The 52,314-nt window shown below is 38.6% G+C and overlaps 1 protein-coding gene across 2 annotated transcripts; it reads right to left on the reverse strand.

Moving 5' to 3' along the window:
- Nucleotides 1-8,280: 8,280 nt before the first annotated feature.
- Nucleotides 8,281-51,394, reverse strand: LOC104623988 (cytochrome b5 reductase 4). 2 transcript variants are annotated; one of them, XM_010291236.1, is made up of 15 exons: nt 51,244-51,394; nt 47,134-47,234; nt 44,941-45,015; nt 40,610-40,649; nt 33,644-33,698; nt 31,967-32,024; nt 31,768-31,861; nt 30,320-30,352; nt 29,514-29,636; nt 18,624-18,764; nt 17,309-17,461; nt 16,351-16,501; nt 11,334-11,420; nt 9,784-9,948; nt 8,281-8,897 (listed from the first exon to the last, which is right to left on the reverse strand). In XM_010291236.1, exons 1-15 carry the CDS (start codon nt 51,368-51,370, stop codon nt 8,843-8,845), a joined length of 1,458 nt encoding a protein of 485 aa, XP_010289538.1. In that variant the 5' UTR covers nt 51,371-51,394; the 3' UTR covers nt 8,281-8,842. The 2 variants fall into 2 exon arrangements, with proteins under 2 accessions (XP_010289538.1, XP_010289537.1); XM_010291235.1 differs by having other exon boundaries at nt 40,610-40,651; nt 44,931-45,015.
- Between the last annotated feature and the right edge of the window lie 920 nt (nt 51,395-52,314).

The following is a 52,314-nucleotide window of genomic DNA, read 5'->3' on the forward strand; positions in this document are numbered from 1 at the left end:
CCCAAAACCTTGCCACGCAGACCCAGTACAAACGGTTTGTCTCCCCTTCCCCTTTTTTGGAGCTGATGATCAAAATTTTGCTTTGTGTTCTGCACTGACCTACGTTTGCTCGAGAGGGACACAGTTCAAAACAGAGATCAACAAGGCCAGAAGGGGAAGGAAGACGACCCCCTCCTCCCCATCCCGAGCTGGTCAATCGCTTTAGCCACCTTTTTGTATCTTTACTGGGAACGAGCCAGGCATTTTTTCTGGCTTAGTGAGGAGAAATTTTTTAGCACATTGTGCTTTAACTAACATACCTGGATTTAAATATACATTGGCCAAAGCTTCTCTTTTGGATGACTGACAGTCTAGTCAATTTGAGCAGCATGAAGTTATTCCTCTGCCATGTAACCTTGAGTCTCTTCCCCACGCCCCCACTTTTCCGCCAGGTGGATGTATGCGTGTCCGTGTATCTTCTGCAAGTGATTCGAACTTCTTTACTTGCTTTTAAATCCACAATGACTAGATCTTCCTCTCCTCACTTCAGTGCATTTTAAATGTGTTCTTTATGTCAAATAGGAGAAAACATTTCCAACGGGACCTTGCTTTCTACCTGCAGATACAAATACAGACAGGATTGCCAGCACATACATTTCAATTAGAAACATTTGCAAGTTGATGACAAAAACCAGACATTCCTCTTTCACCTCTACAAGCCCAATCACCAATAACAGAATCAATAAATCCCTTGGGAAGCTACAGAACACACCAGGCGAGTGCACTCCTCGTGGTTAAATGCAGAAGGATACCCAAGGAGGAATATTCTGCTGTTTTAATATCTATGTCTGCATCCCAGGGAACTCTTTGCTCCCTTCTGGGGCATCCAGCACCGGCTCCTGGCAGATGCCAGATGCTCGGACTTAGCAGCCAGCACAGGCTCGACAATTTTCTGCACCTACTAGAATTTCTTACTTGTGTTGCCACAGCAACTCAGCATGCCCAGGTTGTGTGAAGACAGTCATCTGTTTCCATAGGAACAAAGCATCCTGGCCTGCCGCGAAACTTCAGCCTGGGAAAACATGAAATTTGGCCAATAAAAGGACAATCAAAGATTGAAAGGCGGGTAGTTAACTAAGATGAGAACCTGTATTGCGTATGTATAGGACTGTACGGAGAGACAGGCAGGGAATATATACTCTGTCCCAGGACTAAGTAAATTTGGACTCTGATTAGAAGGTTAAGTCACTGATCACACACGCTGAGAGCTCTATAAAAATATGAATTGAGTTTTTTTCCCCCCAGTGACTGACAACTTTAATATTTACAATATCTGCTCAAGAAGTTGAAATGTGGGACTGGGATATGGAGAGTTTGGGGTGTTTTCAATCCAAATTTCTCCACATTTTTGCTGCTAGCCTAGGAAAATCACATAGCCCCTGGTCTGAGTACATTGATTCACCTGTAGAAAAGAATAAAATGAAGCAAGCTTATTCTTGCTAACAATTGTGTGGAAACAGGTATGTTAATAAGACCATTTAAAGTAAGATCAGGGAAATAGTAAACCTGTTATTCTTTTAGTACTGTATAATTAAAAAAAAAAAAACTAAAAATATACAGGAAAAACCTGCATTGAAGACAGTTACCAAAAAAAGAAAGAGAGAAAATCTAAATCTGATTTCACAGCACTTTGTAAGTATTGCCACAGAAAGACTCCATCCTGACTACAGCTACTCTTGGAAAAATCTCCGCTTCAGTTCTATTCAGGTATTATTACTTCACATCACTAGGGATCAAAGACCTAAATGAGATTTAGGCAGCCAACTGGGCTTTGGATGTGTAGAAAACATTGTTTGACAGGCATGAACTGAAGGGGGAAAAAAAAAAAAATCTTGTATATAGGCCTGGCTTGCTACCGAACATCTCAAAAGGCACTGGACACCCTGAATCCCGCACCGAGCTCAGCTGAACCAACTCTTGGACCTGCACAGGCTGTGCTGATTTAAGCTTTAGTGATTACAAAGGGAGCTTAGAAATTTGGTTCAGCTGCAGGCACCTCATTTTAGGCATCTCAGTTTCAAGCTAAATCCTGTTCTGGGGAGATTCTTAAAACAGCCAAAACTCTGAACTGTAAAGTGTTTAAATTCTTGTAATTATTTTTTTTTCTGTCATTCCCTCCCCCGTAACTTTTAAACATGTAATAATATGTATGGATGAAAGAATGGGAAAATATCTCAACAGGTTCTGCCTGACCAAGGGATGGCAAGAGCTAAGGCACATCAGTTCTGAGTTATAAGCATGAAAATTAATTTCACTTTTTAATTACAGTTGTGGTGTAGCAGGGTATCAGTACCTGTGTTCACACACAGTGCACCCGAACCTCTGTAATTGAACCATCACAATTAATTGACTCATCATTACAGAAGCTCAGTGGATGGGAATATGGGATCATTCTTTAAATTCCCCCTGGGGCAGCTCCCACTGTATCTCATGCAGTTTGTGCTCTTAAACATGTTGATTAACATCAGGTTAATCAGTGGTCCCTGCTACAGAACTGATCAACTTGTACATAGATGTTTGTAAATAGTTAATAGAAATTATTCCTTCAGAAACAGTAACATAAGACCAAGGACAGTCTCTTCTGCATAGTTAAGACATTTAAGAGATGCTTTGTCTGTACTGAAGACAATCAACAGCAACGCATCGTGCATGTTCTGGAGCGTTCATGCAGGACCATGGGTTACAAGAACTGAGCAGAACCAGTTTTGAGAGTCTCACCTGGTGCAGCTGATGACGCTGCTGCAAAGACCATTGCAACTCTTGTCACCACCCAGTTGGCGACTGACTGTCCTGGTTGGGACATTTCTGATTGTCCGATTCCCCGCTGTGAGCCATGTTCCCACTAAATTGTATTTTCTTTTTTAACAAACACTGTCTATGAGTACCTGAGCAATGCCTGCTACAGACTTCACTCCTCTTGTGTCAGCCTTGATATTTATTCATCTCACTCCTCTTGGTGAGCTGAATCAACTCAAGGTGGTAAAGAACTTATCCAGAAGAAGAAACACATGAAAAAGCACTAGTTTAAGGAGCTAAATGACCTCCTCAAGGTGCTTCACTGAGCAGAGTTGTCCACAGCTTGCAGGAGAGGCTGTGGGGGACTGCACCACCCCTTTCCCCAGCACCCAGCTATGGGCTCAGCACAGCCACGTGAGTAAACACAGGTTAATTCCTGGGGGTTCGTACCAACGCTCATCTTTGCTTTCACCTACTTATTACAGCTGCACATGATAAGGCTTCCCCCCTCCCCTTATTTGTAATAGATGAGTATAGTTTCATATTAACTAACACATTGTTTTCCAGCTATACTATTTGATTATTACTGTCTCTGCAAGCTTTCACCTGTAACCTCTAATCACCCAGTTCTGTTAGGATTTCATTTTGTAAAAACCTGTCATCAGTATACATAAACAGTACCTATGCTCTATTACTTTCAGCAAAGAGAAACCGACTTGAATTGTAAATAATTTTTTTTTCATTTCCTTAAAGAATACTTCTCTACATTCTATTAACTGTTTCTACCTCTAAAACCATTAAATATGATACATAGTCTTAATCTGATTTGCAGGCATTAAAAAAGAGTAAACAAGCCAGACACAGCCACTGAATATGCCTACAATTCTAAATATGAATTCATCCTTTTTAACGAACTTTATTTTTCCTAAGTAGGCTAGCTACCATACTATAAGTAAAAGGATGGTATGGGAAAAACTGCCAGATAATTCAAGCATCCAAATTTACAGATTTTGTCCAGTAATCCAGTACCGTAGGCAAAGTTGCTTGTTATTTATTTACAAAAACACATGTATGGCTACAACACTCCAATAGTTGCATGCTTCAAGGAAAAAAATCAGCTACTGCTGCTGTCATCCTTACTGCAAAACAACAGGTTAAGTGAATACATGTGAAAAATTACAATAAACAGAGGAGGTATGTGGTCTTCAGAATGTGATGGGTGGCTTATGCTCTTCAACAACAGAATCTGCATCGAACTGAACTAAGAAGGAACTGTTACTATGAAAAAGTAAGTGTGCACACATTGATAGAATCAAAGGATAGTTTGGATGTGAAGCAATCTCAGGAAGCTTGCAGTCCAGACTAGGCTGCTCAGGGCTGTATCCAGTCAGGTCTGGAAAGGCCCCGTGGGCAGAGACTGCACCACCACTCCGGCAGGTTCTTCCAGCCAAAATTTCCATAGAATGCTACTCAAGAACTGTGCTGGAAGCATTTGCCTGAAGATTTGAAGCACTTAATTTCTCTGGCATGTTTTATAAATAACAGAAGCTCCTTTGCAATATACCTTATAAACACCAGCTCACACAGGAACGCAGAATAGTTGCAGGAATGTGCCTGTTTGATCATCTCACCAGCAATAAAGGTTAGTTACAAGAGAAAACCAGACTGTCAGCAGCTCCATTTTAATAGCCACATAAGGCTGTGACCCTACCTAATGCAAACAGGCAGACTATGAGCATTACAATCTTCAAAAAAAAACATTTTCTCTTGTTAATATAAATTATCCTTAATTTTAGATGTTCAGGCTGATTTCCATCACTTTAAGATTTTATTATAAAATTTATAATCTGCAACGAGTCTTTCAAGTTATTAGAACAACATAAGTAAAACTTAAAGTTACACTTCAGCCACTTTTAACAAATGGTATCATATCTAGATTAGAAAGCTGAAATAATGTCAAATGGCCATTTGTTGCTAAGCTACTCGTGCAAAGCAAGTTATGCGTAATAACAGATCTATTCAAAACTTCAAAGGAAATCAGAGGCTGTTAGAAGTATGGCAATTCATCCTAAATTACATCTTAAAAATCCTCAAAGTGCCTGAAGTTTTGAGAGCCTGTCTTGGGGAAAACAAGCAACTCTGCTCATCTCACCAGGAAGTCCACTTTGGAACTTGGAAATGACTGTCCCTCCACTTAACTCCTCTACAGATGTCAAATTATGACTGCTCTCAGCTACGCACTTGGATGTGATCTCGATTTCAATCTAGATCTTAATAATTTAAGCAAAAGGATGCTTAAATAGATATTTTCCCTATTGGAAGTGTAGAATGCCATGCTTAAAGAGGTCCTCCTGAAGTGGTGTGGAAGGAATCACCGTAGGGATATCATCCTTGCCAAGGTCAGAGCAATTGAAGACTGTAGGTGTAACCGAAACACTTGGGGATAGTTCTCCTTTTTCCAAACACGCAGCCCGAAAAGCCACATCGCAGACCTATCTACAAGAGAAGAGAGAGGGGAAATGCGTCAGTCTTCTACAACAGCATTTTATGAGATGGCGAGTTTGTTTCTGAAAATTCCCACTCAAATTGTGATTTCATGTGCAGATTTTATGGGTATAACTTCCACTAATCTGTCTGGTGGGTTTATGTTTTAGCTTGGTTTTGGTTGGTTGGTTTTTAAAAACACAAAATCAGGATGCAGCAGTCTGATGTAAAAGGCAGAAGATGTATTTCCATGATATTGATAATATACTTTCTTATGAGAGAGGAGAAAAAACTGTTTATTTCAATTGCATATAGCATGAGCCACTGATGTTGAGGTCACTGATGCATGAAGTTTATGATCGTCTTTTAAAATAAGGCGGGTGTTGCACAGATTTGTAATGCAGGAATTTTTCTAGAAAAGCAGCTAAGGGTTATTACAATAAAAGATACACCTACATGAATGTTTCTACGGCTTCTCCCAAAAATCAATTTCACTCAGGGAAAAAAATGCATGGTAAGAGACAACAGAGCAAATTTTTCCACCTTACTGTGTAATGAATCTCCTCCAGAAGAATCGGAACAACTGACGCAGTGAAATAATAAACACTGTGTAAACAAAACATTAGAATGCTTTTTTTGGTTAATGAAGACCTACTGAATTATTGCATTCTCCAAATTCCTTCTATTTACTGGGTGGTTTTATTAAGGATGCTTTTCTAGGAACAATTCTCTCTTAATGAACATACAAACATCTCTTTCAACAGCAGCAAATTATCAACCATGCCACTTCACATTGGCTCCTCTGACCTTGTTTTAATCAGTCTTTGAATATGTAATTATTCCAGAACTAGAACTAATATATTTGCAAACTGGATTTTCCTATAAGCAGTTGTCTTCCTCACATTTACTATAGCAACAAAACCCAAGAAGCTGAGTTTTAACAATACAACTGGCAAATAATTGTTACAATTTATAATCCCTTTTCACTATCAGCAGCATGCAGCAGCTAGCTATCATGCAGTCTTACTAATGGGTTACAATATATAGTTGGGATTTTGATCTGTATGTCTTGAACAACAAAATGCAATATAAACTGTATTAACTATTGTATTTTTCATGTTTCTCATGTTTGGACAAACAAGTATTTTATGAAAAGTCTCTTGGCAGACATTCTTTACTTGAGTACTTCTGTACTCAAGTATTTAATTCTTCAAGATACTGTTTTAATTACACAAAATATGTATCTACAGCTGTAAATGTAACAAATTAGGATGAAGAGTTTATCCAAGAATAAGTTCCAAACAAAGAGCTGGGAGACTGTATATGTCCCTTTTTCCCCATAAATGATTTTCTATACAAGTTCCCTGTTTGACCCTAAACAACCAGTAATTAAGCCACTGCCTTTTGATAAATGTTTCGAATTTCCTTTCAGAAAACTAAAGAGAGTTTGTTTCCTGGTGAACTACCATCCAGAGATGGCACAGAGAGCTGATTCAAGAAAGTGTTTATCTGACATTACTCAGGTGATAGGAAAATATTCTTCTGATGTAATCTTATACTTTTAGTCTTACTCCCTTGGAAAATGTAGCTCTTCTCTGGTCAATCTCTGCAGAGCACATGAGAGCCTATTCCCTCTCTTCTCTGAGGGTGGTTGAAACACTGACACAGGTTGCCCAGAGAGGTGGTAGATGCCCCATCCCTGGAAACATCCCAGGTCAGGTAGGACGGGGCTCTGAGCAACCTGATCTAGTTGAAGACGTCCCTGCTCATTGCAGGGGGGGTGGACCAGATGGCCTATAAAGGTCCCTTCCAACCCAGACTATTCTATGATTTTATGTACTGTGTCACAACAGCTACTTATCCAAAATACTTTCTTTTGTCCTTCTGGATAAAGGCAGATAAGGACAATCAAAGCACAAAGGGCAGGTTATTGGCAAAGTAACCTGTGAAAACCAAAAATCCTGAGAGGGAGGTAATTAATGAAATTCTTTTACACAGGAGGCCATCCCATCAGATCTTAGGTGACAGGAACAGGAGAAATTCCTCAGTATCCTGTGGAAGATGTAAGGTTCAGTCATTAATAACAAAATGTAATTTTTTGAGTCACCACAGTAATCTTGCAGTTGTGACAGAAAAAATAATGAGATTCAATGAATGTTTTGTTTTCCCAGCATAGCATTGATGTTCCTGCTCACCGGAAGAGAAACTTGTTCAGAGCTTTGTAGTACAAATCTCCACAAACAATGCACTGCAAAATTGTAACTGAAAACATTTAGAACCTTCTAGATGACAAAATGATAACACTACCACTGTCTCTTCTGAAATAACTTGTGACCTATGGGCAATGACTGACAACCAGATCATTTTCTAACTTCAAGTCCAATAAATGAGAGGGCACTGAAGAGATGACAGCTCAGTTTAGCATAGCCAGTCACTGTCAGATAGGAATTTAACCTTTTTAAAGGGTATTACTGAAACATTTGTCATGAATGCTGAAGTATTAATGCCACAACCGCAAGTCTGGCTTCTTAGGAAGAAGAAATACCCATTCAACACAACAGGAGGATGTAAACAGTACTAGATGTCATATGAAACAATGCTTACAGATACAACTGACAACATCTAGAAGGGACATAGCAGCTTTGCTGCTTTTCTCTCCCAACTACTATTAGACAGCAGATTACTACCTCATGATAACTACTTTTAATAATGAAGTAAAAACCCCCACTGATTCAATTAACCTCATTTAATACTACTGCAACCTGTCAAATATTTTTTAGGTACTTCTATAGTCCTTACCCTGGTATCTTCAGGCCATAAATTGTCATGCTTCCATCTTCAGAATGTCTCATTCCAAGGGATGCCTGGTATCAGTGAGGTCACACAGAAAGTTTTGTGGGAGACCAAGACTCTCTGCCTCTGTTCTGAGTTCTCAGCTAGTGTCCTAAGCTCATGCAAACCTTTCTATATGGCACTATAAACTGAAAATACAGAAAACTTACAAAAATGCATAATGTCATGTAAATTTTTTATTATCATTATTTGATGTAAATTTTATATTTTACCAAAGGTACTTTTATTCTTTGTTTACAAAGCCAAAAATGTATCTGGATCACTTGCAAGTCAAATACAGATATCAGATGAAAAAGAACATTTTTCAATGACCGATTACCTGAGTTACAGTGGAATATTTAATTTCAGACAGTATTGCTCTGAATACTTTTTACGGTAAGAAATAATAAAAGTTTTTTCAAGTCAAAACCTAAATCAGTGCTTCTCATAAATTTAAGAATTCTCATGAACCAACAACAGAAAGTATCTTACATAATGTATACTATACATTTCTGCTTGCCTCTACAATAAATTAATACCCTGGATGACTTAAGTATTAGCAAAAATATTTACAAAAACAAGATAAAACACAGTATAAAATTTTTTCAAAGATGTATTTCTTCCAAGAAACAGTTTGGTACCAAGAGTGAAATTTCAAGTCTTACAAAATTGCTTCTCACTTATTTAAATTCATGAAGGTAAATAAATAAGATTGATTTATACAAATAAACATTGATATCCTCATATGGGTTTATGCAGTAAAAGCGTATATCTCTTCTTGGGAGTATCCAAGATCCTTCAGGTATCTGAAAGTCAGAAATCAAGTTGGTAATATTAATATTTGGAATCTAAAACCCACCACAGAGACACAGTTGAAGCATAACTTTAGCACCACTATCTTGTTTGCATTCAGACATGCACAATGAAGTTTACATTTGCAAATACGTTTAGAAAACAATTCATGCCCAGGAGCTCATATGTACTACATGATCTTTTAGGATACTGAAAACATTTTCTAAAAATAAATACACATATAATTTGAATTATCTCCAATTTCTCAGCAGGTAGCATAATGATTGGCCAATTCCACCCTCCATTAAATCCATGCACCTGACTTCAGTAGGGCTGCAGAAATGCAACTGATGTCCTTATTGGTTCAATATTTCGAAGCTGGGACAGCAAAAGTTAAAGGGCCTTTTATCTTTAAATATATAGCATACAAAATAAGGAAAGTAGTAGGAACAGACATAAATGCATTAATTAAAAAAACAAAAATTGAGAGAAGTGCTTGTGATAGAACAATTGCTTTGAATTTTACAACTTAGTTTGTCAAGCTAACACCAACACAGAAAGCTTATTTCCTCTTATAGCAGTTTTTCTATGAATATCAAATTAAAAGCAGCATTAAAGAATTCAGGGAAAAAAGGTTAAAGAGAAGGTCTTAGAAAGTTTTGGACAACTTACTAGAGCAATTTACACATTGCTGATATTTACTTAGCTACATACTAAATATACTCAAGTATGATGCCAGGTGGGTTTTTTTTGTTGTTTTTAAATTAAAAAGGTTTTTTTGCAAAGCAGAAAATGGTAGTCTTTCAAAAATGGCTTTACAAGTCAGGAACACTATGGCTGGTTAGGTGATAACATTTTTAAAAATTCCTCATCCTCTAGTTCATAATTTACAATACTCACTGTACTCCTTGTTCTGTAAAAAGTGTTGGACCACAGATGCAGATAAGCACTTTGGAGTCTTTTCTGCTTCTTTTCACAAACTCAGAAAGAAAAGATGAAGAAATCTTCCCCTCTTTACCCACCCAGTCCTTTGTTGGTTGTGAAAGAATGAATTGAACCTCAAACCTAGTAAGCAGAAGAAAATTTCATAAATATTGCCTCTGATTAGAAATCTGCTACACAAAATGCAAGTGACCAAGACACTTATGTTTCCTGTGATTCCTGTGATTTCCTGTTCTGCTTAGTTCCTGCTGCACAGTATTAGATCTCACAGACATTTAGTTGTTCCTACCAATCAAGTCAATCAGATCACCTCCAGTATTGTGTATTTAATTATTTAACACAATCTTTCAATCTTAAAAATTCTAGCTGTACATTTCAGCTTACAAAGAAAACCAGCTAGTACCAATCAAGACACTAAAGCACAGATTTTACCGTTCTGTTACTCACACAAATGTTGGTGTAGCTCAATACACAAGCAGTAAAATAAGAATGTTTAGCTAAACTTGTGAAAATGTCAGTACAATTTCATTAATGAGAAAATACTATGACTGGTTTCAAAGACTCACTAACAGAGTAGTTACTGAGTAAAAAAGAAGGACTCATGTATCTTAGGCTCCTATTGAAAGGGAGAAAGGGTTTCTACTGTAAATTTGCACAATGTCTAGACTATGAAGCTTTGAAGGTGCCAGAGATCACCAGGTTATGAAACAGTATTGATTTTTCACTTCAGTGTTGTGATGGAACAAGTAAAATGAATTTGTTCATACAATTGCAACTAAGAATTAAATAAGCATAAACAAAACGTACTTCTATCATGTAAAAGCTAGGCAGTGACAATTTTTCTAGCGATAAAGCAAGGGTATTGAAATTAAAAGGCAACCTTATATTCCTGTCTTCTGACAGAACTATGGCCTGCTAAACTAAATTGGCATTATATGTGCACTAGTTAGATTGTAACCGAGGGAAAAAAATGCAACAATTAGACAGTAAGTAAAAATTAAAATAATGGGCCTAATTTAAGCTTTGAATTTCTAGATAAACATTTTCTCAAGTAAGTGACACCAAAGAGGCTTTTCAAGACTTCTCTAAATTCAGAATGTTGCTCCCAGGGTACACTATCCTTCTCTATCACTTCCGTGCTTCTCTTTGCATATCTGTATCTCCTATTGCCAAGGCTAATTTTCTTCACCTTCAAAAAGCTTCTCAGGCAGTCTTAACAATCATCTCATCTAACATATCGTCTCCAATAAACACCTATTAAACACAAATCAAATCCCTGGCTTCCTATGGGACCTACAGAATACAATGACATAGCCTGCTGCTCTGAATCGCTGGCCAGTATAAGTACATCTCCTTCCACTCCCTAGGTCTCCTTAAATTCTTAGCTGAGAGTTTCCAGAATCAGGATCTGTCTTTGTGCCAAAGCTGTACAGTTAGTCTAAGCCCCAAGTCTTGTTCTCTTACACACTGGGATGGTACAAGTTGTTCTCCACAAGACTTTTAAATACCTTTCATCTTTAAGAGCTAATTGCTCTAGTTGGTTTCTCCAAAGTATGTCATCTTCTGTTTTATTGAAGAAGATCAGCTTCACTGTCCTTAACAACAACAACAAAAAAATTAACTGCAGATTGTTTCTGTATTTGAAACACAGGTTAATGAATCAGAACTTATTACATTATACAGGAGCCTTTCAGTTACATATTTTGTTTTTCCAACTCTGCAATCCTCAAATCCTTTTGCCACTAACCCAATATAGTTTCTTTCTTGCTGTGCCTGAAAGTCCATTGGACTTGTGACCTCTCTTCTAAATGTCATAACCCTGTCTGCAGTTGCAACCTCTAGTTCAGGAACTGGTGTCCTAAGAAAAATAAAAGTCTCTTGAAGTTACTAAGATGTGACTGAAATTACAATATAGCTTGCAAACTTTTATCTAGAGGTCTCTCAATATTGTTTGAGCACCACTACTTCAGTTAATAGCTGGCATCTGAACTCTGTACACCTTTTCAATATTACATACACCAGCTTGTACAGGTAAAACTGGAATTTCAAGAAGGTTATGTCAATATCAATTTAATAAAGATGAAATCTAAACACATAGGAATAAGAGGAAATTAACTCATAACTTGAAGCAAATTCCAGCTCTGTATCAGGTGATCCTATTCCTACTTTATTTGTTGATTTATAAAATCTGTTTATCTGGAAAACGATTCCTTACAAGCATTATTTTTGCCAGATCACATTAAAAAAATGCTCTGTCATTAAAGTCAGTGCTAATATGTCCTCAGATTTTCATGCTACAGTGGAGATAGAACACAAAAAGAGTGACTTTACAAAATAGAATTTACCATTTGATGAAGCCACATAAACCTAACTTCTCCTTTATTGCTAATGTCAGACTAATACCCTGGGGACAACTGATATAAGACAGGTGATGTGCTGTTAAACGCAAGCAGTTCCTGAACTGCACCCCACAGGGCTTTAAGTGACTGTTGTTTTTTCTACTCAGGCACAGCTCTGAGCAGGGAGAGCATGTTGCTGCAGTGCCAGAAGCAGTAAGTTCAGTGCTCTACCTGCAGGAAGCCGGAGCCCTGGGATACCTGGCACAGAAACACATGCAGAACGACATGGGTACCTGTCAGCTAAGCCTGCTGGTCCTGCAATTCCAGCTCCATAACATGGCACTCCACTACCCAGCGTCCCTTTTCCATGCGGTCAACCTTGCACTAGAGACGAGTGCTAGACACAGTACGTTTATGATGCTGTGCTGAAACCATTAATTTCCATCACCTCCTCCTCTGTACCTTCCAGACAGCAATCTTTCACGCATGCACACCACATATGCTAGGGCTTCTGCAGGGAGTTCATGATCTCCTGCTGTTCTTCAACTGCAGTTTGAAAGCCTATATTCTCCCAGTCTGAAGAGAGCACATTTTTTTGACTTCTAACCTTTTCCTCTTTTGCAGTTTGGTAGCACTTCAAGATACCAGGAAATCTCTTACAAGCTACAGCTGATGTCAAAGATAAAGAGATCATCTTCTACTTATAAGAAGCACGTTCATGTTCTGCTGCCAAAATATAAAACTGAAGTATGACTGTTGTATATAATACACATCATCAGTAGTGTTATTGAGAAAAAGAAGTTCCAGATGCATTACAACTCAAAATAAGTTACAATGTACAAGCTTTGGAAAACTTGCCTGAACAAAACAGCCCCGAAACAGCTATGCTGCATCTTTAAACATTAAAATCATCTTGTTCAAAAGCTAGCACGTGCCAAAAATCTAGGTTCCTTACATGCTTCCCAGGGCCCACTACCCTGAAAACAAGGAAAATAAAGCTCACTTCAAGAATGTAGCGCTGTCAAAGCTGGCACGGTGCACCACAGCATCAAGTGTTACTCAGGCCGGGAAAAAAGTCACTAAGAGGTGCATAGGAAAGCCATGCATTTTGTTTACTGGGCACAAAGGTACAAATTGGTTATTTGGCGAATAATGCTTTGAGACACTCTTACTGATACTCCTCAGTGTAGATAAATATATCTGCTGCAGTACTACTCAGTACTCAGCACTATAAAGAGAACAGAAAAATCCCAAAACTTGGAATGAACTTGTAAGAGTTTTGCTAGAAATGAGGGAGAAAACAGCTAAAAGGAAGAGGTAAGGATTTAGATATCATCCCCACTGGTACAGAAGAGCTGGTTGAGAGAATGATGATGGAAGTTTAGATAACAAATAAGAAACTTCATCAGCCCTTTGGAAGCAAATAGGGAGAATCTAACATACTGGAAACTACTTCAAGAGATGTAGATTTTAATAAATTCAAGAAACTGGTATGCAAGGTCTGACAGAAATACATACAGAGAGAGGAATTAAAGAGACCGTTAGAGGATTTTAACACAGAGGAAGAGGAGGAAGTAGAAAAATTTACAAAATCACCTTCAAAACAAGAATGATGATGAAAGTGGGACACTATATTGAAAGTGAATATGAGAAAAGAGTGGTAATTTAGGAATGAAAAGCTGGAGACAAAACAAGATGCAACTATGAAGTTGCTACAAGCACCCTATACTTGAGAAAAGCGTTAGCTCTCTACCTAGTGTTTAGCACTTCTGTGCCTCAGTCTTCTTTAAGAAATATATCCATGTGATTGCAGTTATAAACCACCAGTAAAATGAGGCAAAAACCTCATCTTAAAAAGGAAAAAACAGCATAGAGGACTGATATTCTTTTTTAATTAATACTTCGGCTAAATACAATTTGGCCTGTAAGAGAAGAAACAAGGCTGAAGGAAGAGCATTATGACTTCATGAACAACAGGATACTGCAGACAGCAAGAGAACAAATTGTTTTCCACATTTACTGTAGGCAAGAAATAACAGACTTAAAAGATAATAGGGAGACTTTGGCTAGACAGTAAGAATGGAAATCCAATGCTCCAAGCCCGTTACATCACGGCAAACGGTGCCTAGGGAAGCTGCGGATTCTCCAGCGTTCACAGTGCAGCCCCAGAGGTTCAACAGCACTCACCCAGCCCTTACAGACAGAGGCTGCTTCACCCTCAGGTGACAAGTTGGTCGTTATTCAGATCCTTCCTTATATACATATAATCTCATGTCTATAAAATTACATACATATATATACACACACATATATTAAGGACACTCTTGTAATATTTTCCCAAACAAGAAAGTGTGGATTAAAGAGCAAATATAAGCCCAAGAAACTAAGTTGCCTAGAGCAGTCAGAAAAACGAAGCTTTAACTGTCTACATATAAACAGAACCTGTATCATATCATATCATTCCAGTGCCTAACAAGCCTCCACGGCGAGCAGAAAAAATTCATTTACTTTGACTAGTAAGGAAACAGATGTTGCTGCATCCTAAGCTAACTGTGAGCATGAAGTTCCCATAAGTAATTCTGCTAAAGAGCCACTCCGGTCATCTTTCAAGGACAGGGTAGGTACAAACTCTATCTGTGCAGTAGTAGTCTTTCACACGTTATCTACTCTGTTTATTCTGATTATGGACAAAATGTCAAAATTGGCATCTTTTACTATGCTCTTCTTAGTTTTGCTTTCATATTATCACAACTACCTTTACCTGACATAATAGTTTTCCCTCAAGAAGAAGAAGAAAAAAATTATCCCAAATGCCTTTAGTACTGCTTCCCAAGCATTTTGTCAGATGACAGATCTATCTTCTGGATTCACAAAGCCACCCAGCCACTTGTTATTCGCTACTGACAATATAGGACTCTTTGGAAGAGCCGAACAGTACACAGTCTCTCTGTTCACAAAATAGGATTACATATAATTCTTGAATAATAAACAATACAAGAATAATGTCTGCGTTTAGATTTTTTTTCTAGAAACAGATTTCTGCAGTACTTGTCATCCTTTTTAGCTTTACTATGATGACTAGTGTCCAATTAATCTCCCCGTGCTGTTTTACAATATGCTTTGTAAAGATGTAATGAACCGAAACATCCTGTGCTTATATTGAATAAAATTCAGTATTAGAAATTAATCTCCATTAAAAGAGTCCAAATTCAAAAGTACAGGAAACAGTAGGAAGTCTGTTGAACTGTCCTCTGCAACAACTTTAAAGAAAATACAGTTCAAGTATATTTTTAATTTTTATACTCTCTCAAATTACAATAGTTCACTTTGACAGAAATGTTATCTGCTAAGAAATTCTGCAAGATGTGATTCTAGAGGAAGATTTTTGCCAAAAACAATGCAAGTACACCTCATCTCTATCAAAGTATGCCCCTACAGTAACTCTTCACATTTCCTTTTAAAGTTGAGCTATTGTATATTCTCTTACAGTTGTAAATAGACGATCACATCAAGCAGGAGTTCTAGTTCTGGGGTTCTGAAGGACATAAGGGGCCAAAACAACCTGTTCACTTGACCAAGAACAAACAGATTTTACAAGAGGGGCACAGAATGCATATACAATACACACCTTTTTGTGCATTTGAATATACTTAATGCAAGGTTTACATAAGTCACACTTTTGTGGAAACTGGAACTCATCTGGTAAAAATGTTACTGTTGCTTAGCAGGTGAGAATAATATAAAAGTACTCTAACTATTCTAACAGATTAAAGAGAAGCCATAATGAAACAGTTGTAAGCCTCTTCAGTCCAAAAATCAATACCTACATTGAAATACTTCACTACTAAGAAAAGGCACTCAAATGCAAAGCTAACTTAAACCAAAAAACCCCCAAACACCTCCCACAGATTTTCTACTTGGTGAGCTCATTTGTATCACAACTAAAATCCAAAATGCAAATCAGTCCATTTTTTTGATGGTAGCCAATAACGAAATATGTGTAAGTTCCCTAAGACTCTGAGACTCTTCCCTAAAGCATGCCAGCTTTTGGCATAAGTTGAAGAAAAATGCTTTCATATCGTTTTATTTTGTTAACTGTTTTATTAACACTGAGGCTTGCCCATTACGTTTCGTCCTTCCTACGGATTACTCTAGCTTGGGGTTAAATCATAAGAAGCGTACATACCGGAGGCAACTAACTTCAGTCAGAGCAAAATTCAGCAGCTTAACCATTGGTGTGAAGCCTGTGCCTGCTGCCAATAAAAAGAGATCTTCTGAAGTTTGAACCTGTGACTTCTTAAAGTTACCTTCAGGATTGCTGACAGAAATACAGTCTCCTTTACAAAAAAGATAAAATAGAATGGTAAACGTTAATGAAATGAAAATAACCTAATTGGTATTATCATTTTTAAAGCCCCTTTCATATTGCCTTCATTTTTGTAGTATCAGGGTTCCTTTCAGAAAGGTACTATACATTTCACACAAGGATCATTGTTAAAATAACAGATGTTCAATTAAAATGTCTTGTCTTGATGGATTTTACACTATACGAGTACACAAACATTTGCAAAGTCAGTGTTAAAAATCTACCTCCATATCTGAAACTGAAAAGGAAGTGCATCTTCAGTCTAATAGAATAGACCTAGCTTTCTTTATCTGAAAGTACAAAAAGTTGTTCTAAGAGTATATACAATCAAAGTGATCAACTATAATATGTGATACAATTGACATATCTGAACAGTTAAACAGGAACACATTTGGAAGATCAGTCAGGAGAGCTTTATGTAATGGACAACTCCTAATTACAGTCAGGATAAGCCCGTACATTTAGGGCATGGAGACTAAGGTTTAAAAAAAAGTTAAGTATGACCTGATGTATAAGTAGGTAAACAATAAGAACATCACAATACCCAGACAGTGAATCTGAAAAGCAATTGCTGCAAAACATTCATCCATCGTTTCATCCCTGGAAACATTTGAGGTCACATTGGAATGGGGCTCTGACCAGCCTGATCTAGTTGAAGATGTCTCTGCTGATTGTAGGGAGCTTGGACTAGATGACCTTTAAAGGTCCCTTCCAACGCAAGCTATTCTATGATTCCATGAAAACCAAATACAAAAAAAAACCCCCAACATATACTTACCAATTTGTAGGTGGTCAAGTGCCTGTGTGAACAGTCCACAGGAATAAATTTTAATCATTAAATATATATGTGCACCATCACTGGGAGATGGTTGTTTGAAATCCAGTGGCAAATAAGGCAATACAGGTGTGTATGGTTTTACTACCTCCGTCCCTAGAGGGAAGACAAAAAGAGAGCTGAAATAATATGAAAAGTACTCAACATCCAGCAAATTTACTGCAAACAAATATTAAAACAAACAAGCAGTAAACAAATAATCTGCATATCCCATAAAAATAACACCATCACATGTTTTTATGCAAGTATTATTGCATAATAATGCAAGAAACGACCTTATTCCAGTAGCCTTCCACTTCCAATTAAAATCTTCAGACCACTGTACAGTATGTTATTTCTACACTACTTAGCAATTCAAAACACTGGAAAAAAAGATCTAGAGCCATCCCCATAAAACATGAAAACCTAAACATTTGCATTTAATTCCAAGTACCACAGCTTGATTTTTTCTAAATTGAAATTGCAGATTTTTAGTACTGCATGATTATATTTTCTTCCACTTTCAAAAAGCTATTGTGTAATGATAGGAAGAAAGACTGCAAGAGCTGGGTACCAGCAAAGAATTAGGTAGGGAGGAGGAGGACGAAACAGTTAGCAATTAAAGGTTATTTAAAAATTCTTCTGAGAAATCTTTCTACCATGCATAGTACAATACAAGTACAGTGACCAGCTTAACCATTATATACGCAAATTCTAAAAATTATCCTTAAAAAAAAATAAACCAGGTATTTCTTTGACCTTTCATTTTATTTAAGTTTGCCTTTTACAAAATTTTGAAGAACAGTGCTTTCCTCTCACAACCTCATGTTATCATTAATATCATGCAACTGGAGTGTAGTGTTACCATGACTGCTATAAATCCCTCAGAAGAAGAAAAAAAAAACCAGCAAAATTGCAACATTAGCCTCCATGTGCCAAAAAAGCTTCAAACTAAAAGGAACTGACTAATCATATATAACATACATACAATGAGCGTCACCCTCTTCAAAGATGAACAGCACTACTTCAGTGGAGTTTTTAAAGGGAGAGATGAAAGAAGAGCCAACAAGGTCAGCAGTAAATGCCAGCCACCTCAATAGTTAGCTTTCCAGCAATATTAATCCCGTCAGTTCATTATTAAGCACCGACTGTGATACTGGAAGCAGAGACCTTCTAACTACAACCAGGGAATTAGCGGCCATGGACTTGGCATTCTCCCAAGACTATGAAAAGGGATTTATGTTCATATATCCAAGGCTACATTCTCAATTTTTCTTACCTGCAATGATTTGTTTGAGGTAAACATGTTGTCCTGTGGGAACATGGAGATGTGTGCTCTTAGGCAACATTAAACAGAAAAGCTTGGTGTCGTGGGTAACTTCCATCTTAGAAACCAACTTGCATTTTCTGTAGAACAGTCCTAAAAACATGGGTTTACTTGTTACTTAAGTCTCAATCTGCCTTTCTGTTCTTTTAATAAGATAGAGAAAGGTATGCATTTAACTATATACACTTATAAAAAGACTATACATAGATGCTTCTTGTATCATTACTTATAATTATTTTTCTCATTATTATTTTCTATTATTTTTTGAACTAAGGACTCATTTATAGCCTTACATTAGACTTGTAATAGACTGAATCTGTATGTTGTCAGCATTGACCAGAAAGAACTAGAAAAGCACCAAATACTAGCAGAAAGCAGAACCCCCTCTATTACATTGCACCTGCACTAAATTCACCGTACGACTACAGCATGAATACATACATGCAGACTAAAACTAGCTTGGTTAATGCAAATAAAACATAAGCTAGGCACAGCACCAGAGTCTTCAGTAACAGACTATCTAAACCCACCCAGCATCCCAGATATCTGTTGGGCTGACTATCCTACATTGTTGCAGTTTCACTGCTATTAGCACAATCAGAGTTTCTGACAGAGCTTAGCAGAATTTTTCCGGTAGGCAATACCAATACTTAAATGCTTACAGGTGACAAAATGAAACTAAATTCTGTGCCTACATAGGCAATGCAAACTCTAGCATTTTCAAGAAGTATTTTAGACATGAATTGGTGCCTTTTGGCTAGCTAGAAATTATGAATTCCAGTTATATGTTCACATGCTTACTTAAATCAACTACATGGTCATATGTACAGCACAAATGATACAGCTGTTTTGGAGGTGAGAAGATGGGTTTCAAATACAGTGCTTTTCAACTTGTGCATCACCTAAATGCATCAACTGTGCAAAGGGTAATTGAAAAAAAAGAAAGCATTAATAAAAAAAAAAATCACTATGCACAGTCTGCACTTCCACCAAAATTTTTCAAGACACTGCAAAGAGTCAGGGAAAGAACATGGCCTAATTAGAATACCTATAAAAAACATCCTGTGTACATTCCTATTAGTACAAGGATAAAAGACAGTGGGGGAAAAGGGAAGGAACACCCCAAAATATTTAGCTTTGTTCAGGGGCACAAGGGAAACAAACTATAACAGCTTCACCAGTACCTTATAGAAGCTTTAAGTAACATGTTTTCCCTAAACTTGCAACAGGCTCAGAGCAAGATAAGACATTTACTCTGCCTCTGCTACAGCAGGGGCAGTAATTGATCACTTACACTGAAATTTATCTCCGTGGCAAAACTTCAGTGTAAGGCTGGCCAGACCTACACCCGTTTTAACTAAGCAGCCATCCTGATCTATGTAATCCACACCATTACATCACTTCACCATCAAAGAGAGGATTTGAAAACACAAGAGAATAGAGGACTATGCCCTGCTGATTACAACCAGGGACCCCAGAACATAAGTAGGGGTGAAGTAGCAAGAAAGAAGTACTTCAAAGAACAAAGGGCAGGGATGCAAAAACAACCACTTTGTAGCTTTCACTCTGGAAGGAAATGTGCTTACAAAGGTTAATGGAGCAACAAATGCCAAATATAGGAAGTTATTCCTCAACTCTCAACTACAATATTCTATTAACTGATATAGGCCTGTTGCCATTGCCACAATAATTTAGTATTTGATTACTTGGGAACAAGTGTCCCAGCTTTCTCAAAATACCGATAGGAATAACAAGAGTTATTCAACAAGAAAAATACGTTGCTGAATAAGGCAAGCGACAGCAGATTGTAGAAATCCAGATACAAAACCAGAGGTATAAATTGAAAATGACCAGAAGTCATTTTTCCTCTTCTGCCTTCAGAAGAGCATTTTTTCAGCTAAGTCTTTGTTTCAGCACTGCAGTATTTTAGCTCTAACCTGAAATATCAGTGTGATGATAGTACCACACCTCCTAAAGAGGTCTGCAACTCCAGGGAAGTTTCATGGGCTATAAACTATCAGAAACTCAGGCCAGCAAAGGAAAACTAAAAACTAAAAAAAACCTAAAAACTTAAAAAAAAAAAAAAAAAAAAAAAGTAAGCAACAAAATCCCATCAGCAGCACTATCTAAGCTTCATACTTCCAAAACAATCAAGAAAATAAAAGGCAGAGAGAAGCCTCTTCCCTAAACAAACCACCATGTCATTTACCACTTTCAATATAAAATTTGTAACCAGTCCCAGTGAACATTTTCATGTAAAGCCTCTCAAAATTTGACAGGTTCATAGATAAGAATACTGAGCATGATACCCTTCTAACATCACTTTCTGCATTGAAGCAATTTCAGTGAAGCAATGTGTCTTCCCTCCTCTTTTTCTCATGTTACTGAAAAATACTCAAGTCACTAGCATAAATAGCTGAGTTACTCATGAAACATAGGATGCGATGCAAAGGACAGAAGCTGCAACTCAGGAAAATTGCAACTAGACACCACCATGAGGATGGTCTGGTCAAACACTGGGGCAGGCTGCCCAGAGAGAGTCTCTGACCTTGGAGATACTCAAACCTTGGCTGGGCAGCTTTGAGCACGTTAAACCAGATGATTTCCAGAGGTGGCTTTCAACTAAGTTAGTCTATGATTCTAATACTTCTTTAGGTCTTAACAGTAAGAAGTATAAGCACCTTGATCGTTTGTATTTTGCCACTGCACCAGCACATGCTGCTTTACTTCCTGACTTTAATCACATGCTGATTCTCTTTTGAACGGGAAAGGACTACTAGAAAATCTGTAATAAGTATACATCACTTGTACGTGGCCTAAATCATTAAATCAGCCAAAATTCTTTTTCGAGTCAACAACTCTTCTTAAGCTATTATTGCCTAGCAGAGGGCTTATGCAAGTTTCCAGCGAAGTCTTCAATAAATGCAAGACAAAATGCAAAGGAAATTCTAGGCATTGCTGCAGCTCAAGTGACCACTGCCACTGAGTCCTTGCTCTCACCTCCAAGAGCACCACTAAAGGGAAGCCCAAGCCAGTAAGGCTGGCTGAACTTTATTCTTAAGTAGAGAACAGTTTGAGAACAGACAGCAATTGCTGGACTTTAAAAAAAAAAAAAAAAAAAAATCAAAACCACAGACCTGTGAGAGGCAAACTAGCCTGAGCCTGCCCATTCTCCTTCCCCAGTGTTCTCCAGGAGTCATTTAAGGACCGCTTTGAGTATTTCAGTAACTTCACCTAAAGAATTATCATCTTGCAAGTAACTTATCCTTACTGCAGCGTCCTTATTGCAGCATTATTACCCCAAACATTTTGCTATTCCCAGATATTCTGGATTAAAAACCCAGCCAAAGAGTTCAAGGCAGCTGGCAACTAGTTACAGAGTGCTCTGCAACAGTGCAGTCAATTGCTGCCTGAAGGAACAGCCATCACTGTTAACACTCCCTTCTTCAATAAGTACAGAATCACAGCCTGTCAATTCAACCACAATGAAAACGAACCCAGAAGCATTTTAAACAAAGAAAACCTTTCAAAAGAACAATATTTATCCACAAAATGCTTAAAAGTTAAGGGTTTAAACATGATGTTCCAGCTCAGCCATGCTTCTTTCTAATTGGCATTATTTCAAAGGGTATAAATAAACTTTGCTAGAAGGATCAAGTATCTAAATACATGTAGTTATGCCTGGAAATATACATTCGGGTAACTAAATCTCAGCTGCACATGCAATTTGTGCATGGGCTAAATTAGTATCAAATTCACTACATACCACCATGGCCACAGTAGGTGGCCATGGCATTTTTCTGCATACACTTGTTTTCTTAAATTATTCAAATACCTACTAGTGAGTTATCCACTATAAATGCCTGCAGAGGCATGACGTCAAGCCTCTGACATGGAATAAATCTTTCTGCAGTAATACTTTCTCACGTCTCTCATCTAACATCCTACAAACTCCTTATTTTCAATGAGCAAACATTTCAGGTGTACCAAAAGAATGCCTACAGCCCTGAAAAAAATGAAAGGCAATAATTCCATTTCATACAAACCTTGAAGTAAAGCAAAACATCATCAGCTCCCCGGTTATATAAAATAAACTTTATAAAAAGTTTGTTGTAATTTGTTTTTCTACCATCTTTTGAAAAACAATACGTACTAAGTACAAGATACAAAAAAATATGCTAAGATTGCTGTCAATTCTTCAGACTTAAGAAAAGGATATGGGAGGTTGGTAATTTATCCCACAATACTGATCAGCTAATACTCTTCCAGATATTTGGGAGTGGAGAGAGAAGTCAAAAAACTGATTCATCATCATCATTCACTGTTTCCTGACCATTTTCTGACCCTTCCAACCTGTCAAATTCCAACCTTTTCCACATGTAACCAACTAACCTTTACCTCCCCCTTTTTCTTCTTCATTTGCCATACAGAACTCTTGTCCCAATTCACTCAATCTGATTTTTGAAAACAAGAGACCTTTCTCAGTCTAAACAAACTCCTAGTTTAGGTTGTTCTCTTTGCTATATTAAATAAAATCAATTCATTATCAGTGGTCCAAATAAAATTTGGAGCCGCAAGCAAAAAGAATTTGCAATGCAGAAAAGCCTTTCAGCAAGAGATCACCAGCCTTTAGTAGCAAGCTGAAGGAGAACAGTTGCTTTCAGCAACCCACGAAGCCAAGTTGTGTGTCAGATGCCAAAGACATACGATTTGCTGCTATACATAAGCAAAAGGCACTGCGCTCTCAATTCTGGAGCATGATGCAGGACAAAAAAAAAAGTGCAAGAAAACATTAGGTAAGAGGTTAGGTTTGACCAAACTTTCTGCAGACATTGAGTGTCAGTGTCACAGCTCCTGATCTCTCAGAGAAGCCACCCTACAGCCCCTCCACCCTTCTACCAAAATCTTGCCATGTTAAACCCAATACAATCACAGGCTAGAGATGTCCCCCTCTGAACTGAACTTCCTCATCTGCTGGAATAAAAGACTATAGCACCGTGACTCATATGCATGTGAAATGAGTTGTACTAAAAGCACTGCTGCACAGATAATGATAACTTCCGGAGAGCATCATTCTTTTGCCTACTATGTTCTTCCTTGTTATGAAAGGGATTTTAATTTAAGAATTTTTCCTTTAATTGTATTTCTGGCTTTTCTTCAATGATAAGACTTCAGTGACAATTTTTACTTCTTCTTGCTTGGTAGCCATAATCCTAGTAATGCTATGGCAGCAAGGCTAGCCTGTTTGCTTGGGACAGAGTTTCAAAGTATAGAAGTCGCATCCCTCCACTGCCCCTCCATCTCTGGTAAAGGAGTTCCACCCCACAAGCATTTATCACCCAACAGAGTCCATCAATGAGCTGAAAGTTAATCCTTATTTTTCAGGTGACTTGATAATGGACTCTCAAGTACTGTTAGTGCCAACATAATGGAGATTAGACCCAAAAGCTGAAGGAAGGTGGCTACCTATCACTCTTGGCAGCAGCCCAGTCCTTGGAGTTAAGACAACCATGAACCCTTAATGTTGACCATCAATTTATCAGTACCCTCAAATGCTTCAGTTAATTACTAGATTTCACAAGCTAGCTCCTATTATCCAAAGAGGTCAGCCATGCTCTTCCCAGATGGTCTCCCTCCAAAGTTTCCACTGAATCAACACCTTCTAAACTTTCCCTGGTTATGCAGCAAATAGCACACTGTCACGGCGTAATTCTGGCTTATACACCTTAAGTCCTGCATCATCGTTCTGTTCCCTTCCATTACTTCTAACAAAAAAAAAAAAAGTCTATGATCTTCCACTTAACATGGACTAAAACTACAGCACGAACTATGAAATTATATCCCACTTCAGACCTCAGAGGCAACATCACCTTGATTCTTTACTGAACCCCCTAAGCATCTGCCAATAGTTGCACACAACTGTCAATAGCTGCACACTTTTTAGGAGAGCAGAATTTGGTAGTTAGGTTACTTTCCAAAACAGGGGTCTGTGTATAAGTTCAGAATCACTTTCAGAAGGAAGCAGAGTTTATTCTCCATGGGAAAAAATACCACCCCATAAGTTATCCCAACTAACATGTCATTTTCTACTTGCCTGTGGGTACCGCTTTTATATATATATATATATTTTTTTTCATTCCAAAACATTTTCCGAACTAGCATGCTAAGTATTTTCCCTTAGATTTCATTTTTACTGTGTAGAAACATATTTCAGGACAAAGATATTTGGTATTATCACATACAGCCAGCCCCAACATCAGTTGCTTATTCTATTGGTTAAAGCTGCTAAGAAACCAGAAAATATGTAAAAAAATGTGATTAATTCCAGCAATTCAAAGTTTCACTTTCTGTCAACCACAACTACAGTTGAACAACTATCCACAAGTCAAAAATAAAAGCCTTGGATACATAGAAATACTTCTTATGTACATGCAGTGTTTTTTTATCTCATTCAGAGCAAGAGGTCTTTTGAAGGGACATCAAGAGCAGATTTGTACTCAACAATGAAGTTTTATTTAAGTGATCAGCGGTGAAGCTCTTGATTTTTTTTAATTTGGCAGAATTCAGTTTTTCCACAGAAACAACTAGCACACTAATATAGAAAAAAATCAAAGCCAAAAGATCTGGTTTTACCAACTAGGACAAAGATAGAGAGCTGAATTTCAAGTTCAATTTAAAAAAAAAAAATTCCACAGCGTAAACTAATTTTTAAACATTTCTGCAGTTGGTGTCTTTTTAAACAATCTTTGATAAACTGCCCAGAAAAGGCATCTACTAGAAAATAGTGTCTTAATACCTATGAGAAAAGCTGCACTCTATCACTGAGCTGTGTGGTGTTTTTTTTTTTTTTTTTTAATGAGAATTTTACCTTACTTTTTTTAATATTGCATTTAAATTTCACAAGATGCTGGCACTACGACCGTTAGCTTTTGGTTATGCTTCCTAATGGCCAGTTTCATAACAGCTAGCTAAGAGGAATGTCAAAAAAAACCTACACTGAGAATTTCTTTATATTGAATTGTGCTTTCTATGCAAGACTGTTGGGTATAAATAATTATTCCTCCAGAAAACTAAGCACTTAATCCTCCTGAAGGAGCAGAAGCAGTATTAAATATTCTTCTGAATCTACTGATACATCCTAAGACACAGTGTAGTTCCCTGAAATGACGTTAAAATTTAAATAAAATTCCCCCTCAAGTTTGAAAAAATTACACAATTTTGTTCTTTCCTCCCAATTAACTAACAGATATACTGGCCAAAATGTTAGTCTAAACTCAGACAGGAATTTGAGAGTCCATAGGCAATTTATCTGGGAGTACAACTTTCCCAGCTTAAGGGGAAAAAAAGTAGGGTCTTATGCCAATTGTTGCTTTATAGCATAAATTTATCACAGGCTTCCAGTATCATTTCTGCATTATGTCATTGTCTCTGAAGAAAAGCTTCATCACTTGTTTGCATAACTTAGAATTGGCTGTTGCAAAAATAAAGATTAAATAACTCAAAAGTATAGAGACTTGGCGGGGGGCATCGTAGTCACCCCCACCCCTACAAACTATCATTCATGAATGCTCTTATATGAACAAGCAATGACAACAACATAAAATCAAGTAAAATTTTCAAGTGACAACCCTGCCTGTTTTTCAGCCCTTCTTCCTGTGCTTTGAATACAATGGAAATGTTTGAAATGATCAATACACAAGGAAGTAATACAGAAAAACTCAAAGACAAGAAAAACCCGAGGAATTAAACATCAGTGCTCCCATAAGGACAGCCTCCGAATAACCTCACCACCAAACTGAAAGTGTGGAAACATTCCGAGTAAAGTGATTACTTTTATTAGAAAGTGTCAGTAACTTACCAAAAGAACTACAAATACACACAAACTGAATGAAATAAATAAAAACTGGTATAATACGATAACATAACTACTTCCCAATCTGTTTCCAGATTTTCAGGTACTTTAAAGAAGTGGAAGTTACCAGTTACAATGGCTTCAACCAGGACTGTCATATTCACAGGAAATAAAAGCTAGCACTGAGAGTAAGCACTGGAAGATACATAAATCCCAAGTTAAAAAAAAAAATCAGAATATTTAAGGCAACACATCTGTGCTACCCTATATATACTGCCCCATAGAAATACCAGATATGAAGTTATAAAATAGCTTTAACTAGCCAGTTTAGGTCTTGGAAGCAAAGCAGCTTTCACAAGGAACTACTACAACGCTGCTACTACTTCTGCTACTCACACTCAATATACCTTATGCCAGCTGCTTTTTTCAGCCATGATAAAATTTGAGGAACTCTACTTCCCAATGAAATAGAGGTAAGTTACTTAACTTAAAGCACACACATTGCTGGGGGTTTTTAATAGCAACCAATATATCATTTAAGTACAGCTATTTACAAAACTATTATGTCCTTCCTCTGCCCTGTTTATAGTCCTCACTGATCTTTCTCTTATCACAGCTACACCCTGGCATAGCATAAGTGGCTAAGCATGTATAGTGAATCAGACTCTGGTCAGCAGCATGGACATTTATGCTATCTTACCGCAGGATTTACTTGTACTTTACTAGTACATGACATTATGTTCTGCCTGTGTTAAAAGCGCTCCTAGTATGGGCATAGGTAAATAGGCAAACCGGATGTGTACAACCTTGACAATACTACTAACCCAGCAGGCAAAATAAATTGTAAGTAGTATATCTGCAACACACTTCATACGCAGCATTTCTGCAGTTTATCAAAGAACAATCAAATCTTCTCTTCAAAGATCTACTTAACTTCATATATAAAATGCATGGATTAATTTCTGAGGTCTGAATTACTTACCACACTGGAAGTCTTGATTATTTTATTTCCAGAATAAAGTTATTTTGCTTCAGAAGAAAATGTAGTTTTGCATACAAAACCAACTGCACACCCAATAAAGGCAAGGAAATTATCTAAAGTTGATAATTACTATTTCCGTGCTCACACTGCACAAGGTATGAGTTTCTTCTCCCATAACATTATTTTGCTCTCACAGAAGTGGAAGCAAAATTGAAAATTTTGCAGTGTAGAATAAGGGAGCACAATTTTAAACAGAAATGGAGAGTGGCTACTTAAGACTAAACTGAGTGAACATAAGCTTCCAGCATGTAGATTTTACGGCCAAGCTGAAAGCGCAGGGTTCGAATAAAGGAAAGAGATCTAGGCCTGAACATTCCGCCTCTATAAACCTTCTGGCATGTTCAATTTTAAATTTAGGGTTTTTAAAATTAAAAAAAAAAGCAGCAAAATAAAAGTTTCTGGAGTAAGGATTAAAAAGCCATACATATCAATATATTTGCTAGATTTATCACCTCTGTAATCAGCGAGACGAAGAAACTCAGGCTCAACAAGCCCGTTAAGTTTTCTGGAGATTCAATTTAAACTGATCTAAATTCAGTCAGTGATACATAATAAAAATTATCCAATGCCTATAACACTTCTCTGAATAATATGACAAACCCTATGTTGAAGACTGGTTTCTTAGAAAAAAATTGCAGAATAATCATCTAGGAAGCATTGATTACTAATGCTCAATTTGGATTTTTGACAGTTGCATCCAGTCATCCTCAACTTCCTCATCTGGAAAGGACCTGTAAAGCCGCTATAGCCTACACCTCTTGTTCTTTCAGGTTATTTTCTCATTTTGTTTTCCAGAATAATGAAAAATGATACAGAGGGAGAAAGTGAGCAATGGACAGTGGACAACATATTATCCCAGGCCATGTTCCCTTAAATGTAGGGTATTATATTGAAAAATCTAATATTAAAGTAGATGACTCAACAGTTTCTGAAACTCTCATAAGGAAAATTAAATTCTGTATAAGCTAAAAGTAGCTAGAGACACATGCTTTTACACAGTCCATCTTCATTTTTTATACCACAGTAATCTCTCAACAGGGCTAAGCAGTATTAACAGAGCCAGTAAGAGGTGTACAACACAGTGATCAACATTTAATTACCTCTTTAAAATGTACACCTTTGCTTTCACACATAATAAGACAAACGGTCAACTTTTGAGCCAAGAGGGCTTTTGGGAAACAGGACAGTTGCAATAACACAGAAGCATGCTTGTATTATATAATGTAATTGTGCAGGAAATTTTTATTTAGCTGTAAAAAAAAAAAAAGAACAGTAATCAGGGTAACACATTTGGGTGCTGCATCAAGTTTATACTATTCCGTTACCACAAAATGAACTCATATATAACATCTACTACTTCTTGCAGACACATCAGCTTATTCAGAGCTGGTTTTGATACCTACACGTGGCTTGAAGGGCCTTATTTAATCACAGCTCAAGTTACAAAGATGCAAGGTCCTGGAACAACGTTACAGTGTTGAAAAATGTTACTGCATCTGTAGCAACAGCTGGAAGAGGACGGTTTTTGCTCCTTCACTACAGTTATCCTACAATGATTGACACAAGGCCATGCACCACCTCCTCAGGTTCTACTGAAGTTTTCATAAGGAGAGAAAGGACCAAGTGTGTTACCAAGCACACAGGTAGCCATGAGATGAAACAATGCTCAAGCAGTCTTCACCTTCCTCTATTAGGTTCTTCCAGTCTTTCTGCAAGCCTGGAAGACCTCCAATTCCACTGTGGGACAGAACAAACCAACAAACCAAAAAAAACACCTCTAAGCTGAAGCCTTTCAAGGAGAATTCCTAAGCAGCTTTCAGCAAGACCAGACAACATTCCAGAAAGAAATGAAAGTATGACTACAGAAAACCCTGGGAGAAACCAAATATGACTAACAAGCTTCAAAAATTCTTAAAACAGCTGGTAACATGGCCATGAAACTTCTTACCTCTGTCCATGCGTTTGATAAATGTATTATGACTCTCCAAGGGCTGTCCCAGCATTTTCCAGTGAATGTTATCCTTTTTCTTTAAAATAATCTCTACTTTCCCAACTTTTTCAGCAAAAGTTACTAAAAGATAAAAGGTTTCACACTGTTACTTTTAGTTATCTTTTTTCCCCAAAAATTATTTTACTCCTCTATTATTACGAAATTTTGGAAGAATTAGTAATTTCTCAAGATACAAGGAATGAATCTGTTAAATTAAGATATCAAATTAAATGTACTTCCAGCCACCTCTTTATGATGTTTTACAGTGCATTTAAAACAACAAGCACTAACTTAATATGCGTAATTAATGTATCTTATTTACTACATACATTGTAAAAAGCTTCACAGCCCATCTGGTCAAAAAGAATTCTCATGAATTCAGAGTCCTCATTTACTGGAAATTGGTAACTACCACTATTTACTACTTCCTTTCTTTCCAAGGCCATTTGAATGAGTAACTAAACCCAAGAAACCCCCAGTCTAAGACAAGAACAGTTTACAAACACACAACAGAGCTAACTTCTAATTATTTTAACATTTAGTCATACTCACAGGGATCAAAGCACCATGGACTTACTACTTTCATGGGCCCAAATGACACAATTTAAAAAAATTATTAAACATTATGGTTTGAGTTGGTTGATTGTGCCAGAACCTAGTGGTACGCACAACTGTGCAGTATCTGACAAGTCAGAAAAATAAACTGAAGTTCCACATTCTGATACTAGGAAAGATACAGAAGTGCTGCAAGAGATGGAACTTACCAGCTACATTGTCTTGAACTGCATGATCCAAGTCTGAAAGAGAAACAAACTCTACATTAAGCAAAACCAAAATTATATTCTAGTCATCCTATATACATACAGTTTAAGGCTAGGAATCCTGAGTGAACTAATAAGCCTAGAACCCTGTGCATCTTCATCTGGCCCTGAAATTTCACTCGTGACTTCTGCAGGTCTAATACATAACATTAAGAAAGGCATAATTTTTCCTATTACTTTTAACAATGATTCATGTAAAGCTACTAATCCACATTTTTCTAAGTCATTCCACTTGTCTTTTTTGAATAAAGGCATTTTAATAATCATCGAAAACACACTTGAAAAATTTCACACATCTTTTACATCTATTTCTTACTACACTTATTCCACATGTAAAAAATTAAGTACATACTAAACAAATGAAGATACGAGTTGATAAAACAATCCTTTACATCAAAGTACTTTAAAGTACCTTCCACCTTTAATGAAAAAGAAATAAAATATTATACCTTGGGCTGCCATCCAGAGGGACCTGGACAAGCTTGAGGAAGGGGCCCATGTGAAATTCATGAGGTTCAACAAGGCCAAGTGCAGGGTCCTGCACCTGGGTCGGGGCAACCCCCAGTATCAATACAGGCTGGAGGATGAAGGGATCGAAAGCAGCCCTGCCCAGAAGGACTTGGGGGTACTGGTGGATGTAAAGCTGGACATGAGCTGGCAACGTGCGCTTGCAGCCCAGAAGGCCAACCATCTCCTGGGCTGCATCCAAAGCAGCGTGGCCAGCAGGTCGAGGGAGGTGATTCTGCCCCTCTACTCTGCTCTGGTGAGACCCCACCTCGAGTCCCGCATCCAGCTCTGGAACCCTCAGCACAGCAAAGGTGGGAACCTGCTGGAGCGGGTCCAGAGGAGGCCACAAAAATGATCAGAGGGATGGAACACCTCTCCTCTGAGGACAGGCTGAGAGAGTTGGGCTTGTTCAGCCTGGAGAAGAGAACGCTCCAGGGAGACCTTATTCCAGCTTCCAGTACTTCAAGGGGGCTAATAAGAAAGATGGGGACAGACTTCTTAGCAGGGCTTGTTGTAATAGGACAAGGGGTAATGATTTTAAACTAAAAGAAGGTAGATTTAGGCTAGTTATAAGGAAAAAATTTTTCACATGGAGGGTGGTGAAACACTGACACAGGTTGCCCAGAGTGGTGGTAGATACCCCAGTCCTGGCAACACTGAAGGTCAGGTTGGACGGGGCTCTGAGCAACCTGATCTAGTTGAACATGTCCCTGCTCATTGCAGGGGGGTTGGACTATATGACCTTGAAAGGTCCCTTCCAACCCAAACTATTCTATGATTCTATGATTAATTGGTATATGTAAAATACATATGGTCTGATGAGAGAGTTTTAATAAAGTAGAATGCAAATTCAGTACTTTCAACTGCAAAATTACAGTACCTACCAACTTCTACAACATATGAGTGGTCATCCACAATGATCTCTCCCCTTAATCGTTTGTCTTGACAGTCAACTATCACCAACTCTGCATTCATACCCTTTCATAGGTAAGGAAAAAAGAATAATTTTAATAAAGTTCTCCCAGAATTCAAGCTGGATCACAAATGGATCTTGTAATTCTCCCTTTTGTAACATACACTTACCTTCTGCTTAGTATATATGACAATGGTGATCAAACTATCTGTTTGGAACCAGTTATAACTGTAAAACAAAAAATACAATAAAAAAAAAAACAACCTTTGTTTGGGCATACCAAAATATATTTAACTAGAAGTTTTCAAGCTTCCTTCATGAATTTACAAGCCAAATACATTATTTACCAGTTTTTGAATGTAGAAGTCCAGCGCCAATAATTTTGAAAAGACTATTAAAATAACAACAATCTAACTATGCATCCTAATAGTCAGCACTTTGTAGCTAAAATTTTATGGCATTGGTTTTACTTAAAAAGCATGTGCATCCTCCTCTGCAGTATATGAATCTTCCTAACAAGAATGGTTAAAATCCTTACTCCAGACAAAAGTATTAAATAGTCAGGGTGGCTTTCAAGAGTTATAGATTCCACGACATACCACAAAACCACAGTTCCCTTCATCTCCCCAAATCAGGATTTTACATTCCTATGTTCCCAAGCTACCCAAACCTCGTAATAAATCCAGGGTAAGGCAAGAAACATAAAGCCTTCAAATGCTAATTGATTGTTTGGCTTTACACTTGCCAAGAAGTAACTTACTCACCCAACCCCAGAAAACCTATTCCTTTCTCTACCCGTTTTCATGGGGGACCATACATCTGACAACCTCATGCTGGGCTCTTCACCATAGACATCTGTAGTTCTCACAGTTTCCCAGCCAGTGAAAGTCAACTCTGTCTCCACAACACACACTAATCCCTCGCATCAAGATTACTACTGTCTTCTCCCTTCCCCAATGCCCTAACCATTTCTGTCTACTGTTTGGACTCCTGGACCAGAAAAGAAGGCAGAGAGGGAGGGTGCCCCCTCCAGCAGACACTCCTAACAGCCAACACATTCTAAGCTGCACACCTTCCAGTCACACACCAGAAGATGCCAGACACATACAAGAAGAACGGCAGCAAGGTTTGGGGAGCACTCCAGAAGATAAGTCACATTCCAGTTGTTCACAAGCCACAATATTCTATATGACTGCATGTAACTCGTCCACATTCACAGGAGATTTTGATGCAAAGTGAGAAACTGAACCTTGGTGACTCAAGGCATCGTGGAGTAAAATGGTAACTCAGTAACAACAGCAGGCATATCACAGTGGGGTTTTAGGGCCTGCTTTGCTTTGCATATTGCAGAAACTTGTATACAGCTATCACACATCTTACTATATTCCAGCTTGAAATGAAGTACTTTTCCAAGGTATGCCAACTCATACCTCTATGGACAAATTAACTAAAGTAAAAAAAAACCAAAAAAACAACAAAAACCACCCAAACCAGCCCAGTTGGAATCACTTTCGAGTTTTCTCAAGAAGGAAAGCTGAGAAGCCTGCAAATACAAGCCGTACATATGTATATGATGCAAGGCAGTCCAAGTGTTAGAAACCAACAAAGCAAGCCAAGAACCTTGCATCATCATCTGCCTATATGGTTACCATGACCTTTGGCAAGTTGTTTAAACTTGAACCTCAACTTTCTTACCTGTAAGAGGATGGTAATGATATACACTCATTCAGCTGACATTTAGCTGAAACATCAAGAACTAACCATGGAAGAGTTGCCCTGTATTTACTAAGAAATGCACAGAATTATTAAATAGAATGTTCAACAGACAATGAAAGACAAAGGTTTACCTTGGAGTTAAATCTTTAGCAGAAGCGCCTGGCAATTTCTTCTCAGGAAGCATACCTACAAAGAGCAGAGCATCATCAAAGTATTTGTTGTGATACTCACTGAATAGAAATCATAATCAGAGATGTTTTGGGGTTTTTTTAATTGAATGTTCTAAATACCCCTCCACATTATTTAGTGGCTTTATTTCCACAGGCAGCCAGAAGTATCCATGTTCTTTTTAAAGGTTGCTGTTACTCAGCACTTCCTTTTGGAGAGCAGGCTTCTAGAACATGAAGTTCTACTTCAGAAATAAAGAGTTCCGTATACCACAGAACCCATGTGTGCAGCCCTTCTGGTACATGTAGCTTGGTCTCAGTTTCATCTGTTACTAGCTTGTGCTTTCACACTCTGATAGTGAAGCATGGAAAAAAGGTTATCTGAATTAATGTCCTTTAACAGAACTATTTGTTTACACAATTCAGATGAAAAAATTCAATTTGGGACATCTGGACTAATCTAATTCACAAGTAAAATTCCATGTCAGTCAGTTACACGAAAATATCAGCCTTAGTCTCTCTACATTGCACTTTGCTAGGAATTTTCACAGAATTCAGCTACTCACTTTAATAATTAAAGAACAGGAAACAGTCTGAAAAAGCCTTTGCTAGGAAGCAACACTTCGTCAGTCTTTGAAAATGTCAACTGTACTAATCTCTGGCCTAATAAAAATGGACTATATTTGGCAAAAACATGAGCAGAAATGACAGATAAAAGCAACTGCAATCCTTCATCAATTTTAACACAATGAAGTTATATAGAATCATGATGGAGAAAGCTGCACAGACTGAAATACAGTATGATTCATAACACCACATGAACAACAGGAGTTTCCCTGGACAATGGTTAGGCAGAAGTCTAAGATAACAGTTGGTGAGTGCTGGTTTCAAGCCCGTTCAAAGACAAACCTTGAAAACCTGAAATGGCTACACATAAAATAATGAATGTATGAATTCTCAGTTACCTAGATGATTATCTTCCAAATGTCAGTAAGTTTTGTAGTTTGACTACTATAAAATTACACCACAGTAATTGAGTGGCTCCACCATGTGGGAAGCAGATAAAAACAGAGAGAATCATTCTGGTCTAATCCCATCTGTCAAAACTATTTGATCATTCAGATGGGGGAATTAACCCAAAGCAATTAAAACTTGCTGGAATTACTTATTCTTTGATCCTTAATTGCCTCTAAGTACACACCATCTGCAGCTGCCAAAGAAGCTAAATGGCAGAGCAGTCAGAGCACTGCAAAAGAAAACCAGTCACCTAATGTTAAAAGCCTTCTCAAAGGCTAAGCCTTTCTTGAGAACACATATCATATGCTTAGGTTGGCCTCCATGGATAAAAGGAATGCATGGTCATACACACTCCTGGTTGCTTTTGCAGGTCAAGAGAAATACATGAACAGGCACAATAAAATAGAACATTCTGGCAAACGAAGTTATTTATGAATTATTCTGAAATACTATTAAGATACTATGTGAAAACAAGAAGTCACACTGTAATAAAAAGACAATGATTGAGGTGATCCATGAATCAATTAAGGAAAGTGCTCTACTGGTCATGATGGTCATAAATAAAGAAAAGCTGGTGATGAAGCCAAAGGGTGATAGCAGGCATGAAATGAAGGAGTTTAAGGTGACCAGGATGAACAGCAGAATTACAACTCTGTATCTCACGAGAGCAAACTTCAGCTTGTTCCAGGAACTGCTCTGCAGAATCCCATGGGATAGCAAGGCTAGTGATCCAGTTTCTCACACTATCCTCAGAGCCACATTGGAGAAAGCTGGGTTTGACAGGTCGATTAACAATCTGGCTAGAAATTTAGTAGGGCTGCCAGTCACAAAAGGTGTGATCAACAGTACAAAGTCCAGTTGGTGGCTAGTTATAGCTTGTATTCTCTAGGGAATGGGGAATGCCAATACTGTTCAATACAGACATTAGCAACCTGAAAGGCACACACTGTCCCACTGTCACAAAGTACGTGAGCAATAACAAATCACAGGAAGCAGTCGAAACATGAAAGATTATGGCTACCATTCAAAGGGACCCAGCCAGACTGAAGAAATGAGCTGACAAAAGCTCCATGAAGCTCAAAAGCAAATACAAAATTTTGCATCTGGTTGTTGCGTTAAGAGGTAGATGCCCAAAATCAGCGTTAGTAGTCCGGTCATGCCCAACCCCTTTCGTTGGACTTTCACGGGTCCGGATGCACTACTAACATCACACTACCTGCTCAGCCAGACACCTCCTGAACTCACACGGCCGCACAGAGGTACGGTCGCATTCAGGGACAACACACACACAGCTGAGTCAATCAATACTGCGATTTATTAAAGCAACAGATGCACAAGTTCTTTGGACTGCCAGTGATAAATTCACTGTCTGCAAGCAAGTGCACTAAATTGATTATGGTCGGGTTACACACACGTGGGGTGATGAAACAACTCTAGAGATTCCTAAAATTCCCACGGATCCACTCGGGATAGCTGAGTGTTCGAATCTTATCCAAAGGTGTCCCAATGGGGTGGGAAGAGAGGGTCAGCCCATTGGCAGATCCTAAAAGTCAGGAGTGATGGTGTCTTCCCTGACATCCAGCTCTTTTCACACTACTTATAGTGTTTTACTTTGCAGGTGGAGCTTGAGTGACTCTAGTCATACATACCTTTATCAGGACTGGTTCAAAAGTCTCTCGCTTTGCGTTTAAAGGTACAGACTAGGAAAAATTCAGTGCGCAAGCTCATTGAGGGGTGGTTGCACCTTGGGAGGTGGGTAATTTTGAGAGGGGTATGTGTTTTAGTATTATAATGATATTATAATGAGCAAAGTTCACTCCAAGTACAGCATTTCATCAAAGTTGACAGGTCACTGATCCAGGGCATCACATGTGCAGCTTATTAATGTACACACTGTGTACCTTTAAATTCCCTTGTTCACAGAGCGTGGCCGTGACGTCTCCACTCCACCCTCCATGCAATTTCTCCCAGAGTCAGCACACCAAGTTCCCCTGGCCACCATCCAGGGTTGCCTAGAGAATTGCCACGGTACAGACGCATTGTACACTAGCTACGTTCCACCCTGTTTCAATACTGTTCTTAGAGTGTAAATTTCCAAATTGCCCCTCAGCAATTACTCTACACTGGGAAAAGAAAAAAAACCACAACAAAACAAGTAGAAGGCCTGACTGGATATAAAGGAGCTTTGCAGATGGGCAGATACTGCATCCTTGTGATGATGAAGGCCAACTTTATCCTGGGCAAGAGCATAGCAATTAGTTCAAGATGAGCGATTCTTCCTCCCTGTTCAGCATTTGTGAGACCACATCTGCAGTACTGTATCCAGTTTTGGCTCCCCAGTGCAGGACAGACATTGATATACTAGGTCAACTCCAGGGACAGGCCACCAAAATGTTCAGCAGCTGGAGCACAGGATATATGAAAGGAGACTGAGGGAATTGTGTTTGTTCAGCCTGCAGAAGAAAAGGCTAACGGGGAAATCCAACTGCAGTCTTCAACTACCTAAAGAGAACGTGGTGGGAGAGAAGAAAGTATAGAGAAGATAGCCAGACTCTTCTCAGAGAAGGTCAAGAGGCAATAGATAAATAACAGTGAAAATTCGGGGTGGTGGGGATAGAAACCAAAATACCACACCTCTTTCCTTCCCATGAGGGTGGGGTTGCTCATGAGCAATTTGATCTAGTATTGAAGTTCACCCTGCTTTGAGCAGGAGACTGGACTGAACAAGCTCCAGGTGTTCCTTCCAATCCAAACTCCATCCATCCATTTAGGATGCTCTGAAAACTTTCTGTACCTATAGTTTTCTTTGTTCTTAGAACACCCAGAACAAGCTTGACGCATATTTGTAAACTCCAAATATTTCTAAGAAAAATAAAAACACTTGTATTACTTATGCTAAAGAATTCCAGCTGGTTGAACCTCAAGATTTAGTTTTCTGGACTTGAAACTCTAGCTCAAACACTTGTCTCATCACTCTTTTCCACATCATCAGTTTTTTCAAAGTCTGATGTGCATATACGCAAACACCAGCTTTTTTTCACATAGTGGAACTGCCCAGCTAATTTTTTTTTAAACTATTAATATTACAAAAATCATTATAATAGTTTGGGTGAAAGAGAAATTCAGTCTAGCTCAAAAGTGCAAGGTTGAAAGGATCATTCTTAAAATACGTCTTTGATATATATTTGTTCTCAAACATGAAGTTTTCATGCATGCTTTGGTAATGGTGGCATTCTGAAATTTTTATGTCTTTCGTTTGAAACTCAAGCATGAACAGATGTTGAAGAGCACATTAGGCTATACCCATGCTGACTGTTATCACTACGAATATATTCTGGAAGCTTCAGCTTTAACTGACCCTAACATTACATACAATTGATGTTCACAAAAATCAAGGATACATTTAAGTTGATTGATCTGAGAACACTCCAAATACAAATTATTGTTTATACATTTTAGATTGATATGACAAAAATGTCTTTGTTAGTGTCAACAACTTCCAAAAAAATCAGAGCCCATGCCATAGGTCTCTCCCACTTTCAGACAGCAATGCTTATTTCTAGACTCATTTTGACTTAAGTTTACAAGAGCTAAGCACCAAGACGCAACAACTAGCACCAAGACGCAACAACTGAATATGAACAACCTCATGGAAGGAAACCTCAGGAACTGATCGCTCCTATTTTGGAAAAAGTCTTGCCAAACAGGTAAACTGAACACAACAGGCAAGCATCAGTATCTTGGCAATTTCGTTGTAAACTATCATCAGAATAATTTCCTATGTCTCCTGTCAAGTCAAAAAAAATCAGAGCCCATGCCATAGGTCTCTATGCTCTTTTTAGAGCTCTGAAAGCTCTATTGCTTTCAGACAGCAATGCTTATTTCTAGACTCATTTTGACTTAAGTTTACAAGAGCTAAGCACCAAGACGCAACAACTGAATATGAACAACCTCATGGAAGGAAACCTCAGGAACTGATCGCTCCTATTTTGGAAAAAGTCTTGCCAAACAGGTAAACTGAACACAACAGGCAAGCATCAGTATCTTGGCAATTTCGTTGTAAACTATCATCAGAATAATTTCCTATGTCTCCTGTCAAGTCACATAATCTGGACAAGAAAAGTTATTTCTAGGAACACGAGGGGAAGCAAGACAGAAGAGAGAAGGAATATCACTTATTTCTCTTTACCTGGAAACACTGAGAATATGAAAGTTGCCTAGGAAAGCTCTGGACAGCTAGACAAGCACGAAAACTAAGGAATTCATGAACCAAAATAACAAAGATGGTACCATAGATGGTAAAATTAGTCTTCTACTTGAATACAAAATATTTATCGTGTATTTAATGACTACTAGCTGCTAGTGATATCATTCTGATAGAGTAAAGCAGAATTTGTTTTCTAATACCCCCAGTCCTCCAAAGCAAGATCAACAGGTTCCAGCAACCTGTTCATTCACAAGCAAAAAAAAAAGGAAAGTCAGGTAGCAGACACTGTCAAAGTCTAGCTTAACATCTTCTAAGGTCATAGAGCAAAACAGGAAGAAATAAAATGTCTTGCTCACTTTTACATGATACATGTTTAACTTTTTGTGCAGCTCAGTGCTTGTACATACTAAAAGGTAAACTGCCTTTTAGAAGTCAAATACAACAGCAACAGAAAACAAAGGGAGGGCAAGGAAGACAGTGTGAGAAAAAAAGAAAACAAATGGGAACTCAGATTCACCATAGAAAGCATGAACAAGTTATCTTCCCATCACTGCCTGAACTTGCTGTGACACCACCCTCAGAACTTCTCTCTGGCTTCATCTTCATCATGTGTTTGTTCAGCCTGCAGAAAAAAAGGCTAAGGGGAAAATCCAACTGCAGTCTTCAACTACCTAAAGAGAAGGTGGTGGGAGAGAAGAAAGTATAGAGAAGATAGCCAGACTCTTCTCAGAGAACATCAAGAGGTCAAGACACATCTAGGTTTCTGCTCCTCCTGCTGCTCCAAAATTTTAACTGCTCTAGACTCCTTTTCCAAAGTTTCAGCCTAGTCTTTTCCATGACCAATTTGCACCTGTCCCCCCTTTCATGCCAATAGGTCAGCCTTGAGTTCAAAATGTATTATTTCCCTTCACAGGTGTTCATCCTATTTGCTCCACCAACACACACCCCTCACACCTCATTCGATGGGACTTCATGAGCCATATTCTTTTAGGAAGCCTCTTACACTAATATGACTAATCAGTCTGTAACATTTCCCTAAAATCATCAAAATCAAATGGTTCTTGATCACTAGCAACCAAAGCTACCTCCAGTACTCAAGGAAGGGCTCAGTGAAGGCTTGAATGCTTCCCCATCTCTACAAGGACTACCGCCAGCCTCCTGATACATTCACAGGACTGTAGCTGCTTCTCTTAGAGCTACAGCAGTTGTCAGCCCAGTCACTCACAGTTACATCTCAAATAGTTCAGTCATGCTGCGATCAGCTAATCTACCTCCAATGCAACTCATCTCCCAGTGGTGACCTTCCAGCTTTTCGTAGAGACTTATTAAAGTCTAAGTGTCCCCCAAGATTTTGACTTGTCTCTGCTACTCCAGCCCCATGGCCACCTAGCTTTTCTGATCAAAAAGTCTGGCAATTTTATAGTGGCAGTAACTTGTGACCTGTCTGGTCTGACTTGAGCAGAAAGCTTGCCCATCGTATACCTCCCTTATCTACACTACTCTACTGCAGTCTTATAATACTTTTGAACACTGGATTCACAATACCTGATAAGGATTTTGCCTTCTGTAATTTCCACAGATCATTAGAGAGTCAACATCAGATTCAAATATAAAGACAGACAGAAGTCTGGATAAACACTGTTCATTCGGTAATATTCAGATAAATTTGAGATTCAGTCCCCACTTCACTCCAGGTGAATACTTACCATTAAGCTGTTTCTTGTCTTCAGACAGAGTAGAAGAAATCTCTACAAGCATTAAGAAAAAAACGAGTACAACAGTAAGAAGTTACAGCACAGTACTTGTGCACATATGCAAAAAAAATAAAAAGCCAAAGTAAGGATCTCCAAATAAAGCTTCCAAAATATTAATAGATTGATCAGGACACTTCAGCTCTCAAGAAGTCACAAATAAATGCAGCACTGATTACCATTCCAAAAGATTGTGTATAATTAAGAAAATACAGTGTTAAAAATGCCAAGAATTGCACAGCACTGAAGGGTAGGAAATGCTAGCACTGTGGCACTTCAAAACAAACATTGCAAATTATCTTGTGCAGTTATAAACTTCATAGCTAAGAAGCTCAGTAAATCTGTCAGACTTTCGATGACACTTGCGTCAGGACAACACAGAGTAGACACTGAATCTGATTGACCCATCCCTTGGCAATCTAAACCCAATCCTGGCAGAAACCCAGGGGGAAAAAAAAAAAAAATCTTCCTGTAAGGTCCTTCTGTCAAATGGTTTTATTTGACAAGTTATTATCGGAGTTTTTCATTAAATCTACAGTATGCTGCAACTAGTCTAAACAAACACACACTAGCAGACAAAAAAGAAGATAAAGACCAAGCAGGTGAATTACACAGTGTCAATTCATATATAAGGTGCTCAACTCAACCAGAAAGTCAGAGAACCTCTCAGGCACATATCCTTCTGCTCATAGCAAATCTGGAGGGAAACTAGTCGTCTGGAAGTCCCCTAGCCCGTTTCCGCCTTCTGTACATTGCACATCTCAGAATGTCCTAATATGAAGGCCCATCTTATATTCTTCTTAATGGGAATCAGGTTTGGGGAAGTGGGAGAAACCAGTATGTTCTTCCTGCTCCCTTATATGAAAACCAAACTGTGAATGTTTCTCCCCTGTTCTGAATCCCTCCCAGTGCTCTGCATCACAGCTGCCAGTGTTAGAAGAAAAATGCCATTATGAGAGAAGTGAAGGAAAGGCTCCTGGAACAAAGCACCAAACATACAGCATGGCAAAATTACTTCAGAGCTGACCAAGAATTGCCTTCATCAGACATTTTCATGTTGTGCCACTATAAGGTAAAAAACAAAACACTCTACAAGATGGATGAGACACCAAATTTTTGATTGAGGCTGTATTTGTCTGTGTATTCTGCTATACACCACTTTAAGCTTTCTGCCAGGATAGGCAAGTCATTCACAAAAACTCATTTCTGACTAAAGGTAATTTTTTGCATTCAAAAAGTCTAGTATCATTTCACTACATTTTAACACACCGCACTGAAATTGGCACTGCAATTTTAAAGACATTTCCAAAAGACAGCCCTACGTCTCTTCTTTCGATGACACTATAGCTCTCAGTCTAATCTCACTGAATGAACAATAATAAAACATGCATTCCGACTCACAGATTATGTTACCACTGAAATAACATAGGGACACACGTCTGTGAGAAACATTAGCAGTACTAAAAGATGCCAGACAACAAGCCAGTGTCTGTGCTAATGTTTACAGCTGAGTACCCTGAAGGGAAAGCAGTTTAATGCTGTACAGGTTTGCTGAGGGAGATATTGAAATCATCTCTTATATGCCTGGGTACTACTGTAGTTACTGCACTGGGCTTCTCAGCAAATACAATCACTACACATTTCAGTGCACAGCTCCACTGTAAGAGCACAGAAAGGACACTTCAGAATTTCCTATCAGTTCCTACCACACTCAAGCAGTGATCCCAAAAGACAAGTTGACAAAACATTAACTATCACCAGCATCTTCAAAAGAGTCTTCTTTCTTAAAGAAACCCTGGAGTATGCAAGGACAAGCTTCAGCTTCCTTAAACAGTTCAGTGAGCAAATAATTGTACCATCTTCCAAAAAAAAAAAAAAATCAGAACACAGGAAACCAAAACTAAACAACCACAGATCTTCCAGCCATGCCCCAACAAACCTACAACTGCCTTACTTGCACTGTACTGAGACTGTACCAAACAGCAAGTACCGATGCTCACTCTACTGCCAAATACCCTCTGCCAGAAAAAGCAAGCAACGTATTCCATAATTTGCAGTCCTGTCTTTCCTCTATACTTATGGGCCCATTTAATCCTATATTCAAAAACATGCACCTTAACTTAGTATTTTATTCTTCTAACTTCAAAAGCAAACTTTGCTGAATATGGTCTTCTGGAAGGATGAGAGACTAGAATTACTGCTGGCTGATAGTGAAATTAGTCAATCACATTTTTTATAATTCAGAAGAGGAGGATATATAACCTACCAGGAATCAAAGTAAACGTTGAGAATTCTACAGCGAAAAATTTCAATAAATCCAGTCTAATCAGTTTGATTCTCAATTAATGAAATTACATTCTCTCACGTCTGAAGTGGCTAAGAGAGACACAGGCAATAGAACTGGTTTTAGACAGTTGGAAACATTTATCCTGCAAATTTTACTACAGCAAAATGGATAGAACAGTCCTATTACGGAGGAAAGCAGAAAAAGTGAACAGCAGAATCACAGAATCATTAAGGTTGGAAAAGACCTCTAAGATCATCAAGTCCAACTGTCCACTCACCACCATGCCCACTAAACCACGTCCCAAAGTGCCACGTCCACACGTTTTTGAATACTTCCAGTGATGATGACTCTACCACCTTCCTGGGCAGCCTATTCCAATGCTTGACCACTCTCTCAGTAAAGACATTTTTCCTAATACCTAAGTCTACACCTTCCCTGGCACAATCTGAGGCCATTTCCTCTCATCCTATCACTAGTTACTTGGGAGAAGAGACCAACACCCACCTCACCACAACCCCCTTTCAGGTAGTTGTAGAGAGCGATAAGGTCTCCCCTCAGCCTCCTCTTCTCCAGACTAAACAACCCCAGTTCCCTCAGCCGCTCCTCATAAGACTTGGGCTCTAGACCCTTCACCAGCTTCGTGGCCCTTCTCTGGACATGATCCAACACCTCAATGTCCTTCTTTTAGGACCCCTTCTGTAGTGAGGGGCCCAAAACTGAACACAGTATTTGAGATGCGGCCTCACCAGTGCCCAGTACAGGGGCACGATCACTTCCCTACTCCTGCTGGCCACGCTATTTCCACTAAAATGGACAGCAAATGGACTGTCATAGCTGGCAGGGGCAAGAACATGTTTATTTTTTACTGACTGGCTGTCACAAAAATTCCTTTCAGTTGTAGAAAAGTTAGATTAATGAAATTGGCAAAAGTCAGGTTTACTTCTGAAGTTCAAACTCAGCTGACAAAGTAGCAGTAACCTATCTGTAACACCTCAACTCCATGAAGCATTTATGCTGTCGAGGTTTCTCCATACTTTGCAGCATTTACCTTAAAAGCTCGACACTGGAATTAGCTACCTAGCAACATGGAGACATAAAATACTATTCTCCTTCATGTACAGACCAAACTCAAGGTAACTGTTAGGCCATGTGATCTAAGCGCTAAGCATGTATGCAGTGTGTCTTGCCAGAAGCTGAAGAGCTACAAGAGATGGCTGAATTTGTGAACTAAAAGATGCCACAGAATTTGATAAAAATAGTTGCAAACAAGAATTCTTTCATGTTTTCACTGCAGTTTTGCTAAGGGTCAATATTCAGTAATAGCGTCTGCTTCCTAGGTATAGGAATTTTTGCTATGGCCTACAAACCAAAACAAATACTGAAGATTAAAATCTCTAGAAACCATCACCAGCATTTTAAGACAATATACTACATCTCTTGCTGTCCTGGCTCAGAGAAGTCTGTTGTATTAGCAAAATTTTCTCCAAGTAAATTCAAACTGAAGGACCCAATAAAGTGTTCTGGAAAGGATAACTGTCAATAAAGTGCATTGAAATATCCCAATACATATTCAACTTGCCAGACCTGTGTCTGGTGCTGAAATCACCACATTGAAAATACTGACTTTTAGTCCAAGATAAAAGTGCTGCCTATGACAGCTTGTCCCCTGAGATCAGAAGAAGAAAGAGGGATCTTGGGAAAAAAATATTTATTTCTATATACATACACACATAACACACACGTCTGTTTTCTGATGACTAAAAACTAAAGAAAAGTGTAGTAATACACTACTTATAAAAGTTTCCATGCATAAAATAGTCTCATCTTCAGGTATCTCCTGTAAAAAGACTGAATATATGCAACAATCTTCATCTTTGTGCAAGAATAGAGACTCTCCTCATAAATATGATGATTTAAGATTTCTCATAATTTCCAGATAACTTTGAAATAAAGCATAAATAGAAATTATTTCATTCTTTAAAACCTCACCTTTTGGAGCAGCAATAGGCTTGACAGCCATCCTCCCAACAAGACATTCCTTCAGCATCGATTCATAATTGACCCAACGATGAACCTATATTAACAAAATTGGTTTTCACTAAATTTGTAATTCTTACTATGTTGTTCTATGCACTGAAATAGAAAAGTTCATTTTTGTACAGTGGCTAATGTAATTTAGCAGATTTTTTTTAAACAGACACTCATTATTGTGTCGTTCAGCACTTATTTTTAGTTCTATTATAGAAAGCATGTAATTAAGTGGGGGAAAAAAGTGACCGTGAAAAAGTGACAATAGTTTAATTTATTCATTTTGTGCTTTGCAGTATGTGAACATCATAACCTTGAGCTACAGCAAATATTTCAGAAGAGTATTTTTATGATGTATGCTACGCAATTAACAGAACAAAGACCTCATCTTTACCACAAGGGTAATTAGTCTTGTTTAGATACAAGTGAGGGGAAAAGGGATGAAGGAAACAAAGTTAAAAAAAATAGTAGTTTAGACACACAAACATCTCCTACCAAGTTTGTGTATTTCTGTTTGTTTCTGTCATACTATCACTGAATTATCTGGAAATTACCTATTTTAGAAAGCCAAATAAAGTGAAAAAAAAGTAGTAGCTTTACAGACCAGAACTGGAGAACTTGCAGAGGAAATGGATGGCAGAAAAGCCAATTCTGATAGGGCATCCAGGATAACATCACAAGAAGAGAAAAGGAAATTAAGTGCTGTGTGACAAATTCGAATGGTACGTAGAGATTTAAAAATAAAAACTTTAAACTGGACAAGCTAAGGAGATGAGGTAAAGAATCCCACCCACAAGCTGCAGTTTCCCCATATACAGATAGCAGAATGAAATTAAGGATTTTGAATGACAGTTAATTTTTCTAGAAATTTGAGAAAAAATAGCAACATGCCAAATTCTTCAAGAGATCAGTATCCAACAGACATAGAATTCTAAAGCAGAGGGGATAGCAACAGAAATGTCTCCAGAACAGGAAAGATATCAGCCAGAAAAAAAAAACCCATATTTTAAGGATCTGAACACTACTTTCCACTCCCATGACAAAACAGACAACAAGAACAATAAAGTAGCAAGTATGTATCTGAACTTAGTAACAACTTGAGGGGCTTCCTCAAGTACCCCTGATGTCAAGACTCCCGTTTCTGAGAACATCATACTTGACAGTGATCCACGTATAGAATTCCAGGCCACAACTTGATACTGGATGAACTTTTAGGAGAGAAACTCCAAAATTTCTTGAAACCAGAGAATTATGCCCACTAATTATCCAACATTTAATTTGTGAAAGGATTAACCAAAGAGAAACTTAAAGCTAAAACAGCATCACATCTTTATTTATGTTCATTGTTAAAAACATTTTGCAAATAAAGGCATAACATACTGTGATGCACAAACTGTAAAGAGGTAACAGATTTCCTTTCAGAAACAGAAGAGGTTTCCTTTCTGTTCTTTCCCAGTTTCTCAGACAAACCTTGTGAGCCAAGGAGCCTCAAAAAATGTCTGTTTCTAAAAAAAATACCAACTCAGTGAATCATCTTTTACAGCAGCAGGTTTGCAAGCAATTCCCTACAGAAAGTACACCCATTCTGCAGACCCTTTACTTTCTGAGTCTTTTCAAAACATTTGAAAAAATGGGAAACAAAGAAAAGTCCAGCTGTCATGTGGTGATTTGTTCACAATGGGTTAACAGCAGCCCCAGTATTTTTTGTTAGTACTTTGCTCGCTGATAATGCAGTGGTCAAGTTAATAGACAAAAGAATACTACAAGCATTTTTCAAACAGTGACAGTTCTGAGAAGAAAATGCCTCTCAAATGACAGCAATTAGTTGTTGTAGTAATTTATTAAAAAGGTGGTATCTCAAGTTGATGCTAGCTTTATTGCTATTTCTGCTAAAAAAGTAATTTAATAAAATGGTCAAATTGAAGCATCATTCCAACAACATAAAGTGACATTTTCAAGATTGTCTTTTCATACAAAGTTTAAACTACATGCCCCTTTCAGCATACCTAAGTGCCATTCTTAGGAGTAATGCATTGCCTTTACTTAGACCTGAAAAACTTCGAATCACCTTTTCCACTGGAATGCCCTAAAGATAATCAGGCAACACGCGTTTTTCAGAATACCTTTCAGTGAGCAAGTGTTATTCGCTGCCAGTTGTTCTCACCTGATCAAAGAGATCTGTACCATCGGTTCCTGCTGCTTTCATCAGTTCATCCTCACCACCGGGATGGTATTCCATATACGGTGTGACATTATATACAAATCCTACAGAAAATGGAATATAAAAACATGAGCAGCGTCTTTACAACCGCTGCAACCACTCGTATCTCCAAAATCAGCCAAAAGGTTAGTGTATATTAAACACTGTAATGGCAAACAGTAGACATGATTGGAACAAAAAGCATGACTTCCCAAAACCAGAAAATCATATAGAGCACAAGATATATCTTATTACACAGAGAGCCAAATCCTACAATGCCATACCACTTGTCCCAGTGAATGTCTGGAAGAACCTGCAGGGTTACAACTTTACCAAAATAAACCCTTGAAGTTGAACATAATTATCCTAGCAAGGGGATAAAAGAACAAGAAGCTGGTTTAAAGAGAGACATAAAATTGAGCCAGTTAACACACAGAATTCTTTTCACTCTCCTCTCCAATTAAGTTACTCCTAAAGTGCTGTCATAGTTGTTTCCCTACCACCCATCATCTATGGAATAAAATGCCTACAGGAATGAACTGCCTCCCATAAGGAAAAACTGCTACCATCAGCAACAAAACTCCATTCTCCAGATTCATCAATACAAAAAAACTAAACTATGTTCATTAAAGGCTTACAACTCTGGTACCAAATTTGTCCCAGTAAAAGGGCTCAACATTCTTTCTACATGAGTACTAGCCTTAGTATTTCCAGGGAGATAAAACAATTCTTCTTCATAGGTCTGAAATGCTGAAGTCTAATTATTGTTGCTATGCAACTGGAGTAATTAGAGCCTGGAGAATGCAGCTATAAACAGATTTAACTACCAACATATAGCTGCTAACAAGACTACTGCAGGTCTACCTAGCAGTATATTTAAAGATACATAACATTATCAAAACAGGAAGCTACCAGAAGTGGAACTGTGCCAGTGCTTTCGTAAGAAGCTTTTAGCACGTTAAGAAGTGTACATTAATTACCCTAGAAGGAGAGGTAGACATTCAGCACTGGGCCGGGGGGAGACATACTTGCAATAATCCTAGTTGGTAAGAACAACCATTCCAGACAACAAAGGGAAGGGTCTTTGCATATTTTACTGACCTGATCGTCTGATGGATGTACCCGCTATGCCATCTTGTGTGCAGCACAGATTACTGCATGCAATAAAATCTAGAGTATCTACATAGTTAGGACCTCCTGAGTGTTAGTCCAATGTCCAATTTACTATCAAACTTGCAGGAGCAAAAGAAATCTCATTCATATACCCTTCACGCTTTTTTTTGACTCCCCTGACATCCCACTTGATAGATCAAATTTGTGGCCTATATGACAGCTTTGATGATCATCATACCGGCTTTTTGAACAAAGTTAGTTGTTGCTGTTCTTTTACTTCCCATTCCTCTCATCAGTCTCTGCTCTTTCTTATAGAGACACAGTCTATCTACCAATGCAGACACCTCACTTAGCTTTTCCACAATGGTGTTATTTTACTACCTGTCCACATATCAGGTCTACAGATAATCTACCAGGATTCCCAGTTACACTGTTTTTTTCATTAATAGTCCTACAACAAAGAAAAGGCAGAGATGGAAAAATTTAAAGACAGGTACAGAAGCAGCATGATGGAGTTCTTGTAAAAAACAACTTCAGAAATGCAGTCAAGGGGAAATATGATATTAAAAACAAAACAGAAGTGTTTTTAAGCAGTGATTCTGTCTGCAGTAGATGTCCCTTTTTGAGACAGAAAAAAAAGAACAGACCTCCACAGTAAATAAGCTTTCTTTAGCTCTCCTCTCACTATAGTTTTGCTAGCATGTGCAAAAGCAGCACACAGAGCATTAACAATCCTATTATTTTGTTCAAAAGCCAGTACCAAATGACATTTTACCCTTGCTTTCACTCTCATCCCCTTTAACACCCAACAAAAACACAGTTGCCCTCAAAGAAATTCTTAACTTTCTTTTGCTGGAGTTCAGAGATGACATTATGTTAAATATCAGTGATGTTCCTTACCAGATCAAAGTTAGCACTAAATGAACCACTCTTCCTAGAGTAATGTCACACTAGCTACTCTGATGTTCTTAATCTATCTTCATAGAACTGCTACTATCTCATAACAAATTTAAGGTGGTATTAATGTATTTTAGCCACCGAATGATTAAACTGGAGAGCGAACACTTTACTCCTTTCTGTAGGACAACTAGGAACTTCCTTTTCAGCACTGAAAATACGCTTCTAGCCACAGCTATTGCTCCAAACCACCTTTTACACATTGTTAACTTATAACATATGATACTTTCAACTTTTGAGCTACATTTTCACAAAAGCAAGAACATAAATAGAATGGCTTAGTTTCCAAAGTGTATTGGGTTTACATGGCAAGGTTTTGGTAGCGGGGGGTGCCACAGGGGTGGCTTCTGTGAGAAGCTGCTAGAAGCTTCCCCTGTGTTCAAGAGAGCCAAAGCCAGCCAGTTCCAAGATGGACCCCACCGCCAGCCAAGGCCAAGCCCATCAGTGACAGTGACATCGCCTCTGGGGTAACAGAGTTAAAAAGGCAGGGAAAAAAACTGCGTGGAACAATAGCAGCAGAGAGGAGTGAGAATATTTGAGAGGAACAGCTCTGCAGACACCCATGTCAGTGCAGAAGGAGGGGCAGGAGCTGCTCCAGGCGCTGGAGCAGAGACTCCCCGGCAGCCCCTGGGGAAGCCCATGGCGAGGCCGGCTGTGCCCCTGCAGCCATGGAGCTCCACGCTGGAGCAGATCTCCACCTGCAGCCCGGGGAGGGCCCCACGCCGGAGCAGGGGGATGCCCAAAGGAGGCTGTGACCCTGTGGGAAGCCCATGCTGGAGCAGGCTCCTGGCAGGACGTGTGGACCCGTGGAGGGAGCAGGTTTGCTGGCAGGACTTGTGACCCCATGGAGGACCCAGGCTGGAACAGTCTGTTCCTGAAGGATGGCACCCCGTGGAAGTGACCCAGGATGGAGCAGTTCGTGAAGAACTGCAGCCCGTGGGAAGAACTCACAATGGATAGGTTCATGGAGGACAGTCTCCTGTGGGAGGGACCCCACACTGGAGCAGGGCAAGAGTGTGAGGAGTCCTCCCCCTGAGGAGGAAGGAGCAGCAGAGACAGCGTGTGATGAACTGACCACAACCCCCATTCCCCATCCCCCCGAGCCACTGGAGGGGAGCAGGTAGAGAAATCAGGAGTGAAGTTGAGCCCGGGAAGAAGGGAGGCATGGAGGGAAGGTGTTTTAAGATTTTTTTTCTTACTTCTCATTATCCTACTCTGATTTGATTGGTAATAAATTAAACTAATATTTTTCTCCAGGTTGAGTCTGTTTTGCCCTTGACAGTAATTGGTGACTGATCTCTCCCTGTCCTTATCTCGACCCACAAGCCTTTTGTTATATTTTCTCTCCCCTGTCCAGCTGAGGAGGGGAGTGATAGAGCGGCTTTGATGGACATCTGGCCTTCAGCCAGGGTCAGCCCACCACACACCAATATTTGTTATGCTAGACAGAGATTTCAATCACTCTGTGTGGCAACTGTCATTTGTCTTACTAAGTTTTATGAAGCAATATGTGGGCTTGCACACTTATTTTTGAAAGACCATTCTACAAGTTTAAGTAACATTTTTAATATTTATATGTCTCTGGATACTTTAAAGCAATCACTAAAAATAGTCAACTGGTAAGGATAATAAATTATCCAAGACTGAGGAGTGTAAGTACATGTCAGCATTTTCAATGCCTTATTCTTGCTAAGCCCTTGTTATTTGAGGCATAACCTACAATCTTGTGTTTTATTATTTTCATATGCAGATATAAAATAGGCATAAAATATGCCCACTTGGAAGACTTCTTAAGAAAAGCTTGAAAGCAAAGAAAATCTTTGTAACACAAAATCTCTAACTTAAACAAAGTTGCGTCCAATTAGTCAATTGGCCTAAACATAGAAGGTGCATAGTTTGTTTTGGGGTGTGGCTTTTGTTGCTGTTGTTTGGGTTTTGTTGCTTCTTTAAGTAGAGAAGAGAGAAGCTAGGCAAAAAAAGCAGAAGAAATATCAAGCAACGAACCTCTTATACATATCCAGCAGTCCTCCTTTGTGTTGTGTTTAGCAAGCTCATCTTCAGTCACTTCAATTAGCCTCCCTTTTAAACCAGTCAAGTCCTTCCCACTTTTAGATAGCCGAATCCAATCCATAAGACTCCTTCCTGGTTTTAAAGGTACCTGAAAAAGAACAAATGTACAAACATTTTTAAACTCTAAGGGAAGAAAGAGCCATTCAATACACTTTTTTAAGCTCCCTAGGACAACTCAGACAAAACAAGAAATAACACAACCCATACTCTTCACTGATATTTGGGAGCCCTATATGCAGTAAGGGTGCTTAAGGAAGTGTCCTATCTAGTAACCCAGATAAGGGAATTATTGAACATCAACAAACATTTAGATGACTCTTCCCAAAGCAAACTGCAGATACCAAGTCCTCCTGTGGTGGTAAAAAGTTTTTATCAACATAATTTGAGAAATGGCCTGGGAACATATAAGCAACAAAGAAAAGAGATTTAGAAATCATGGCCAGGTAGGACAAGGTAGGAAATTTCACCTTCACAGCATTCATAAAGGCTTTCCGCAAGCCGCACAGCAATGGGAAATCCGGGACTGAAGTATTCTAGCTTACCAGGGATGTACTACCCTGTCCTGCCTGAAAGGCAAAGCAAAATATTCAGAGTGTCTAGCACCTTCCTTTTCAACAGCACCACACACTAGGAACCCCTTTGATCCCAACTCTAACAGCAGGGAGCAGGGTTAAAGAACCGTGGTCTTACAAAACTGCAGCAAAACCAGAAGCAAGAAAGCTAAAGAGTGCATAGATGCTTGATGCTACTTTAGTCAGAGTTTGCTTTCCACGTGATGTCTGCAGCCACCAAGTGCCCCCAAAACGACGCCAAAGACCCAACACATAAAGCGTAAACTGTGCGCAGTAATCTCAAGCTGAAAGTCTCCGTCTCTGCACAGGAGGAACCCGGGACAGCCTGGGAAGGCACAGCAGGAAGCGTTATCACCGCCGCCTTCTAAATCGAGAAGTACGACGTATTTTTCCAGAGACGCTGCGGAGCCGGCCCCTCGCCCGGGGGCCCTGC

The sequence above is a fragment of the Phaethon lepturus genome, unplaced genomic scaffold (genome assembly GCF_000687285.1).
Source record: "Phaethon lepturus isolate BGI_N335 unplaced genomic scaffold, ASM68728v1 scaffold9767, whole genome shotgun sequence".
NCBI classification, from domain to species: domain Eukaryota; kingdom Metazoa; phylum Chordata; class Aves; order Phaethontiformes; family Phaethontidae; genus Phaethon; species Phaethon lepturus.

Coding starts and splice junctions, on each gene's coding strand:
- LOC104623988 (XM_010291235.1), bottom strand. CDS start 51,370: ATGGATTGGATTCGGCTATCTAAAAGTGGGAAGGACTTGACTGGTTTA. Junction 30,353..31,767: donor CTCATATGTTGTAGAAGTTG/GTAGGTACTGTA, acceptor TTTCTCTTTCAG/ACTTGGATCATGCAGTTCAA. Junction 29,637..30,319: donor AGTTCAAGACAATGTAGCTG/GTAAGTTCCATC, acceptor TTTATCTTTTAG/TAACTTTTGCTGAAAAAGTT.